Here is a 72,089-nt window from a genome sequence, read left to right as displayed (position 1 = left end):
CTGTTATACCAGCACACTCTCGATAGGAACCTGAATGACATGCTATGTGGACCGGAAGACTTGTCCTTATTGAGTGTTTGAAGCTGCTTCGGTACATGAAGGATATCTAATTCCATGTTACTCAGGATGTCAATTGTTGTTGACTCGAATGCTGGAATACTTAGTTGGTCTTCTTTGCTGAAGGATGTTCGGGAAACTGTGTCTAATGTCTCCGATCTCGTGTCACTGTCGTCGGTAACATTACGGTTGACGTCACGCAGAGGAGGTACGGATTGTGTCTTGCACCTGGTGTAATCCACATGCCACAAGAATCCCTCTGGACTATCTGCCAGATGTCTCCTACGAATGTTTTCGCAAAGTGTCTTTGTCCTCCGGTCGCTCCTTTCCTTTCTCGTTGCGGCCCGCCCAAGCAGCAGAAACCTTAATAGCAGCCACCCTGTAGGTTACGTGTACCTTCTCTTGACTTTTTTATCCTGCTCAAGTTTTACTGTAGATGCCACTAATACTCCAAGCAGCTTTATCTTCCTGTATAAGGAAAAGCAACTCAAATCGTGCCTCTGCCTGCATTTTAAAACTGCCCTTTCTATTTCTGTGTATTATAGTTAATTTTTGAGGTCTTTTTATAATTATGTGGATTTTCATTACTTGTATACGTAGTCATTGTTCTCTATGCCTGTAACACCTTCTGCATTTCGTGTGTAAATGAATTCCTTACGTTCAAACAGAAACTAGAAATTGAATTCAATGCCTGTCATGTGCTGCCTCTATCGGTTTTCCCTTCTATTCCAGTCTCGTATTGTTCGTGGAAAGGATTGTCGGTATGCCTCTGTGTGGGCTCTAATCTCTCTGATTTTATCCTCATGGTCTCTTCGCGAGATATACGTAGGAAGGAGCAATATACTGCTTGACTCTTCGGTGAAGGTATGTTCTCGAAACTTCAACAAGAGCTCGTACCGAGCTACTGAGCGTCTCTCCTGCAGAGTCTTCCACTGGAGTTTATCTATCATCTCTGTAACGCTTTCGCGATTAGTAAATGATCCTGTAACGAAGCGCGCTACTCTCCATTGGATCTTCTCTATCTCTTCTATGAACCCTATCTGGTACGGATCCCACATTGCTGAGCAGTATTCAAGCAGTGGGCGAACAAGCGTACTGTAACGTACTTCCTTTGTTTTCTGACTGCATTTCGTTAGGATTCTTCCAATGAATCTCAGTCTGGCATCTGCTTTACCGACGATCAACTTTATATGATCATTCCATTTTAAATCACTCCTAATGCCTATTGCCAGATAATTTATGGAATTAACTGCTTCCAGTTGCTGGCCTGCTATATTGTAGCTAAATGATAAGGGATCTTCGCAGCACATTACACTGGTCTACACTGAGATTCAATTGCCACTCCCTGCACCATGCGTCAATTCGCTGCAGATCCTCCTGCATTTCAGTACAATTTTCCATTGTTCCAGCCTCTCGATATACCACAGCATCATCTGCAACAAGCCTCAGTGAACTTCCGATGTCATCCACAAGGTCATTTATGTTTATTGTGAATAGCAACGGTCCTACGACACTCCCCTGCGGCACACCTGAAACCACTCTTACTTCAAAGACTTCTCTCCATTGAGAATGACATTCCTGCGTTCTGTTATCTAGGAACTCTTCAATCCAATCACACAGTTGCTCTGATAGTCCATATGGTCTTACCTTGATCATTAAACGACTGAGGATTACTGGAATTCCACCAAAATTCCAACAGAATTGGCAATCTATTTTTGTGTTAATTGTTAACCTTTTCTCCTTCGAAGAAGCATTACCGTTCGTGAGTAACGGCCACATTTCTCTTGGTGACTGGTTTAATTGTACGTCCTTTGTCACAGTGTAATTTGCCAAACTCATCTCACAGCAGCTATTGAGACAGAATTCCGAAACGGAGTGCCTCATTAAACAAGTAATTGGCAATCACAGAGCAACAATAGCTTACAAAAAACCTCATGTGTCTGTTTGCAGTAACATACAAGAACAAATTTCATGTTTGTTTTCATACTAGGAAGCTCTTGTTTCGCTAGGTGCCAATAACTCTTAAAAAATTACAGTCACTGGAGTGAAGTAAATAGAAAGGGAAGTATAAGTACTGATATATCGCCATAGATGAGAAAGTTCCGTGTGCTTAAGAGTTGGCAAAACACTCTCCTCCTTGTGTGCTATCATTCGCCAAACTTTCGTTTCGATGTCTCGAGCGGTTTAGGAGATATGAGAGATGTTGCGAGGATTTCATTCTGGCGGGCGTGAGATCGGAAGTGAGCGCGCTACATGGGATCCATTTCATCGAGATCGGAGGCAGATAGAAATCTAAACAAAAATTCTACATGTTGGCTAAATTTCATACGCAGCAACATATGGTGTAATACTCAGCAAACGCAAAATCACAGCGACCCCTAATTTTCATTGCAAACTTTTTGATTTTGCGTAGTGCCTTACCAAAATGTGTACATCACAATAAGAATGACCATTAGCGAGGTGATGGGCACTTCGCCACGAAGCTGACATATAACGATACAAGTAAGACAAAAATCAAATATTTTCAGTCAATAGTTTCTGTAAAATCGTTTGAGGAAGATAACAGGTTGCGCGCGCCTCGGTTCTGTCAGCGCAGAGCGTCGCCAGCCGGCGCGTGCGAGGCGTGGTGTACGCGTCGCAGTGTGCTCTGGACACCCGCGCCACTCGTGCGTGTCGCGCTGTAGTGTCGTGTCACGTGACACGCGCTGTAAGCCTCTCACTTTGCCTAACGCTGCCACTCACGGCGCATTTATTGCTGCGCCGTCACGTATGCGACTTGAGTAGTCGACCCCCATCGGGCATGCATTGCTCTACTACAGCAATACATTCTGTGCAACCGCTATCTATGTCTGAGGAGACTATGCAACCCTAATTCGTACCCAAGTAATGATGAATTATCGTAGAGTACAGCACAGAACACGAAAAACAAAAAGATACAGGAAACAGGGCGACAGCCTTCAAAAATTCCTCAACTTCGGAATCGGTCGTGAATGTGTGAGTTTAGAAAAAACATCTGATTGCAACTACTGTGTTCAAAATGTGTAAAGGAAGATGGCCGAAAGGGTTAGTGTACTCATGACAAATTACTGTGGTTGTTCTGCTCATGTTTTCCAACAATACGTTTTTGTTTCTTTCTTTATTTCTTTCTTGGTACTGTCACTACTCTCCAACACCATACTTGGAGTCATTTTTACATTTCACAACGCTTCTTCAGAAATAGCAACGGCTCAACTACGGAAAGAGAAACGTAAAGATATAGTGCATTAAGTATTCGGTAGATGGCATTCTAGTATGATCACCATTGAAAGGGCGCTGTTCCAGGAGTAAAGCCCTTTCATAAATGATGCCGCTGTAACGAGTCACAGTAACACATTTACAATATCTGGAATAAAGCTCTTCTCATACAAAAAAAAAAAAAAAAATGTATCTATGTGTGTAGGATCCGTTACCGCTCTTAACTCATTTTGTCAAAATTTGCACTAAGGTCATTTCAAAAATGATTGTTCAATCAACTGTACCCCATTACAGTAAACAAGACAAATGAAGACGTGACGCAGTTGTCAGCTCTCCTCATTGGCCCACGCCGTATCCCAGCAACGGTTTGAGTCCAGTTGAAAGGCGAGCAAGGCGACTCTTGCTGTCCCCGTTGCCAGCAGAGTCTGCAGAGACAGAGAAATGCGGCAACAGCACGGAGCAGCGGCAGCGGTCTATGAGGAGTCGTCAACCAGAGTGTGGTCGCTGCCAAAGCACGGCCACCGAAATGACTGCACCTTCCTGCGCATGCGTAACATTAATTCTCGATTCGTGCATGTTTAATAAATATGGAGATCTTAGACACAGCACTTATATTACGAATAATATAATTTTACAAATCAGTCGAGCGGATAATTCATACGAATCTGTCTAAGGCAGTCTGTGTAGGAGAAAGATTAATTTTATGCATCTTTTAATTACAGGAAGATCGGGCGTCAGCAAATTATAAATGCTCCTACAAAGCTGCCTTTCCAACTGCTACGTTCATTCGATCGTTTGGATAATGTTCAACAACGTTACCACACCGCCATGGTTTCTTGAAACACGCGTCCTCCATGGACCTATCGTAAGGCATAATTTATTTTTACAAGATTTTCCACCAGCCTAGATATGAATTTCAGGCATTAAGTACTACTTTGGTTCAATTCTAGTGTCCTATTCCACCCGTCAACTTTGACTAGCGACGTCGTGTGTGACATCATCGGTCTTCGATGCGAAAGATGAAAGTGTCCCGCCATTAAATGTTATCTGTGGTTGTCTCAGTGCCTGAAGTAAACTGTGCCGATTGTTGTAAATATGTCGCGATTTCCGAGAGTATGGTTAGGCAGCACCGCAACCTAAGCGCGCAGCTTAAACTGATGCCAGTGAATCAAGCAGAAATCGTATTTTTCATACTTGGTTTTCATAAAATATTTAGCTACTTATTTCCCAATAATATATGATTTCCGAATGTGAGGTCGGGCAGGAATCGAAAGAACAGCATAATTGCTGCGAATGGAACGGTTAGCTCGCATATTTATAATCTTGATTCCCACGAATATTTGGCTGTATTTTTCCGCAAACTGCACGATTTATGAGGGTGAGGTTAGGCAGGAGACTATAAGAGGACAGCCAGGCCTATACAGGTAAATTGTAGGTCTCTGCTGCACGGTTCGTTATTTTCCCTGACATTTCATTAAGTGTGTATTGTTATTACTTTTTAGGATTTTTTATTTCTTGTCTCTGCATTTGAGATATCTACGTCAAGTTTAGTTGTTGATTCCAGAATTTTTTATTTGTCGCAGTAGTACAAAGTCCGACATGAAGAGTAGAAATCCAGTGACAAAGAACTGCACTCCCTTAGTGCAGAAACGCTGAAGATAGTGAAACGTGGACAAGATATCTTGATCTGAAATATGTAGCTCAATTCTCGTGACCGGTTCCAACATTTGGCATTTTCTCGTGAATTTTCCTTACCTCTTCAGCGCTTCTTTTAGGAATTCTGTGTTGATTACTCCTTATTTCCTGCTTGTGTCCAGCTTAAGTTTGCTAAGTTTTTTATTACCGAATTCGGTCAACTATAGACAGCTTGGAACCTAAGACAGTGGTACATTATTTGTATCCTTCCCAGAATCTCTATATGCATTGGCTGACGGCCTGCCTCTGTCCATTTGGTTCAAAAATGGTTCAAATGGCTCTGTGCACATTGGGACTTAACATCTGAGGTCATCGGTCCCCTAGAACTTAGAACTACTTCAGCCTAACTAACCTAACGACATCACACACATCCATGCCCGAGGCAGGATTCGAACCTGCGACCGTAGCGGTCGCGCAATTCCGGACTCAAGCGCTTAAAAACCGCTCGGCCACACCGGCCGGCTCTGTTCATTTGGCATCACTGTCCTAGGTTGTGAGTTTTGTTGTCGGATAACAAATTTCACAGTATTGATCACTAGCCTGAAATTTTCCCTGTCCTGTCTGGTGTCTTCTGTGAGGTTTAGTTTTCTCAGGCTCTTTCTTGTCTCTTCCAGCCATCTCGTGGTGTTTCTTAATTTCAAAATGAAATTAAAGATTTTCTCCGTTAGCCTGTTGTCATTCATTCTATAAATATGACCGTAAAACTTTCATCTCCTCTTTCTTATTATGTCTGCGATTTTTCCTATGTTTCTCTGTAGCTTTTCATTTCTCCTCTTCGTCAAGCTGTTACCTTTGTTCTTTTGTGGCTCTGAAGTTTTTCCGCTTTTCCAGTTCTTCTTTTTCATCTCTTGTACTCGGTGTTGGGCATTCAAATGTGCATATTGCATCCGGTTTAATTACTGTTGCGTAGCGTTAAATTTTTGCCTGGAATGATATTGATTTCTTATTATATCAGTTTTCGGTCATTTTGTTTGTTAATTCCGTTTTCCTTGATCTTTCTTTGCTTGTAGTGTTATCTAACCCATTTGATTGTATCCATTCTCTTCGATACTTAAACGTATCAAATCTTTGGACGTTTCCATCTTGTGTTTGTATATATTTTTCTCTATTGTGTTTATGTTCAATGGATTCTGTTTTCGTTTTCGGTATTTGTAGTCAGGTCGGAGATGCAGTTTTGTACAGTGTTCCTATCATTATCTTTGCATCTGTTTTATCCTTAGAAATCATAGCAATATAGTCAGAAAAGAAACAAGACATTCCACGTCAGTTCTTGCCCAATCTACTAGAAGGATTCGGTCGATGTTTTTCTCTTGTAGTTCTTTATTCCTCTCTCTCGTGACCTTGTCTGAGATCATACTGAAGAGGATCTGTGAGACGCCGTCGCCCTGCCGAACTCCTGTGCTACTTCTGAAGGCTTCAGAAATTTCCTTAGTAATTTAACTTATGAAGTTGTGTCTGTAAGTGTCTGTTTGACTGACTGTCTGCTGATTTTGTCAGCACCTGCTTCTTCCAGTGTTAAGGATACTGTGCTCTGTTTACAGAACTGTAAGTTTTTTTGAAATCAGTAAATGTAACGACTGTGTTGAGGTTCTTCTTTGTTCTGATCCTGATAATTGTTTTCAAGTTAAGAATTTTTTCTGGGCAAAAACTATTTTTCCTCAACCCCGCTTGGTACTCGCCAGTTGTGCGTTCTGATTGGTCTTCTGTCTTACTCAGTAGGGAGCTCGGTAGATGTGGGTGCCGCGCGGGATTAGCCGAGCGGTCTCAGGCGCTGCAGTCATGGACTGTGCGGCTGGTCGCAGCGGAGGTTCGAGTCCTCCCTCGGGCACAAGTGTCTGTGTGTGTGTTTGTCCTTAGGATAATTTAGGTTAAGTAGTGTGTAAACTTAGGGACTGATGACCATAGCAGTTAAGTACCATAAGATTTCACACACATTTGAACAACATATGTGTGTGCCTGTCCTGTCTCCCTTCTTACGTGGCGGATGGATTGTGGCTTGCTTCCAGTCGTCCGGTACTCCTCCTTTCTCCCAGCAGTGTTTCGTAACCTCGTAAAAGGTTTCAGCTGCCCACTCCCTCCTAGTTTTCACGTCTCAACCAGTACTCCGTCTTCTTCTGGCGCCCTGTTGTTTTTCTGCTGGCCACTGTATTGTTGAGTCTGATGCAGTTCTACGGCTCTCAAGGCGGGATTTCCTTTAGAGGCTGCCTGCAGGATTGTCTTTGTGTTGGTTCCTCGCAGTTTAGAAGGTTGTTGAAGCATTTTGCTAGTAATACAGAGTTGTGTTTGTTGTTGATAGTCAGTTTGCCTTTTGAATCTTTGAAGTACAACTGCTTGTAACCTGTTATTTCTGCTTTGAAAACTTTTTAGAACTCCTTGTGTTGTTCTGTCTGGAGTCTGTATGTATACGTTCCCCATATGTTTCTAATTATGTCATTTTGCCATTGTTGTGTTTGATTTTAAATTGTCCCTGCCCGAAACACCCACTTTCGCATAACGAGCACCAAAACATATACTGAGATTAGTCAACACAGGAATGTAGCGAAACTGAGTGTTGAAACTCCCCGACGAAAGATTCGTAACCCAAAGACTGGAAACTTGCACAGGTCACACCAATACTTAAGAAACGCAGTAGGAGTAATCCATCAGTTTACAGGGCCATATTACCAACGTCTATTTGCAGCAGGATTTTGGAACATATATTGTGTTCGAACATTATGAATTATCTCGAAGTCAACACAACTAGTTTTTATTCACACGAAGTATTGAGTGGCATTGACAAGGGATTTCCGATTGATTTCGTCTTTGTGGAGTTCAAGAAGACAGCTGACACTGTATGTCACAAGCGGCTTGTAGTCAAATTGCGTGGTTATGGAATATCGTCACAGGCTGGCCAGTGACTTGATTCGTGATTTCCTGTCACAGAGTTCACAATTCGTATTAATTGGCAATTGATCCTAAATAATGAAAAGTGTGAGGTCATCCACATGAGTGCTAAATGGAATCGGTTAGACTTCGGTTAGACGATAAATCAGTCGAATCTAAAGGCCGGAAATCGAACTAAATACCTAGGAATCACCGTTACGAACAACATAAATTGGAAAGAACACATAGGAAATATTGTGGGGGAGGAGAACCAAAGACTGCGTTTTATTGCCTGAAGATGCAACAGATCTACTAGAGAGACTGCCTACACTACGGTTGTCCGTCCTCTTCTACAATACTGCTGTGCAGTGTGGGATCATTACCAGGTAGAATTAACGGACTTCATCGAGAATGTTCAGGGAAAAGCAGCACATTTTGTATTGTCGAGAAATAGGGGAGGGAGTGTCACTGACATGATACAGAATTTGGGGCGGCCATATTTAAAATAAAGGCATGTTTCGTTGCGGCAGAACCTTACCACGAAGTTTCAATTACTAACTTTCTCCTCCGAATGCGAAAACATTTTTTTTCTCCGACATCCACAGGGAGAAACGATCATCATCATAAAATAAGGAAATCACGTCTCGCTCGGAAAGGTACATCTGTTCGTTTCTTCCGCATTCCGTTTCAGACTGGAATAATAGAGGATTATTGTGAAAAATGGTTCGATGAACACTTTGCCAAGCACGTAAGTGTGATTTGCAAACTGTCCATGTAGATGTAAATTACGAGTTTACTACGAGTTATATTGTAGTGGACATTAAAGGACATGCATGGTGCTTTAACTTGCTCGCGTAAACTGTGATAATTTGTTTCATGCATGTATGTTTTTTTATGTTGTTACTTTCTTTTTTGTTACCTCAATTTATTTGCAATATAGCTTATAGCTATGTAATTAATCGCATGAGCTGCAATCAAATTTTATTGTATGTATGTATATTATCTGTCTTTTTCGTGATACATTCTTTGGTTTAGGATTGAACCTCATTGCCTTTAGATGTCGCCTCTAAGTAGCATCTGTGAGTCAGATATGACGTCGATCAAAGCCATAGAGTAGAAAAATCTCTGGTGTGAGCATTGCGTGGTGTGCATGTTGTCAACATTAAGCTGAAATTGTCGCATGATCTCGGGATGCCGTCAAGTCTCGTCATGTGAAAACATTCCACAATGCATTTCAAATGGCGGCATTCAGACAAGTCGTCAACAGACCGCCACGTCACGTCACGTCACGTCACGTCACGGCAGGTCACGGTTTCCAGGGAATGAAGTGTCGACGGTATCATCATCTGCTATCAGCGTAAGTTAACTCGCTGTATAGTAGTGGATATTGTGCTTTTGTAACTTTTTACTCTCCATTTTCTTATTGTGCTTTGATTTCGTGGCAAATTGTAAATGTTCGATGCCGACTTGGAAGTTTTTTGCACTGGATGTTCTCACACAAGCAATGTGAGATATCTGAAAGCGAAAAATTATTTAGGTTTGGCAATAACAGAAGAGACGCGCACTCACCCATAACATAGAAATGTCGATGTTTTGAGGTGTTGCTTCACGCCTCAGCACTTCAGCAAACAAGACTGATAAAGAACACAAGTTATGAGGTCTGCTTTGGCCATTAGTAACCTTAGTTCCTCAATTGAAATACTGTACTCTGACACAGACTAAGCGAATTGACGTTACATGACGTGACAGACGGTGTGAGTACACGCTGACGTGACGGTGCTGCGACGTGATGTCTGCTCATTTTGTTCGTCAAAGCTGAGAGAACAATTTATTCCAGGTATCAAATGCAAGTTGTTATGGTGTCTGCACAACGCCTGTCCCTAATACACAGCACATACGATTGGAATCTATCTGAACTAACAATTTGGCGACATTAAAAATTTATAGGACGTTTTATGCACACACCTATGCCAACCGAAGAATACACAACCACTGTGGCAATGTGTGTCGACAACAGAAAATAAATTCTGTGCGTGTGAATCCTCACTCTATGGTCAAAGCGGAAGGTAGAATCGGGCACTAGAATATGTTCAGTGTTTTTTTCTGTTGATCATTAAATGAGGCGTCCTTATCATCCTTGTGCCAATGTAATTCGCATCCTTAACACCAGTGCAGTACTCCCATGTTATCTTGGCTACTCATCTCCCTAGAACTGAATTAGTAGAGACTGCGCGAATTTGAGCTGCCGGTGTGTTGATTCATGTCGCTGTCAACTTTGGCATTCAGGCCATAGGCCTGAAACTGTAATGATCTGCCACATATTGATTACAACGCAAACTATTTTTATGGCAAACTTCCGCAATTTTCTGTACCATGGTATGTATGAACCATGGACATTTTTCTCATTTAAACCAGTAAAGATGTGGGTATTTCTTTCGGCATGATGTCATATTTTTGTGCTACAAACATACTTTTTACACCTTGTGCTCACAGATAACACTGCCCTTCCACAGATGTATTTATAAATGTATTCACAGATAACATAGTTCTTCCAAAGATGTTTGATTTTATGTACCTACGATCTTCCTGTGGACTTGGATTGTCCAAAATAGACACGTTATTCATCTTTGGCCATGTCAACCAGTATCTTCCATAGTATAATTTCAGATCAGATTCATTACACATGTAACTACTGTACTGATGTTCATTCTGTGGCTCGACTGTTTAATGACTGGAAAACATATTTGCTGCCTGTCTGTCGTTGACTTAGACCATTAAGCACTTTCTTGATGCTCAAATATCCATTTTAGATCTTGACGATGCCTTCACATACACTATGTGGTGAAAAGTATCGCGATACCTGGCTGAAAATGACTTACAAGTTCGTGGCGCCCCCCATCAGCAATGCTGGAATGCAATGTGGTGTTCGATTTGTTACCATCCACAACTCCAAATGGATTACACGCTTTCTCTTTAAAGTACTTTAATCACCACATGGGGTCGCAGTAACCTTGAAAATTAAATTTCAAATGGTCTTGGGAAATCGTAAATTAAAAAAAAAAACCGGAGAAAAGTTGTGCATAATTCGGGCTAAGCTTGGCAGCACTTACTCAGTCGTATTCCACGCTAAACTGCAGCAGCGACAGAGATCTCGTTCAGACGCCGACTTCAGTTCTCCAGTCGCTAGGCTGGAGTGAGAGCGGCACTGTTGAAGGGACGTCGCTGATGAGGAAAACGGGAGAGGAAAAGGGGTCGATCTCAGAATCCCAAAGTGGAGGAGGGAAGATTAAAGAGAAAGGAAACAGAAATAAACGTGGAAACACTATCTAATACAACGTTTCTGGCGATTGGCAATCCAGTGTTGGACCCCATTAATTGGAAAGGACCTAAATAACTCTTGGCCCCACGCAATTCTGCCGAAAACCCGCAGAAATTGACAGGTATGTGGTATTAACGTCGGAGAAAAACAGTACATTGCCTCCTGTGGGGTAAACGTTCGTCACAACTAGTATTGCTGTGTTTGGGACAGAATTGTACATTTCGATTTGCAGCTTCAGAGTGAATAATGTAACAGTTTCTGAAACAGCCTGCTGGACACCCAGTACTTACCGCCGTCCAGAGCGAAAACTTTCTGAGGCGAATTACCTCTCTAAGTGTGCGTCGTCATGGTTTCGTGCAACTTACAGAATCGCGACCTTCGGTCATATGAATAAAATGGAGAATGTACTTTATACTCGAAATTGTGGAGAACATTCCCAGGTTCGCACGAATAAAGCGAGTCGGAGAATATGCTTCACCCGAGAAATTTCTCAGCTTGAGTAAATGAGTGGGGGGAGTCGGTAAAAGCAAACATCATCCTCCGATTTCGTATGAATAAAACTGGAGGACCGAATCACGAACCGAGAACATTCTCCGTTTCTTGAAGTCTGCTCTGTAGCATAACATCGAGCTGAGTAAGTTCTGTTGACGTTAGCTTTTACAGACTTTTTGGTAGTAAAGGCAAAGTTTATATTGCCTGTAAGGCAAGAAGGTATAGGTACCCGAAGAAATACAGAAGAGAGAAACCGTAGAAACTTCTACGAGCCTTACAATAAAAACATTATTTGCATGGCGAATTTCCTTCCAAAAAATCATGAAAGAAGAGATGAGCGACCTTTCAAAAGAAGTGAAAATTAAAATGTTTTTGTGGCTATTTAGTAGACTCAAGTTGTCACACTGATGTACGAGAAGACTTTGGTATACACACAACACCTGTACCGCTGACGTTTCCGGATATTCATGTCTTCTCACACCGTAAATCTTACACTTCGTTAAGTTCGGAATATAGACGAATCAGAAAAATTAACAGCTGGCTGATTACAAACCTAGCGATCGGTTTCTCGTAACGAACGCCACGGGCGATCGCTTGCGTCCTTGACACGCGAGCACACCATTCTGCGTCGTATTTGAACAAAATTCTCTCTTCTTATAAAACTCGGCCATAGTTCCGGTTTGGAGTCGATGAAAAATTATGTAATTTTAAGATTTCATCCACATAATGTGTTCACCTAACTTCAGTAACAGAAAAGGTTCGTACGAGTCGTATACTCAATACGATCGCAGAAAATGCGTTTTCCCAATTGTCTTTAGTCGTCTTAACTATTTGCTGCCGCACATAAAAGTGAAATCTAAACGTAGTGCAACTCTTTACAGAACACACTGACGCCAGTTCCATCTTCGTACACTGAACGGTTTGCCTGTTTGAGCGAGCTGAATGAAGTCTGACGTCACGCGTGACACGGCAGACGACACACACAAGAGAACCTTCTCAGGGAGGTGGGGAGGCAGTGGGAAGGAAACTCTCTCGCCACAGAATACGCTTCCGATTTTTCATTCATGCGAAACTGAAAACTTTCTGAGAGAATATTCTTTTGGTCTGATAATCTTCTCCGGAGAAAGATGTCTTTTTATGTATACGACTCTTTATCCTCACGATTTCTCCCCATGAATGCGAAATCGAAGGGCGTACCCACGACATAAACTAGAGCAATTGTGGCGGGAGGGGGCAGGTCATACTATTCGCAAAGAACTGGGAGTAGGCAAACCAGGCATCATTTCTTGATAGAGAAAACAGAAAACTGGTGACAAACTGCTTTCAATAAACATTTTTAACATAAGAATGAACTCCCGAAAAAATACAATAATTTAAGTTCTTGGATTGGACTCAGATGTTTCTGATACTTCCTTTTTTTAAATCTCGCCGTATTCTTTCACGTAGTTTCGGTGTTCGCTCAGCAGGAACAACGCAGTCAGTCTCCCTCGTCTGTCTCGATTCGGCTCTAAGCCAAGTCTTTGCTGTTCGTAGGGTATTGAAGCATCGTTCCATAGCCACCGTTCCCGTGGAATAGTACTCAAAATATTTTGTGCTTCTATAACGCTAGAGAAAAGATTCTTGCCCTAGTGAAACAGAGCAGCGACCTATAAACCACTTAATTTAGAGTCAGAGACACACTTCCTCCTCTATCAGTTGTACTGCGGGTGCAGCTGAATGGCAATGGCCTTAAAACCGTGAAGCTTTTAAAACAACTCGGTGTTTTTATGGAAGTTCAGTGCGCTACTTTTGCACATATTCAGGGGGTGTAGCTTGTTCAGAGCAAGCGCTGGAACACTTTCAGGGGAAACTGAATACTTAACGGAGACGGGAGTGATTCGATATACGGTGATACGACCGAACGTCATCAGCACTTCGTCTCAATTTATGTCAAACATTTTCTTTCGAATTTTTACTTACGAGCCAAAAGTCAAAATTTAATTTCTACCTCCGGTCCCCCTGCAGGACACACTCATCGTGTCTCGTTCACTTAGGTCTGCACTCAGATGCTCCAGAACCCATGGCGTGTGTTCACCCACCGACTTACATTGCAGGACATCCACAACGGGAACCACAACTCTAGAGACCTCGCTACTACAATTCTGCAAAGAAAAGATAAACTACACCAACTTTCCCTTTGAAAGGTGGCTGACGGAATACCACATTCTGTTACTTGGTAAGTAAGTACATCTGGCTAATTTTTTAGAAATTAAATGCCATTATCTCACACACTCACTACAGATTCATACACGTCACGTAGTAATACGCTTATTCTCCTGGTCTTCATCAGCAGCATGACGAGTACCACCTGTCTGCCATCAACTCTACAGTCGACTGCCTTTCATCTGCAAACAGAACATGCCCTGCTCGAAAGCTGCCTTTGAGATGTAGGGATGTGTCTTTCTTTCTTTAATTTGATAAAAATGATATCTACAGATTCCTATACGAAGTGTAGTTCATCTACACAGATGGGTTACTGCTGCTACCATGGCAGCTTATCAACATTTAAGTGAGTCTGAACGCGGTGTTATAGTCGGAGCACCAGCGATGGGACACAGCAACTCCGAGGTAGCGATGAAGTGGGGACTTTCCGGGACGACCATTTCATTGGTGTACCTACAATATCAGGATACAGGAAAACATCAAATCTCCGACATCGCTGCGGTCTAAAAAACATCCTGCAAGAACAGGACCATCGACGACTGAAGAGAATCGTTCAACAAGACAGAAGTGCAACCCTTCCGCAAATTTCTGCAGATTGCAATGCTGGGCCATCGACAAGTGTCGGCGTGGCAACCACTCAACGAAAAATCATCGAAAAGGGGTTTCGGATCCGAAGGCCCACTCGTGTACCCTTGATGACTGCATGACACAAAGCTTTACGACCGTCAACACCATCACTGGGCTGTTGATGATTGGAAACGCGTTGGCTGGTCGGACGAATCTCGTTTCACATTGTATCGAGTGGATGGACGTGTACGGGTGTGGATACAACCACATGAATCTATGGACCCTGAATTTCAGCAGGGGACTGTTCAACCTGGTGGAGGCGCTGTACTGGTGTAGCTGGAGTGATGTGGGACCCGTGACACGTCTAGATACGACCCTGACAGGTGACAAGTACGTAACCATCCTGTCTGATCACATGCGTCCATTCACGTCCGTTGTGCACAACGACGGATTTTGGGAATTCCAGCAGGACAATGCGATATCCCGCTCGTCCATAGATGCTACAGAGTGGCTCCAGGAACACTCTTCTGATTTTAAACACTTCCGCCGGCTGTCAAACCTGCAGCATACTGTTCAGAGGAGATCTCCAGCCCCTCTTATTCCTCCGGATTTGTGGACATCCCTGCAGGATTCATGGTGTCAGTTCCCTCCAGCACTACTTCAGATATTAGGCGAGTCCATACCTCGTCGTGTTGCGGCACTTGTGCATAAAATATGTCGACTTGAACAGCAAATATTAAGTGTGTCTTTAGGGTTACATCTACTCCTTTCCCTGAAACTGCTCCTCTATCTTTATTCTTTTCTAATGGGACTGTAGGGCAAGAATTATTCAGACTGCGTTTATTACATGCTGCATAAGTAATCAATGTAACTGGAAATCCTTAGTCAATTCCCGCGGTGAAATTATGTCTGTCAGTTGGTATCTTTATAATCGCAAGATACACATTCCTTTGTGGCTGTTCTTTTCCCTGCAGTAACGTGTCTCTTATATCTTCCAACGTGATAAACGTTCTGTTACTGTGTTCATATTGTAAAAATTTGCAAACTGATTAAATCCTGAACTTAACTACTGATCTACTTAACAAAAACAAAGTGGTCCTCATGTGTTAATGCTCTGGAAGTAATCCTGTTGATGAAATGATCCCTGTCCGTTGACGATTTTCGTAGCAAACTGATCCTGAAATGAAAATATTTCACTTGTTTTGCAAGTAGTGGCGACTACTCGCTCATAAATTATTTTGGAGAAAGCTTCGTCCATTTCGTGCTCAGGTGAACGCCAAGTCAAGTTACAAATGTTGTTTACATTGGTGCTCAGGTGTACTCAGAATACGTTACATTTCGTTTGAAAGAAGTGTGCGCAAGTTGAGAAAATGGCCTACTCCATTATTGTGCATTAGCTATAAAGTCATCAATTGAGGGAAATAATTACATTCATTGCTTTATTTTTTATCGTTGTTCTGCACAAAATCTCGTGAGACTTATTGTGATTACGTCGAAGCAATGTCTTTTTCTGCTTTTCATACACGATGCTGTTGGTGTACCCAGCACGCTATGTAGCACATGTTGAAGTGTCTTCCAGCACTCATGACGTTGTAACACCTCTCCAAGTGAAAGCGTCGTATCGTGACTGTGTGGGAGGCGGCTGAGAGCAGAATTGGTGCACTCAGTACGTGTCAGTGACAAATCCAGTGACAACTCAGAGCCAGACCGCTCACAAAAGGTACCTCCATGTTACTTTAACAAAATGTCTGTGAAGTCATCTAAAATCACGGTAATCGATTTGGCATGTCGTAATAAAAAGAAAACTTTCATAATACGTTCAACTTTCTCACAGTGCAGAGAATAACTCTACTCAAGTCTATCAATGTGCTGCTTTGACAAAGTACGTATATTCTGTTACAATACAGTGAAAGAAAATAAAGCCAAGACGTTTATCTAAAACTACGTATGGTAGATTCTCGGATTACATGACAAAGACTAACAAACATTTGTCACGAATATCGACATTGCAATTTAAACAGATGTGTCCGTAGTAACATGTCAAACAGAAAAATCATAATCGAAATTTGTTTTACTGTGCTAGAAAAGAAACATTAAAATACAGTAATCATTACATGTATAATGCATTACGAAAATATCAATAGGTAAACATTGTGTTATGCAAGAGTACAATAATGATTTCTGCAGAGTGCGTGTTTCTATGTACTCGAGTAAATGCGCCGAAGTGTACAGGCTAAAGGAAAGGAACAATGTGTTGCTGCATTCTCTGTTGTCTGTCAGTCACACAAAAAAAGATAAAGCAAATGAAAATGTGTCCACAAAACCTTAATCTATGCACGTGCCAGTTACTTATAATTACCCCAAATGCGAAATTTAAGTGTTATCAAGAAGAGTACTTAATACTTATGAACAACTAAAGGCAACGTGCAGAATAAAAATAATTAAGAAATGATCTCTTTCCGATGAAGTCGATTAAATGTGGGTGAAAAGTAATGATAAATGATATTATTCTGTGAATGAGAAGAAAATCGATTAGTGGGAGCAAAGTCACAAATGTCATCAAAGCAAGTAAATCGTAATAAGCGTCTTCAAACCTTCAGCTTGTTATTCCCCAAGAGAAAAGGCATATATTTGAAAGAAAGTGTTTATCTTGCTGTAAATTCACAGTTTTGTCTTACCGCTTTGTAACACCTTATCGCAAACCATTAGACATTCCAGAATGAGAGTTTCACTCTGCAGCGGAGTGTGCGCCGATATCAAACTTCCTGGCAGAGTAAAACTGTGTGCCGGACCGGGACTCCAACTGGGGACCTTTGCCTTTCGATGGCAAGTGCTCTACCATCTGAGCTGCCCAAGCATGACTCACGCCCCGTCCTCACAGCTTTACTTCTGCCAGTACCTCGTCTCCTACTTTCCAAACTTCACAGAAGCTCTCCTGCGAAAGGCAAAGGTACCGAGTTCGAGTCTCTGTCAGGCACGCAGTTTTTATCTGCTGGGGAGTTTCATTAGAAATTCTATTCATCAGAGAAACACACCAAAACACAATCAACAAAGCATGCTCCAAAGGTTAAATCATCACGCAATACCTAATACTCCCAAACATCAGTGTGCCACACTTCATATTATAAATCATAAACATCTGCATAATAATCATGAAAAGTTCCCTATCCTCACTTCCTGTTGTCTCACCATATCTTTGTTGTAAAAATCCATAAGTCATTGCTGCACATGCTCCATCTATAATTAATCCTTAAGTCTTCACATACGACACAGAGTAAAATTCTTACAGTCAATGAAGGAACCCTGGTTATAGCTCAGGATTAGAGTATCCCAGTGGAAGACGAAAAAATTAACTATCTTCTCCGATAGTTGACAGTACGTGTCGAATCTGTGCAAATATTCATACTCTACCTGTTTTATCAGTACTATCTGGAATCCGCTATCGCATACTTCTGTACGTTAGCCTGTAAGAGAAAATGCATTATGACGCGCAAAATTCGATGTTATTGTTTCTCATGTTGCTTTTATCTTTTGTGATGCCTTTGTCTTTGGCGAAAGAATGTTTGTCTTCCTTTACGTAACCTTTGTTTTTAAAATGATGTACTGTAACGATCGGGGTCAGATGTTAGAACACGGAATGATATATATACTCTGTAACAATCATGAAACAGAGAAAATAAACATCCGAAATGGCTTGTGCTGGATGAGATAAAAATGTTATTATCATGCACAGATACGTGTCAATGAAACTACGTACAAACGGTTGGCGTTATATGGGAACGAAGTGTAGTATATCGGTATGGTGTTGTCTTCATGAGGAGTACAAAGTCAAACAATTACACAGTGAACGGTTTTGTATTGGTGATGTGATGAAGACCTGTCGAAGGTTTCGTTCTGAGTGTTTCAAGATGTCCTACGTTCGGAAGTCGGATTCGTCGATTCCGAAATGGTCCGTTATAAGGCAATGCAAATTTCTGACACCTGTTCTTTGCTTTACTAAGACAAAGGGCGTGTTTGAACTAAAACTTACTGTCCAACTTGAAATTTTTTAGTGTGACTTACCTTCTGTTGTAGCGTTTTCCTCTTCTCAGCTGCCTCTTTTGTATTAACTGTTGCAGTGTCTGTCAGTTTACGATGACGTAGACGCTGTGACTTGGGGAGAGACACAAGTTATTTTACTTTGTCTGGCTGATTTTTTTCCTTCAAAATTAAATGTGGCGAGAGCTAAGTTGCATCAGTAGGGACAGAATTAGTGGTGATCTGAAAAATCTGTCCAATGGAGTGTGTTGTTTGGTTCGTCTGTTGCTGCTTCACGACTGTCTTCCTTGGGTCTGACTGACTGCGAAACGTCGAAATTTAATCCTTCATCCGCATTGACTGTGGCAAAATACGTGTCAGTTAAAAATGATGTGTACCATTGGTTATTTTTTGTGTATGAAGAAAGCTCTAATCTGTTAATTTCCCATTCGTGTATTGAAATGCTCTGCTGAAAGTGTAATGCATCTTCATAGTCCGAAATGGCATCATGTTCTGTTAAAAAACCCATACGCAGCTTAGCGTCAGTTTTTAAAAGTGGGACGATCCAAAATTCTGCGTAAATTGTGCGGCTGTGAACAGCAAATTTTAAGTGTGTGTGTGTGGTTTTTACATCTATTCTTTTTCCTGAAACTGCTCCTCTAACTTTCGTCTTTTGTAATGGCATTGTACAGCGAGAATTATTCGCATTGCGTGTATTGCCCGCTCCATCACTAATCGATGTAACTGGAGATCCATAGTCAGTCAGTGCGGTGAAATTATGTAAGTCAGTTGGTATGCTTCTAATCGCATGATGCACATTCTTTTGTGGCTGTCCTTTTCCCTGCAATTACGTGTCTCTTATGTGTTCCAACGTGATGATGTGTTGTCTTACTGTATTGATACCGTAAAAACTGTAAACTGATTAAATCCTGAACTTTACTATTAATCTCATTAATAAAAGCAAAGTAGTCCCCGTGTGTTAATGGTCTGCAAGTAATTCTGTTCGTGAAATGATGCCTGTTTCCTGATAATTTTCGTAGCAAACAGATCGTGAAATGAAAATATCTCACCTCGTAATGTAATTGCTTGGAAGCACAGTGCTTGGCTGCTCTCTGCGCTCCAGTTGCAAATTTCTGACTCCAGTTGCTGAGGGCCTAATGCAATGCTCCAGACAGCGAGCAAACTGTTTTATACACACCACTGAGTGAGACACTGCTTTGAATAAAAATGGCTTGGACCGAGGGTGTGGTGAAATACGCCTTTAGCAAAATGTTTTTACATTATCAGATATATATTATTACCCGTATGCAGTTCATATTAAAACATTTATTAATATTGTCAAAGGAAGACACCGATACCAAAATCTTACTCTCACAAACGTCAGTGAAATAATTGACACAAATGAAAAAACCCTGACAGTGAAAATCAAAAAATCTTTAATGAAAAATCTCAATTTCCTTGATATGGCTGTCTAATTCAACAATGAATCTAATGTAACTAGCGCGACTGCAGTGCCACTAAATAAAAAAAATGTTCCCTTCATCCCTCTTCATACTCTTTTCTGATGTCCTTACACCTCATTTCATTCTGAACCGTTAATCGTATCTCTCTCCTCTGTTTCACAGCATTCAAACACAAGGCACTTTACTTAAATGCAGGCGCTATTAACTTTACGCCTGCACTGCCCAGAGCCCCCTGCTCGGCGTCTCAACTCACAACTACCCCCCTGACGCTGGAACTCCAGCGCCCCTCTCTCTCCCCGGCAGCGACGACAAACACGTGGACACCCTCCAGCGACGCAGCTGCTCCTCCCTTCTTCCGCTTGGTAGGCAAACAGACCTGGTTAGACACTGTTCATACGGGACCCTGCTGCCTCAAATGCTGTCTCCTGTTCCTTACCAGCAGGTTAATGAGCGCCACGTCGCTGCCGCCATTTATTCTGATATCGACTGCATTTTTAAAATTTTTTTTTGCCAAGGAAAGATGCCCAAATGAAGAGAAACAAGTACTTCCTTCTAGCACTGGGTAAGTAATTACATGTGGTTAACATTTTTTAATATTACTCTGTGCGACGTCAAAGGCTATTATCTACAGATTCCTATTTGGAATGTGGTAACAGGGGGTATTCTGCTGTTCTTTGTCAGCATTTAACGGACGTCTTTTAGTCTACTCTGCCGATGACTGCATTTTATCTGCAAACGGAAGATGCCCTACTCGAACAATCTTTTTGAGAAGTAGGGATCTTGAGTACTTCTTACTTTCATTTTATAACAAATAACATCTAGTTAACGTTTTAAACATTGCATTCTGCTGCCTCAAATGTTTTCTACAGAGCCCCACATGAATTGTAGTAATAGCACTGTTCTTTTCCAGCATGTCATGAATGTGTTCTGGCTGCCACCATTTCCTCTGTCAACAACGGTGTTTTATATGCAAAGAGGAGATGCCCGGCCCAAAAGCACGCTTTTAAACATACAGAAACCAGTACCTCCTTCTTTTATTTGGTAAGTGATTACATCTGGTTTAGACTGTTAATATAACGTTCCACATATTGAAAATGTTACAATAATTGTGTCGATAATGGAAAAGAAAAAAGTTGTTATTTTGTGTCGCGTCACCAAGACCTCAGTGAGTGTCCCTGCAGTTTCTCTGCTTCAGTCTGTCATCAACTGCAGGACGCGGCAGGCGCCTCTTGCCGACACACTGTGGTGACGTCACAACACCACCGGCACACACGCTGGCCCCGTAATCGAGTGAGCCTGGCCTTGTTGCCTCTCACCGGAACAACAAATCAACATTTTGAAGTCTGGGACTGAGTATGACACACTAGCACGCCAGACTGGGGTCTTCTGTCGTTTTTAAAAAAAAAATCACAATTTACGAACGGTTACAGATAAATCGTTGCACTTTGTCCGTTTCACCCCTGTACATTAAACTTTAAAATGAAGTAACGCGTTATAGTAAAAAACTCCGCTTAAATTTACACTGTTATCGCAAGTTTATAGGTGAAACAAAGAAAATAAAGTTTTTACAGTAGGGTTTATTATAGGTAGAATGAATATTGGACTTGTTTATGTTTTATAAAAACAAACTGAAACGCGTTTATTAAAAAATATCGCAATACACAACTAAATACAATTTTTTATAAATAATTTATATACGTAAATGGCTTTCGTGTTGTAATGGTTCTTTATTTAACTGACCATTACGGCACTCCAACCCCAGTTTTCGATGCCAGTAATATCGTACTACTTTTCTGCCAAGTAACAGACATATTTTTGTGACAATATTCACATTTTTATTAATGTATAGCTACCCTGATGTATCGATATATTACAGTGATATGGTTCTTGTGTGTATTCTTTTCTGTGAGACTGTCATAATCTTTGACTTAATTGTAACCATTTTGGCGCGAATGCGCACAGAGCAGTCTTTGTTTCGCTTTGGCAGAAGTTGTTATTTCGCTTTATAAAAGAACAGCCAAGTCTTGTATTTCGTTAAAGTGGAAATCAAGTATACGAAGATTGATACAAAACTGTTTTCTTGATTTGACAATTAAGAAGAAGTATATGTGAATTTACAAGAAGTTTAATAAGAATGTGGATCGTGAACACCAAGTCAAAAATTACTTCTACCATACCATTATTCTGATCTGGGATTGTTTGATCATTAAGAATTTCCGCAAAAACGCATTTGTTACGTCTTCAAATATTGCTAAAACACAGATCTGGACCTTCTAGCAGTCAAAGTGGAATCACCCTAGAATCAACAAGATGAGCCATAACGACTTGGACGAAATCTACGTGGGAATCCATTCAACGTAAGTGCCAAATTAATGACTCTTTTTGCAGTGACCTCATTATTTCCATTCTGACGATACCATCCAAAGTGAATAACTTTGATGTTGCCCGATAAAGATAACATATGCTGCGTGAGCAACATTATTAATCTGATTTCTAACTTACTTTGCAAGTGCTGGTATATTGTTAGAGCGTGAAACGATTCAAAGCATTCTGCCTTGCACAGCGCAACATCACACACTGAACATCAGTATGTTGTTTCTTTCCGTTTCGACTCTCCAGTTTCTTTTTTAACTTTGTCACCACACGCTTTACACCATCTCCACGGCCTCGCTTTGCTGACAGTTGGAGGAAAATTTCTTCCAAAATGTCGCCCAATTAGTCCGTCGCCTGCAGTCGAAGGCTTCGCCCCCACTTGTTCCTTTCCAGCTATCGTGGCCAGCGTTTCTCCAGTAACACACATGAGTTCATCTGGAGGACATGGTTGCCTGTGTAGCATTTTATACATAACTGTTTACTATTCCGCAAATGAAAATTCTGTAGATAAGTGAGTCGTGCGAAGGACTTGCCAACACGTTTTGTATTATTTACAGTCTGATATGTCACGTGAACGAATTATTTTTTTGAATGATGTAGTGAGAATTACTAATTATTCTTACAAGTTTCAAATAATTCAAAATGAAATTCACGCTTTACTTCAGTCCTGTAGGCGACATTTGTAACTAATTTCCGAACACCGGATTTTGCAAGATTCAGCCGCGACTCACTCGCGTTACGGAAGAAGCGTTTGTACCGAGCAATGAAATGTATATTCACCGATGTTATGTGGAGGAGGTTACAATTTAATTTCCGTTATCCTCTGCCAATTATTTTGGGACGAGGTAGACCTTTTGCTTTCACAATTACAGTGTCACGGTCAGAGAAGCTGACAGGGGCTGAGTCGTAATCCTGCACAGTCACTCACAGCCCGCTGTGGTGTGGAGTCTGCCAGGCCTCGAAGCCGACACTGGCGAGGCGTGCGTGCAGTGAGTGCGTGTGGCGGCGCGCCGCTCACCTACGGCTTCCGTGTCCAGACCTGCAGTCAGATTTTGCAGGGCAGACACAGAAGGGTGTCGCGCCTTCTGAGTCGATGGCTGAAAAATCTTTCCCTTGGAGCTCTCTTGTTTGATGCGGAGGGAGTGCAGAGGTTTAGAGAGGTGACCACATTCGCAACGTCTGTCACAATTCCTTCTACCGGCTCTTTTTCTACATCCTTTACTTACTGTGTTCGTGAAGAGTGATTCAGTGAAAAAGGCGCAACATCTGCATTACGAAACTCTGCACTTGGCCGGTGGCCACCCGAGCGAGAAGCAGAAGGCGTACTTCTGCGCATGCGCGGGCGTAGCGAATCCCTCTGCTGACTCTTTGATGCTGGCACCCTTTCTGCCTCCAGACGGCTGTCGCGCTGGACCTGTACCGTACGTTTTTGACGGTTCCGTCACTCTCTTAATAGTAACTGGTTCCAGAACAGAGAAGCGTTCCGTTCACACAGCTAGGCCAACAAATTTAATTACCATCAACGTTCATGTCCACTGTAAGGTACAGCGACTGTCGCAATGTATCTGTGAAAATACATCATTTTAGATGTTTTAAACGGGTAAATGAAGTCTAAACATGAAGATGAACAATGTTCAGGGCCAACATTTTAATCAGAGTAATTTGTTTTGCAGACAAATGACATATACAAATTACACTGAAATCGGCCTGCTCTCTCGCAGGCGAATTGTTTGACGTACTGACTAGCCTCTAATTCGCATCGTGTAGCGTGTGCTTCGCATACACACATTTACCAAAAGACATGGGACATCCTGATTAAAAAATAGTCCGACCGTGCATGTGTAACGTCAGTCCCGGATGGTGCGTAAATATTTAAGCGGAATGTCTCAGCGACAGAACATGCAATTGCACGTCTGCTGGGATAAAGTTGGACGTTTTCAGGTGTAAACCCATCCCTTAAAAGAACTGCCGTTGCGCTGTTGATTTCTGGATCGATAGTAATGACAGCTTGAAAGTCAGCGGATGTACCTATACCTGTCATTCAGACTTGCTGCAAAAATAAAACATTACATGTATTAAATCATCCAGAGCACTAATTTTAACAGAGGTTGTTATCGAAATAATGTTTAGTGTTAGTACATAGTGGATTGCCATTAGACAGATGTAGCATGCTCTGACATAACTGCGAAATTGCTGCGAGAGCGGGAGAAAATATCTTTGTAATACTGGGACATTAAATGGCAGCCGGACACCGGTGTCTGCGATCATCACCGACTTTGAAATTGTTGAGTACAACTGGAGCAGTAATCGCTAAACAGTATTACAGATTTTATGTCGGAAGTGATCGTCCTGATTTAGTTTCGGCCCCCCTGTCGTGTGGCCGGTCTTTTGTCCGCCGCCGTGGTCGGACAGCCCCTACCGCCTGCTCCCGCCCCGCCGCTACTTCTGCGCATGCGCGGCCCTCCGCCGGATTCGCTGCCCGCATTCTGCGTCGCGCCCCCACCTGCGAGTTTCCCATCGGCGACTGCGCGGGCAGTCTGACGCCACCTGTTTCTGTTTGCACGGGAATAACAGTGTCGTAAGCGTTTCTGCCTTACAGACAAGACCGAATGTTTACACAGGCTTTCGTTACGTAGAGAGTAATGCAACATGTTACAGATATGGTGCTCTTTCCAGAAACAACTGTTTCTTTGGCGTCATTTTTATCGATGAAATTCGGATCTCGGAAATTTCTTTGTTGTCTCGTGATCTGGCGTTCGCAGACGCGCACTTAAACGAAAACAAGTGCTGTAAACTCATCGCTGTGAAACCGGGCTTGAAACGCATTTGGTCGGTACACACCTGTCTGAAGCGTATTTCACAATGCTCTTCAACTTCTTCCACTGATACCCGCGCTGTTGGTGCTGCAGAGGAAAGGGAAGGTAACCTGAAGCCTTTTTCTCGTCGCTCTTGCTAAGCACAATAATATTCCCTATTTATTTTATATTTATGGTTACGGTCGTATTCACTAACACTGTAACGGTCTTGGCATAGCTGATTCCCCGTTTTACCCTAACAGATTCGAAAAGTTCGGGTCTATTTGTCACTTGCAAGTCTAAGATGCTGTCTTCACGACTCGTTTCTCAGATTAATGGCCCGAGGTAGTTTTTGAGTGAAGCACTTGGATCAGTTTCTCACGATTCCCTGGCCCTGCCAACAGTCTCAGCCACCTATGTCGCCCACTGCAGAGGTGGCAGGTTAAAGGTTCCACCTAAAACTGTAACATGGCGAGGAAATGCACGCCAGATGTTCTCCGGGTTTCTTACTTCCCATTCAGAGCTCTTAATAGACGAGTAGTCCAAAGATATTTCTCGTATCGCGACTGCAACAGGAAAAGGCCGGAACAGCTGTGGTACTCAAACTGTCCTCCGCCACACACCAGAATGTATCTGTGAAATTATCATTTCAGACTTTCCAAATCGGTAAATTATTTCAGAACGTTATCTTGTGAATTTTGGAGCAGTTTTGACACAATGCGGGATGCGTTACATTTTATCTTCATTTGCACAATAGACACTACAGCAGATCTGGTGCAGTTATTGTTTACAAGTTTGAAGATAAGGATTTACAGTATTCAGGACCAATATTTTAAATTGAGTTATCTGTTTTGCAGACAAGTGGTATGTATAAATTACATTGAAAACGACCTCCTCTCTCGCAGGCCCATTCTTTGATGTACCGGCTAGCCTGGATTTCGCATCGTGTAGCGTGTGCTTCGCATACTTCCGTACAAAATTTAATTTTTACACTTTTCTGTCGCACTGGACTGAGATTTACGTATTTCGATATCAAAATAAATTTTAGCTTTTTCTCAGATACCAACCACACACTTAGAAGCACTAGTTTAAATAAATGCGAACACGTTTCAAAATATATGACGTCCGTTTCGACAGCGGATGTCTGGCGTGAGTGCTATTGCGTTTGACGATGCGAAGAACACAGGTGGAGTTCTGGGCTGTTTTCCGTCTGCTGACGCGTGCCATACCGCTCCAAAGTGCCGTAATAGCAGAGTGCAACAGGTGAATGACGTTAGGCGCGATCCGAATTTTGGGGAGTCGCCGTTTTTTTAGGACGCTCTAGCGCGGTCACCACTCGTCAGAAAATCACTGCTGATTGCTGCATGTTGTAGAAGAGTTTGTCCAATTTAATTTTGTGTTGGGTTGTCAACTATGAGAAACACGTAGTCTTTGTGAAATAAATGAAAATCTGAGAAAAGTCGGAAAATTTTGAGGCTTTCGTTGTGAAGCCTACATACTACAGGGCAGGAAGCACGAAATTTGGATTTAGGAGCCCAAAACATGTGATTATGGAATTGCTGAGAAAAGATGTACTGCAGTTTCTTAGCAATTGGTATTTTTGGGCATTGCACGCAAGGTGGCTCTGGATAGTTACTGCTAGATATTTTACGGTAGGTGACTTACTGTTTCCAGCAATTTGTGATCAGCAGTGTAATTGTACAGTAGTGGATTTCTTTTCCCGTGTATGCACAGTATATTACATTTATTTATGTTGAGGATCAACTGGCAGAGCCTGAAGTATTCATCAATGCCGTGGAGGTCACTCACCAAGTCAATACTGTCTCCTGGCGCCGCTGCTTCCTCACAGAGAATGTTAAGGAGCTTCCGTGTGTAACGCCGCCACATGAGGGCCACAGAAGCTCTTGTTCAAAATGCAGTCTGGCACTTTGGTCACACATGCACGCACGGGGATGCCAAGTCTAATTGTATCACAGCAGACAGGGGAATGAATGTTCGAAGTGTCGTCTGCTTCCAAAGCGTGTACAGAGACGCAAAAGTGTACAGAGGCGCAAAAGTGTACAGAGGCGCAAAAGTGTACAGAGGCGCAAAAGTGTACAGAGGCGCAAAAGTGTACAGAGGCGCTAAAGTGTACAGAGGCGCTAAAGTGTACAGAGGCGCTAAAGTGTACAGAGACGCTAAAGTGTACAGAGACGCTAAAGTGTACAGAGACGCTAAAGTGTACAGAGACGCTAAAGTGTACAGAGACGCTAAAGTGTACAGAGACGCTAAAGTGTACAGAGACGCAAAAGTGTACAGAGACGCAAAAGTGTACAGAGACGCAAAAGTGTACAGAGACGCAAAAGTGTACAGAGACGCAAAAGTGTACAGAGACGCAAAAGTGTACAGAGACGCAAAAGTGTACAGAGACGCAAAAGTGTACAGAGACGCAAAAGTGTACAGAGACGCAAAAGTGTACAGAGACGCAAAAGTGTACAGAGACGCAAAAGTGTACAGAGACGCAAAAGTGTACAGAGACGCAAAAGTGTACAGAGACGCAAAAGTGTACAGAGACGCAAAAGTGTACAGAGACGCAAAAGTGTACAGAGACGCAAAAGTGTACAGAGACGCAAAAGTGTACAGAGACGCAAAAGTGTACAGAGACGCAAAAGTGTACAGAGACGCAAAAGTGTACAGAGACGCAAAAGTGTACAGAGACGCAAAAGTGTACAGAGACGCAAAAGTGTACAGAGACGCAAAAGTGTACAGAGACGCAAAAGTGTACAGAGACGCAAAAGTGTACAGAGACGCAAAAGTGTACAGAGACGCAAAAGTGTACAGAGACGCAAAAGTGTACAGAGACGCAAAAGTGTACAGAGACGCAAAAGTGTACAGAGACGCAAAAGTGTACAGAGACGCAAAAGTGTACAGAGACGCAAAAGTGTACAGAGACGCAAAAGTGTACAGAGACGCAAAAGTGTACAGAGACGCAAAAGTGTACAGAGACGCAAAAGTGTACAGAGACGCAAAAGTGTACAGAGACGCAAAAGTGTACAGAGACGCAAAAGTGTACAGAGACGCAAAAGTGTACAGAGACGCAAAAGTGTACAGAGACGCAAAAGTGTACAGAGACGCAAAAGTGTACAGAGACGCAAAAGTGTACAGAGACGCAAAAGTGTACAGAGACGCAAAAGTGTACAGAGACGCAAAAGTGTACAGAGACGCAAAAGTGTACAGAGACGCAAAAGTGTACAGAGACGCAAAAGTGTACAGAGACGCAAAAGTGTACAGAGACGCAAAAGTGTACAGAGACGCAAAAGTGTACAGAGACGCAAAAGTGTACAGAGACGCAAAAGTGTACAGAGACGCAAAAGTGTACAGAGACGCAAAAGTGTACAGAGACGCAAAAGTGTACAGAGACGCAAAAGTGTACAGAGACGCAAAAGTGTACAGAGACGCAAAAGTGTACAGAGACGCAAAAGTGTACAGAGACGCAAAAGTGTACAGAGACGCAAAAGTGTACAGAGACGCAAAAGTGTACAGAGACGCAAAAGTGTACTTTGGGAAACTGCCGAATAATTCCAGTGATGGCTGCATGTCTCGCGTGATTGAGTATAATTCCTTGAGAGATGGTAGTTTGTTCTGTAAGAGCAGCAAGGGACGTGTTTAGCAGTCTAATGATTTTAGGTGGTTCTTCAATTCTCTTTATTTGAAGGTGAGCTGGCAAGAAGGCTGCAGATGGTGTGAGCATGATGTGGTGTGAGCACTGCTACCAATGTGACATTACAATTAAACACGAAAAGTACTTGTGCAGTGCACGCACAGAAGTGAATTCAGTGTGAGGTCGCAAGTGAAGATACATTCTAACTGAACAGCTTATATGGCAGTAATGTGAGTATGGTGCAGTTTGCAGTGATGTAATGTAGCAACATAGACACTGCTAGCAAATGGTTTGCAGTAATTAGGTAATGTAGGAGACTGGTGCAAAGAACTAACATTAACGCACAACAACCGGTATTCTCGCATTTGTGTCTTGGAAGAGATTGGGTGTTTACATTTCGAAATACAGGCGGTTGTGAGAGAGGTCGGCTGTATTCTTGTAAGCTGTTTGAATACTGTATATGGGACGAGAAACACAAGAGAGGGAGAGAGAAGTGGAGTTTATAAATGATGGAGTATTTGTCAATTGTTGCTGAGCTTTGGCAGAAATTGCTTGTGACATGTTTTACAGAGTGAATTCTCAAAAGGAAGGTTTGTCACGTTGGTTTACAGATATCTCGTGTTGTTGCAGTAGTTGTGGTGTTACTGGAGTAATTGTGTGGACTGCAAAAGGTAGAAATGATTAGAGAAAGCGATCTTTTTTTTCAATTTTTTATTTTAATATCCTGTACAATGAAGTACTACTGGCGCGTACTAACGCCCTGTTAGCATCTCGACGATCTCCTGATGGTTGCGCTGCCTGGCCATGTCCAGGGGGGTCCTCCCACTATTACTCGCCACCCCCCTGTCGGCTCCGGCCTGCAGCAACGCAGCCGCCGCTTCTGCGTGGCCATTCAGTGCCGCCACGTGCAGCGGCGTCTCCCCCCAATGATCCCTGGCGTTGGGGTCGGACGCCGCAGAGAGCAGCAGCCGCACCACAGCCGCGTCGCCTCTCCCTGCAGCCCAGTGCAGGGCGGTCCCCCCGAATTCCCCGTCCTTCGCCCCCACGTCCGCCCCAGCCGCCAGCAACGCCCGCACCTCCTCCACCACCCCCTCCTCAGCCGCCTCTCTCAGCCTCCTGCCTCGCTCTGCATCAGAAAGGCTCCTGCACAAAACATCGACACACTCTCTACTATCGAGACACACACACACACCAAATGAAAGAAACTGTCACAGCCGCAAAACTGCCAACAATTCGGAATACACTTCTTCCGAGCGACAAGTCACAAATCTAGAAATCTCGCTTCTGCGATACGGGTTAACCAGCGTATTACAGACAGATCCACAGCACTAGCCCATAATCAAAAACTTCACCCATCTCCCATTAAAAATAGGTGCACTCCATCTCCTAACAAATTCATTTGGCACATTTCCTCATAATTCACTCCACAGATCCGCCTCCTTTCACCTCGGCATGCAGTTGCTACCCAATCCTTCATCTACATTCAAACACACCCCTAAAACTACCTTCCCTGGGTACCAATTCCTTCTGTCACTTAGGAAGAAAACACTAGAAACTAAACGTATCTGTAAGTACTGAAATACAATTTCCTCACCAGACAGCTAAGTGATTCAGACCAGTAACATGGAAATTTCCTGACATACCGACAAAAAATATAAAAGTCACTGCTTCGTACACAATAAGTTGGTCGACATATTTCAAATAGAACAAGGGCACCAGGTCGACTCTCCCTGACACACACACACACACACACACACACACACACACACACACACACACACTACCCGCTGCATAATAATCGTCACATGTGCTCATATAATCATGCATGCAACAAGAGATACATCCACTGGAACATTCATTTCCATCTGCTTACAAACTTTGCAACCCACCATATGGTCTGTGGCAGGCGGCATCCTGCACAACTACTATACTCAGTCATGTTAACTTTGTGCAACTTTTTGCATTTTCTGAAAATTCTGGACACAAAATAAGTTACACACCACTACAGAAGGCGTAAAACTTTACATTTATACTTAAAAAGGTCTAAGTAAACTTCAAGTGTACACCAGCTATGCTGCTTCCGAGTAAAATTTCTCTTTCAGTAGTAGTACAAACACTTAAGCCGTAACTTTAGACCAGTCTCAAAAAAGTACTGTATTTCCTGTATCTAATGCAATGCATAAATTAGATCATGCCAGAAAGAAATCAGGTGCCTGTAAGAAATACAAACAGAGTGTTGATTCATTATCGCATGTTCACTTACAAATATCAAAATACTGGTATAGATCTGGCATTGCTGAACTTTAACCAATGCCGCGGGAACCTCTCCCCACAGCTGATTCAAGTTAAAGGCTAATCCCAAGCGAGAGAGCCAGTAAGGAGCTCCAAAGACAAGTGAAATACCAACTAGAAACTACAGACGTAATAAAACTGCTGCATTCAGTACAAAATAATCAATGCAGGTGGAGCAGCAACCGTATGAAACAATAGTAGTAACTGGTACATATAAAAAGTTCCCAACTGACTGAAGTCATCTGCTTTATCCGTTCCGCTCCCAAGTAGAGCGAGGGAGAAACGACTGCCTGTATGCCTCTGTACGAGCGACAACGCCTCTCACCCTATCTTCACACGCCTTGTCTCAAGCGTACATTGCCAGAACTAGAATTGTTCTGCAGTCTGCGTCAAAAAACAGTTCTCTAAATTTTCTCAACAATTCCTCGAAAAGAATTTCGCCTCCCCTCCAGTGATTCCGATTCGAGTTCCTGAACCTTCTGCACAATACCTCTGCGTCACTCAAAACCACCGGTAGCAAATCTAGCAGCTCAGCTCTCAGTCCTATAGCTGTCTTCCTATAATTATACCTGTTGCCGATACAAAACACTCTAGCAGTACTCGAGAATAGGTCGCACCAGCGGCCTACATGCAGCCTCATCTACAGGCCAACCACACTTTCCTAAAATTCTCCCAACAAACTAAAGTCGACCTCCCGCCTTCCCTACCGCAGTCCTCTCAACCTCGTTCCATTTCGTATCGCTTTGCGAACTTTCGCTCAGACATTTAAGCGACGCCTCTGTGTCTAGCGGAACACCTCTACTGCTATACCTCAACATTACGTGTCTGTTTTTCCTATCACCTGCATCAACTTACATTTCTCTACATTTACAGCTGGCTGCCATTCGTCACACCAACTAGAAATTTTGTTCAACTCGCCTTGTGTCCTTCTACACTCACTCAACGACGACATCTCACTGTACACTAGGGGACCACCAGCAAACAGCCGCAGATACCTGTCCACCAGACCATTTATGTATACAGACAGTAACAGCGGTCCCACCACCCTTTTCTGGAGCACTCCTGCCTCTGGCGAACACTCGCCACTGAGGACAACATACTGGGTTCTGTCACTTAAGAGCTCAGGTCCACTCACATACATGGGAACCTATTCCACACGTTTCTATCTTCAACAGTCGACAGTAATCCACCGTGTGAAATGCTCTGTGGACATGTACGAATATGTTATTCAGAGATGATCGACAAGCGCACCACATCACAGGAAAATCTGCACAATGCAAAGAATTGCGATCTTTGGGGTAAAAATGGCTCAGTCACCTCTATTGGAATCACAGATTGTATTAAAGAGTCGGCACAGAAAGAACTGGGGGCTAATGTTGCCCGTCTCAAAAAGAAAGGATTGTAGTTTACACACAAGTCAGCCTTGCCGCTATTGGACGCATCAGAAAGGCGACCGAAAATAAACCACGCGGTTTGCCAGAACCGCCAAGAAAGTGCACTACGAAATTTGGAGTATAAATCCATCATTGCAAGCAGCTTCTCAAAATCGGTAATTTGATCAACCATAGGGACTTTTGTATGGCTAAAAACTAGTGCTGACATTACACAAATAAGTTGTTGGCGTAAAAACAAAAAAATTATTTTCCTTGGAAGAAAGCTGTTTAGCGTAAGACACTGCATGATATGCGATTTACTTGCAACAGACCTCTAAGTAAAGGAAAGGTCCCACTAGAGAGAAGTGATGACTGACTGGCGATGCAAATACTTGATACAAGTCAGGAAATTAACAGAACTCTTTTCTATCGACGAAACTTGGGTGGTGAACCAACGACATTCCTCTTAGAAGACGGTGACAGGGTCGTGACATTGGCACCAAAATGGACAATATGATAGTGGAAGCAACAGCGGTGAATGTTGAAACCAATACTTGGTTTATTTATTAGTCTACATCAATGTCGTCTTCACCAAGATATTTCCCATTACATATTATACATTTATTCCAGTGGTTCTTCCAATGCTTAAAACGATTCTGGAACAATCCTTACAGTAGTGTTTAGTTCTCTCAGACGTGCAGTTTGAATCTCCTCTCTTATGTAAAAGACAGCTCTTTAAGGTTTGTCTTTATTTTTGGGAACAAAATGTCACACATGGAGCGAACCTGAGGCCAAGGACATCACTACAGTATTGTTTCAAGCAAACATGCACAAGCACGCAACGAACTGTGAGCAGGTGCGTTATCGCAGTGCAGAAACAATGAACTGTTCCGCCACAAAGCGGGACACCTTTCCGTGTTGCTTCAAGCCATCGAGGTTGAGCTGGTGAGAAGATCTGCCTACTGGCCGTTTCATCTTGGGACAAGGAGTCGTGGTGCACTGTACTGTTAAAACCGAAGATTACTGTCAGAAACGTAACATTCACATTTCAGTGGTCTTGGCCGTCTGTCACCGAGACGATTGAGTTTTAGTTTACGCATCGTTTGGTTTAACTCTCAGTTCATCTTCTATTATGAACTTCTCGTCATCCTCATCTTCTTCTAAAGGTTTATACCAGTCGTAAACACCTATTTCACTCTTAGTATACTCACCAAAAGCAGTATATAATATTTCTAAAACCACGATGCATTTTAATCCGTTTTCATAGCAAATTTTAATACAAATGCGGTAATCCGCATGTTTGCAAAAGCTATCTCTGACAGCTTTAGAAACTGTGCCACCGAAAGAAAGAAAGTCGACCGAACCGCATGTACAGACTGCGTTCATGAACCCACTGAAGTAGTGAATAAGGATTTGGAAATTAAGGAACTGAGGGCCGAGATTGAACTTTTTAAAAAAACTGAATGCACAGAAAGAAGCGGCACTAAAAAATGTGATGCAGCCTTACGAAGTAAAACGAACTATCTCCGACGTGTTCTTTCGTCGAAGCGGGCAGAAAAGTCATCTGACGTGAAAGCAAAAGTCGTATTGCACAAAAGTGTAAATAGTGTATTGTCAAAGTGTTTTACACCGGCACAAATAAGATGTCTATTAAATGAAAATAAAAGGGTAAAGTGGAATTCAGAGGACATTGCCCATCCATTAACTTTAAGAGCTCTGTCACCTAAAGCATACACTTATTTGCGAAAGCGAGAAATTCCTTTGCCTTGCAGGGCAACCCTTCAGAAACGGACGAAGGAATTTAAATGCAGAGCGGGTATTCTTTAAGATATCCTGTGTTCATTGAATGAGGGGTCAGGCAGACGAGTGTCTCTCGCACCCCGCATTTACATTGATGCCACCCTTACCATCTCAGACTCCACTGGGAATTCCTGAGGACGTGATTTTGAACGTGGCTCAAAATTTTGTCTTTCTGCGCTGCAGTGCATGGCAAACGATTCTGAAAATGTGCGCTCGCTTCATCAGGTAGAATACTAACGGTACTGAATTACCAATGTATGATTTGGCACGATATGAAATTATACTGTGGGACCTCACTTCATCCACGGGGTGATTAAATGGAAATACGTATGCACATATTCTTACTAACATCCAGCCTGTCCTCCTAGAGGTAGTTCCGTGGACAACCGACAGTGTATGTGGATCGAACACGACCACTGCCCAGACTCTTCGCCTGCTCCAAAGCGACCAATGAATGGAAAGTTTCCCGGCCGTTGTATGGGACGGAATGCTGCAGTACAAAGGCCAGCCAGGTGCCCTGATATGACTCAAATGGATTTCTTTCTACGGGGAGCACTGAAAGATAGAGTCTGTCATGAACCCCAGGTATGTCAGATGATACGCGCCAGACCACACGACAACGTATCATCCAATGTAGCTTGTCCAGTACATCTCTCTCGCTCAAACAGCGATTCCAAATGTGTCTAGCAGTCGATGGTGTGCAATTTGATCATATTGTTCATTAAAATGTGAAACCACACTTCACTAAGGAAAGTATTTAGTTTGTGGATGACAAGGCATCAGTTGTTTTGAATAAATGTTTAGCTTATTTAAAATCGATTCCGTCTACGTACAATTTCGAGTAGTTTCTGATTTCTAATTGACAGCAGGTCTTTTGCGCTGTAGAACCACCCGGGTGCTTCCAGGCAGAGACAGGCTGAGCTGACAGAAGGTCATGGGATACCGATATCTACACATACAGATGGCAGCAGTATCGCGTATACAAGGTATAAAAGGGCGGCGGGTTGGCGCCGCTGTCACCTGTACTGAGGTGGCTCCTGGGAAAGGCTTACCGACGTCTTGATGGCCGCACGACGGGTTTTAACAGACGTCGATTGCGGAATGATAGAGCTTGCCTATGACTTGATATTTTTAAAATGTACAGTATCCAATGTATCGATATTTAGTAAAATACCGTTATCTGCTCCCCATGTATCGAGGAAAGTATGGATATATCAGCGCCAAATCATCAACGTGCCTGCCTATAAAAATATGGGCTGCACGTTGTAAGTACACTCCCGGTTTTAGAGCTTTTCGTTGGAATATTGATTTATTATTGGATACTCTGTACATCAACAAGCTATCCCCCTCAGAGCAAGAACTGAAAGGAAAACGACGGATGTTCACGCCTCCCGACAACCACCGTGCAAGCTGCGGTAACTGCATGTAAGTGGCACACTGAAAGGTGCCTCGTGGGTCCATCGTTCGGTATCGTCACGTATCGGATTTGTCCGCAACACTTCACGTCGACTTCCCTGCTTTTTCATTTCTGCAAACGCCATCGACCCTGCAGCTGTAGCGCCAGAACTGGGTCGTGAATCTGAAAGTTTGCCGTTTCTGTTGGTAGCGCTGGGCGCCGATTACGCCCTCAGTTCCCTGAGTCCACTGCAGCGACCAGTTTTGTCGTTTAGATTTTTGTTCATTTTCAACGTCTGTTTTTGAAGAATGTCGATGTGAAGAAAGAGCACACTAGTTTCGATAAAAATTGTGTAACGCAACAGTTGTCCCGTTTCTTCACATTAGAAATCGTCTTATTCCATTCAAACCGCCCCTCCCCCTGGGGCAATGGGTGTCACATATACTTGCCTCACATAGTCAAAATTAAACACTGGACCTGATGAAAGTTCAAAAAGCGACAACACTCCTTCACACAGTGAAAGTAAAATTGTGCCTCAGTACAAATTCAAAAAAGCAACTTCAATATTTTCCGGAAACTGTGAAAAAAATCTAAATTAGAGAGACTGTCTTTAGTTGCCGTGGCGTGGCGAGAAGACTTATTTCTAGTGATGCAGAATGTTGTCTGAATAATACACCACTGGCCATTAAAATTGCTAAACCACGAAGATGAAGTGCTACAGACGCGACATTTAACCGACAGGAAGAAGATGCTGTGACATGCAAATGATTAGCTTTTCAGAGCATTGACACAAGGTTGGCGCCGGTGGAGACACCTACAACGTGCTGACATGAGGAAAGTTTCCAACCTATTTCTCGTACACAAACAGCAGTAGACCGGCGTTGCCTGGTGAAACGTTGTTGTGATGCCTCGTCTAAGGAGGAGAAATGCGTACCATCACGTTTTCAACTTTGATAAAGGTCGGATTGCAGCCTATCGCGATTGCGGTTTATCGTATCGCGACATTGCTGCTCGCGTTGGTCGAGATCCAATGACTGTTAGCAGACTATGGAGTCGGTGGATTCAGGAGGGTAATACGGAAGGCCGTGCTGGGTCCCAACGGCCTCGTATCACTAGCAGTCGAGATGACAGGCATCTTGTCCGCACGGCTGTAACGAACGGATCGTGCAGCCACGTCTCCATCCTTGAGTCAACAGATGGGGACGTTTGCAACACAACAACCATCTGCACGAACAGTTCGACGACGTTTGCAGCAGCATGGACTACCAGCTCGGAGACCGTGGGTGCGGTTACCGTTGACGCTGAATCACAGAGAGGAGCGCCTGCGATGGTGTACTCTACGACGAAACTGGGTGCACGAATGGCAAAACGTTATGTTTTCGGATGAATCCAGGTTCTGTTTACAGCATCATGATGGTCGCATCAGTGTTTGGCGACATCGCGGTGAACGCACATTGGAAGCGTGTATTCGTCATCGCCATACTAGCCTATCACCCGGCGTGATGGTATGGGGTGCCATCGGTTACACGCCTCGGTCACCTCTTTTTCGCACTGACGGCACTTTGAACAGTGGACGTTACATTTCAGATGTGTTGCGACCCGTGGCTCAACCCTTTATTCGATCCCTGCTGATCCCTACATTTCAGCAGGATAATGCACGACCGCATGTTGCAGGTCTTGTACGGGCCTTTCTGGATACAGAAAATGTTCGACTGCTGCCCTGGCCAGCACATTCTCCAGATCTCTCACCAATTGAAAACGTCTGGTCAATGGTGGCCGAGCAACTGGCTCTTCACAATACACCAGTCACTACTCTTGACGAACTGTGGCATCGTGTTGAAGCTGCACGGGCAGCTGTACCTGTACACGCCATCCAAGCTCTGACTCAATGCCCAAGCGTATCACAGCCGTTATTACGGCCAGAGGTGGTTGTTCTGGGTACTGATTTCTCAGGAACTATGCACCCAAATTGAGTGAAAATGTAATCACATGTCAGTTCTAGTATAATATATTTGTCCAATCAATACCCGTTTATTATCTGCATTTCTTCTTGGTGTAGCAATTTTAATCGTCAGTAGTGTATCTTCCAACGGAAATCGTAGGGTCAGTATTGCCTCATATTCCTAGACATCAACAAAACCCAAACTGATATTCCCCGACATCAGCTTCTACGAGTTTTTCCATTATTCTGCAAGGAGCTGATGTTCATACTTTGCAACCCAATGACTTAACTGGTATCTCATTAGTGCTGACACCTGTCACCAACTGCTTTCTTTGGAACTGAAATCTCGTATTATTTTTGAAATGTGAGGGTATTTCGCCTCCCTCATACATCTTGCACACTAGATGGGAGATTTGTGTCATACCATATGGGAGAGTTTTGCCATGCCTTACTCTCCCAAAACTGTCAGTAGCTCTGAGAACACCACACACACACACACACACACACACACACACACACACACACACACACACACAATTTCTACACACTCCTCCTTAGCCATTTTCCACTTCTCGTCAATAATTTGTTAAACATTCATATTTCCTTTTGCCTACTTTATTTGCTGAATTTTTATAGTTTCTTCTTTTTACAGTTGAACTCAGTATCTCCTGCATTAACCAAGGATTTCTATTTGGCCCTGTTATTTACCTATTTGATCTTTTTCTACCTTCTCTGAAAGCTACCAATTCATCCCCAACAACTTTATTCTTTGTTTTTCATTGTCCTAGTTTGTTATTGTGTGTGCTGTAAGTCCATTGCTTCCTTCTCTAACAGTAAGTTTCTCACTTTTTTCGTTGTAACATAACCTGTTGTGTTTGCATCCTAAACATTTCCCCACTTCTTACCTTTCCAAGTCTTGCATCTCATCCTGGCGTTCTATTTTTTTCTGCTTTGTTTCACATTCTCTACGGAGCATACTGATTTTGATATCAGCATGTGCCGCATAATTATTACTATCATCCTGGACACTAAGTATACAATTCGACACTATCAATGATGTTTTCAGTGTGCATGTAATACATGTAGGTGTGTGTCATCTTATATTTAGCGTTTTTAAATTTTTTTTACTTGTAGCTATGTACTTCCTGTGCCAAATTACGCATTATTACCCACATGATTTGTATGCACGAAAATTGAAAAATTTATGTTTGTTGCCTGGCAATTGAAATTTCGTAAACAGATCTCGTCGCAAAGAAAACCGCCTTTGTTTCAGTGACTGCCACACCAACTCGCGAATCATGTCAGTGACACTCACCCATATTGCGCCATAACACGAAACGAACTGCCCTTCTTTGCACTTTTTCGCTGTCCTCCGCCAATCGTACCTGGTAAGGATCCCACACTGCCCAGCAATATTCCAGCAGAGGACGTACAAGTGTAATGTAGGCTCTCTTTGGTAGGTTTCTCGCATCTTCCAAGTTTCTGCCAACAAAGCGCAGTCTTTGTTTCGTCTTTCCCACAATATTATCTATGTGGTCATTCCAATTTAAGTTGCTCATAATTGTAATTCCTAGGTATTTAGTCGAATTGACAGCCCTAAAAATTTCTGCAATTTATCGTATATCCAAAATTAAGCAGATTTCTCTTAGTACCCACGTCGATGACCTCGCACTTTTCTTTGTTTGGTGCCAACTGCCACTTCTCGCATCATAAAGAAATTCTCTCTAGAACATTTTGTAATTGGAATTGATCGTCTGATGATTTTACTGGAAATTACAGCATCTTCTGCAAACAGTCTAAGGGGCAGCTCAGATTATCACCTAGACCCTTTATGTAAATCAGGAACGGCAGAGGGCCTATGACACTACCTTGCGGAACGCCGTATATGACTTCTATTCTACTCGATGATTTGCCGTCTATCAGTATGAACTGTGACATCTCTGCGAGGAAATCAAGAATCCAGTCACACAACAGAGACGATACTTCATACGTATCAAATTTGATTAATACTGGATGTATACGCGGACAAGGAAAAAAATTCCCGGATTTCCCGCTTAAAAATACACTCTCCCACATGAAAACACTTTTTCCGTCTTAAGTGACGGTATATTATCCCTCGGAAGTGCAAAACTTATCAATCCTTTGAATGATTATGGACATGGGCATAGAATTTCCTGGCACTTTAGAAAACGAAACTCAGGGAAAAAGACACGTTTTGGAAATATCTTTGACGTGCAGCAACATGTACGTTGCGTATTTTTGTATTACGACAGCACACATTGAAATTCCACCAAACACCGCATGTTACTTTCCGAATCACTGAAATCGAGATTGCGATGCGCTTTTGTAAGCCAGTCACAGCTCATGTCACGTGATCTCGCCAGCTCATGACAGCGAGTATTCAGGGCATAGGATGCGTGATGTAGTCAGCCAATAGCAACATCCCTGTTAAGCAGCGGTAACACACAAGTTAATGGCTTACATAAATATACATAGTGTTGCTACAAGAAAAGCAAAGCTTCCACATATAATATTGGTCACTAAGGTTAATAAGCTGCAAGAGAAGCTTATCTTTCGAAATGATGTCGATTTTTTGCGCGTGTTACACTTTCAGATACATCACACAAATGTGGCAGTAAAATTTTTAATAATGACAGAAATGTCTGATCTCCAGGGTTCGAAATTCTTGTAAATGGCTTGTCATCAAAGAGTTGATTTTTAAATGGAGTGAAACACACTGTGATTTAAGAATTTCATGGTACATCCTCGCGCATAGTCCAACTTACGTTAAAGGATATTTACTTTGAAAGTAACGCTTTTCAAACCAGCATTCGCAATATTCTTCCACGACCTGCTGGAAACAGGTTCGTTCCAGCAGCTGCCAGAGAGCGCCAGGTAAGAGGCGCCCCGAGCTTGCGCAGCTAACATGACGTAGGAAGCCCGTATGTACGTACGTGTAAATCATTGAAAGATCTTACATTACGTTGTAAAAGCAGTAAGACGTCCCAGGGTACTCCAAGAGACCAGAATTTCGTGAACCATACTAAAATGTGCACATTCAAACTGCTACTTAAAGCGCACATTCGTATGTCCAGATTCAGATGTAAATTTTCTTGGAGTACCAGTGCTGCATTATCTCATGTTTGGTTCATTATTATGGAATAATGCCATACGTGCTAGAAGATGAAAACTTGCACTTGAACTGCAGCGACCAGTTTAAACTAGCCAGTACTGTGGAATTAAAAATTTCGTTTCAAATACATTGGATGCCTCTGCAGAAAAGGTTAATAAAAGCCAAATTTCTTTAGCAAACAGACAAAAATAACTTATTGTTCTGCAAGGCGATTAGTGCTTGACTGTCAGAAACTTGGAAATAAAATAAAGTCTGAAACTAATAACGTATATCAGCCTTCGGTAATTATGTGAATGTATTTTAATTCACTTGATACCTCCCGGCCAAAGATATCCGTTTTGCTTTCATTTGACGCAAGAGTAAACGGAAGGAGAAAAAGCAAAATCACTGAACGTTAACACGGGCCATGTGGAGACTGCCCACTATAAATCAGACTTCTCTGCGCATCGGTCTCGGATCTACTATATTTGCGAACCGGTCAACACTAAAAAAATCGAATATTCAAAAGTACTCTAGGGCATCTTGTAAAACACATCATTCTGAAAAATTTGAAACAAAAACATACGTGTTCGAGAAAATATAAGACATGTTATTTGGTCTTAAGTGTGCCAAAGTGCAGTGCCACGCCTCTTCGTACAGCGTTCTCTTACTGCACTGCACATCACTGCACTTCGCACTGTGGGACTCAAATGTGTATTTTGTAACGGATGCCATCGAACTACATTCAGGACAGCGGAAATTAAAATGTCCTTTGATTTTAAACAAAATAACCTTGCAATTAATACTGGATGGAATTATTTGTAACCGGAAGAAGAACTCTTCAGAAAATTTGGATTCTTTACTGCCTAATAGCTAATAACTTTCTGTTCTGGGTGACAAAATGAAATATAGGATACACAAAACCAGATAAGACAAGAGACAAGCAAGACAGTACATATTTCTTCAATGCTTGCGTTCTTTTCTCACTAATCTTGCTCTAGCTTTACATGCCGTGCTTTCCTTTCTGCGGAAGAATCTGTTACCTCATCAAAATTCGTCAAATGTTTTGCTACGTGAAAATGTACCAAAGACTGGTGTGGTTTCTCGATCTCATTACGTCTATTGTCACTGTTTGCAGGACGAAAGAAAATAGGCCTTACTAATATTGCAGCAACTGTAACACACACCAAACAAGCGAGATTGTTTTGGTAATAATGGTCGTTTTTATAATATGGCAGAATATAACTCACCAAGTACCAATATGAAATGCCTGTTTGGCCTACCACAAGCGAAAGGCTTTGTGTTAGGAAATAGTTTCATGTTTCATTCATAAGCTCCAGTTTCTTAAGCATGAGCTCGGAAAGTACAAAAGTAGTAGTACGAAATTTTTGTATAAATTTGGAACCGCGCCGTTTCTTCTCCTTCCTCATTCTAACAAAATCTTCTCATCCCTAATTCTGTAACTATTCCTATCATTGTCAAAGCTCATTCTCCAGTCAACTCTACTAACTCTGCCAGAATCACCGGTTTAGTAATTATCCAGCGATTAATCTCCGGTTAGGCGTTATTACGTGTTCGTACAACGCGTTTTCCGCGCTACTCCCAGAACGGAACTTAAGCGGCTGCTAACCAGGAAATGTACAACTTGCCCTCTCTAGTGTAGCGACCTGGTCAAAAACTTTCTGTCAAACTTTCATTTTCTTTGATACAGCGACAAGATAATACATTAATATTTTGTATCCGTTATTCCTGTTGGTCGTTCATTACCACTCTGGTAGTCTGAATCTATGGACGTAGCTATACGCTCGTAATCTGCATACCAGTCAGTCACACACACATACTACATTCACCCGTGCGGCTTTACTCCGCTCAGCTCGTGTAGCCCCGTCCCCTTTTGTCTGCAGGAAAGTTTATTTCCAGATGCGATGAGGATTCCCCTGACAGGTACATCACGTACACTATGCACACATTCAAAAATCAACTTACGATTCATTCAGAAATCAACTTAGAATGTGATCCAAAATGTTCACAAATCAACAGCGATGAGCTTCAAACACTTTTGAATAATCGAAAGACCAATGTGCGCTAGATGCTAGGTGCTTTGTGAAACAAGATTATTTTTCCTCAACAATACGAATTTTCCCCCCATCGCCACAGAAATTGGAGCCCGGTTCAGATACTCTGGTTTGCTGCGTGCAGAACCAACAGCGACATTTCTATTTCCAGAAGCGGGAGAAGGTACTACTCAGACGCGACTCAACTGCGCATGCACGTGATTCCACTCGTAACTGCTTAAATGAATCTAATGTAAACAGTTGTGACTTAACGCTCATCAGAGGTAATTTGTTGTTACGAAGCACTGCATTGTCTTCCTACAGCCTTTCACACATTTTGCTGTTGGCAGACACTTGTATGAGCACTGTTTCGTTTATATATAAAGCATTCCCTCGTTCATATTTTGTTGCTGCAGTATTATTCTCCAGCAGCGGGATACAGTAATGTCCTTAGAGTATCGGTTATTAACAGTCAAAATGACAAAAAATTAACTGAAAACTACATCAATGAAAAACTCCCGGGATTCTAGAAAATTCCCGTTTTTCCCAGTTTTCTTGCGGATGAAAAAATTCCTGCGTCTTTCCGGGATCTTCCGGGCCGTATACACCATGTAATAGTCTCTTGTTAGGAATGGTATCAAAACCCTTCTGGAAATCTAGGAATATGGAATCGATCTTAGATCCCTTGTCGACAGCACTCATTACTTCATGGGAATAAAGAGCTAGCTGTGTTTCACACGAACGATATTTTCTGAATCCGTGTTGGTTATGTATCGATAAGTCATTTTCTTCGAGGTGAGTCAATGTTCGAGTACAGTATATTCTCCAAAATCCTACTGCAAACTTAGGTCAGTAATATGCGTCTGTAATTCAATAGGTTACTCCTCTTTCCTTTCTTGAGTATTGGTGTGACCTGTGCTACTTTCCGGTCTTTAGGAACAGATCTTTCGCCAAGTGAACGGTTGTATATGATTGCTAAGAAAGGCACTATTGTGTCTGCATACTCTGAAAGGAACCTGATTCGTATTCCATCTGGACGAGAAGACTTGCCTTTCTTAAGTGATTTGAGTCGTTTCACAACACCTAATATATATAATTTTTCGTGAAGGAATTAAGGAAAACTGTATTTAGTAACTCCGGTTTAGTGGCACGATCACTGAGGAAACTGCTGTTGGGTATATATAAAACTGAAGTATAAAATGGTCCATACTTGATACTGAAATCCACAGGCTATGAAGTCATCTTGCAAATGTATCAGTTCACTGTGAGATGTCAATATATTTTTCAGTAGGACCAACTATCTTTGCCCACGTCAGTTGCTCATTTCTGAAACTAGAAGTTAACTATACCATGCAATTATGCAAAACTTCTCCTCTGTGAATCAAATCCACTACTCATCACACCTGGTGACCTCCATCATCCATCGAATACAGGAGTTTGTTTACGAGTGACGAGCCATACAGTGCTGTACGCATCTCCACTTGGCCACACCCACTGCATTTCTCACTTCTCGAGAGCAGATACCTCAACCATTAGACCAGCTGATGCGTTTGCTGGCGTAGATGGAATTACCATTGTGGATCATGTTTTTTACCCATGGTTTGCAAACACTACCGCCAGAGGTTCTCATGTACATCCTCTGCAGTAGGGTAACATCCACCGATTCGATTTCCCTTTTGCTACTCTTCCCACAAGTCCGCCGGGATAAACTCTAGTGCAAGTGTCGATGAGAAGCCGAGTCAGAAGTGGAGGTGTGCTCAGGCAGCCGACTGCTCAAGGAGACTGCCTGCAATAAGCAGCAAATCTGGGTTCCTGTTCCAGTGCGGCACAGATTTCCAATAGTCACTACAGATGTAACTCACTAGGGAACCATTTAAGGAATATTCAAATTACATTTTAAGACAAACCCGAAACAAGCTGCATCCTCATACCGGTACTAAATAATAACTTTGTAATTATTAATTTTATTTCTGTTTACCTTTCTTTCGTCATTTCTTCCTGAGTGTCTTCAATAACTTATATCTACAACCATTCACGTAAGTTTTGTTGAGTGGAATTGTGTGAAACATCCCGTTTGCATACCCATTTAATTCAGAATCAATTTGTAAGACACACAATCGTCACTAAAAACAAAATCAGATTCAACACATCAATATATAAAGAATCTTTGGAAATGGGTATGATTTGTATGTGACACTTCCTACGTAGCTAAAGTTGAGCGACTCTGAACTGAACGTAATTCTCACGGCAAATACAGAGAGCGAGAAATCTTCTGCACATGTGCTCAATCTTCAAAATATCATAGCCAAAAAAGTGAGAAATAAGTGATGTTTAATGGCAACTGTAACCTCTATCCAAAAACTGAAGGAATCTGTATTTTATTTTATTTACTATATCGGCTGATTAATGCCAAAATAAGCAGTACTGTGAGGGTAAGACTTGGGCACGTGTGGCAACACAACTCACCAGAAGTGACAGACGGCTGCGTCATCAGGTGGAGGGGTGTGTCGGGCAGACGTGGGAGGCGCAGCTGCAGCAGGAGTCCGGCTGTGGCCGCTGTGGGGTTGACTGTCAGAGTTGGGGGTGGACCCGCCCCCTGTGGCGGTCGGCGAGCTGCACAGAGAAACACTGTGTGGGTGGGCGTGTTCACACAGGGGCTCACTGCAGGCGGTACAGCTGAGGGACTGTCCACCGGGGCAACAGAACACTCAGTGCCAACAGCACCAGCCCCTCACTTAACGTGACTGTACCACCAATTAACTGGTCTTTTTCTGCACTACTTCTGCTATATACCCCAATGGCATAGCTTAAGATGCAAAACAACAAATTGTTCACAATGAAGCACAAACCAAATCCCAAACATCAGGGCCAACAATTTTGCTGCCCTGACAGAACAACTATCAGACACAGTTTAGAAGCAGTTAAAGTCATCTGGCTGCTACTTTTGGTTGTGAGGTGATTTGAAAACTGATATATGGATGCTGAATTATATCACTGGAGGAAGAGAGAGAGAGAGAGAGAAACTGGTAAGTTGGGGTATCAACTTACTGTTTAAACTATATGGTCATGGATATGCAGGCGCTCTGATGTGAAGCCCGAGGGAATGAAGAAGATGGACAAGAATTACAAGAGCTATGCTATAAAAGTTATCGAGAGTATATTCAAAATTTGCATTTCAGTAAAGCAAATAGAACTGTATGTATGCATGTAATGTCTCCACAATTCGATTCCTTGAAAAGACAGCAGTGGTGATGTGTTTCATAAACAACAATTTTCGTGTTGAGCAGTTTGCAGTAGAGGCCACCATTAAAAGAAAAAAATAGATTACACAGTGTATGCAATTTTATCTGATGGACAACGTTTAAAACTTGCGAAGTAACCCGTAGTCTACTGAATATGGATTTTTTTTTTTTTAATTTAAAAAGAAACAAAATAGACTTGTCTGGAGCATATGTATCCGAGAGAGAGAGGCAACAAATGATAGCTGGATGAAAACGTCACATCAATACTGACATTGTGGGAGATATGTCGTACACCTGTAGGTGGACAGCGAATATAATCTGCTGTATGCCCGTAGCAGGAAACCTGATAGGATTCCCTGGACGACCTCTGTTAACGCCACAAGGAACTTCAAAAAAGACAGGGGGGGCAGAGATTTCCTGTCTGCTTTGTTAAAGGGAATGCACGGAAAATATTCAGGGCGATAGCTGAACAGAGACGAGAAGGAAATGTGATTGTAAGGCACTGCATCGAGTGTGACAATGTTACTGTGCTGGCTGGAGTATTCTCTTCTTGTTTGCCCCCAGTGTGCATGAGTAGCCCCAGTGCTCATAGCTCCTGCTTCACTGGATATCTCAGGGAGTCACACCCTGCTCTTTGGGGCCAGTCACCCAGGGGTAGCGTCTTTTTTAGTAATCAGGAAAGTCTTCAGTCCCAGGTTTGAACCTCACCATCACTTTAATTTTGAATACGAATCATCAGCATTGGTGTCTGAAGACTTCCAGCATCAGGTGTCGCCCTCTTTCAGCAAACAGCCTTTCCAAAGAGGGCGGAGGGGCCGACAGAGGTTCAGGGCACTCTCTTTCCCTTGAGGTCTGAAACTGCTCCTAAATGAGGAAGAATTGGCAATGATCAAAGGTTGAGTAACCAACGAAAGGATAACGTTCTATGATTCTGGAGCTGGAAAGTTAGGAGTTCGAATGTGGTTGGGAGCCAGAAAATAAGAAACGGATTTCTGGTCACATGAGAATAGGGTAGTAGCAACAGCAGTAGGATTCAGTATCAATAGAAAGGCAGGGCAGAAAGTGAGTATAGATATGTTCTCATGAGAATCAAAAGCAAACCGACAACATGCATAGTTCAGGTATACATGATGACGTTGCAAGTTGAAGGTGGAGAGAGAGAAAAAGTGAGGATATTGAACAGGTAATTCAGTACTATGTAATAGTCATGGAGGGACTGAAACGCGATCATAGGGGAAGGAGTAGAAGAAAGGGTTACACGAGAATATGTACTTGATAATAGGAATACGAGAGAACAAAGGCTAGTTAAGTTCTACAGTAAATTTATCGTAGTAATAGCTGGTATAGTCTGTTCAAAAATCACTAGACGAGGAGGTATACTTGGAAAAGAACCGAAATATGGGAGGTTTAAAGTCACACCATATTATTGTCAGGCAAACATTTTGAAATCAGATACTGGACTGTAAAGCATACCCAGGAGTAGATATAGAGTCATAACAATTTAGCAGTGATTAAGAGTAGGCTCAATTTTACGAGACTCGTCAGGAGCAATCGATGTACAAAGAAGTCGAATACAGTAGTACTAAGGAAAGAAGAGATGAGATTTATGTTCTCTGAGGCTACAGTTACTGCAATAATAAGCAGCTCAACAGGTAGTTCAGTTGAAGAGGAATGGATATCTTTAACAACGACAGTAACAGAAGTTGGAAAGAAAAACGTAGGTACAAAGAAGCTAACTGCAAAGAAACCATGGAAAACATAAGAAATCCTTCCGCTGATCAATCGAAGATATAAGTTCAAAAATATTCAGGAAAATTCAGTAATAGAGAAATATGTCACTTAGGAATGAAATGAATAGGAAGTGCAGAGAAGCTAAGGCGAAATGGCACGAAAAATGTGAAGAAATCAAAGAAGAAATGATTCTTGGGACGACTGACGCAGCATATAGAAAAGTCAAAGCAATCTTCCACAGAATTAGAAGCAAGCGTGGTAACATTAAGAGCACAATGGGAATTCCAGTGTTAAATACAGAGGCGAGATCGGATAGTTGGAAAGAGTACACTGAAGGCCTCCCTGATTGGAACAACTTGTCCGATGGCGTGACAGAAGAAGAAGCAGGAGTCGGTATGGAAAACATTGGTGATTAGGATCAGATTTTAAAAGCGGTTCGGAAAATTTAGAATCGAAGAAGGCATAAGGTATAGACAACATTCAATCAGAAGTTCTAAAATCATTGGGGGAGGTGCAAAAGGTCTATTCTCACTGGTGTGTAGAATGTATAAGTCTGGCAATATACAATCTGACAGAAATATCATCTGCACGAATTGGAAACCTGCAAGAGCAGAGAAGTGTGAGAATTATCGCACAATCAGCTTAACAGCTCAAGCATCCCAGTTGCCAAGAAGGACAATACACAGGAGAATGGAAAAGAAAATTGAAGTTCCGTGACATTCATAGGATTTGTGGTCCTGGAGAAAGCGTTCGGCAATATCAAGTGGTGCAAGATGTTAGAAATTCAGACAAAAATACATGTACGCTATAGGAGAAGTCAAGTAATTTGCAATATGTACAAGAGGCAAGAAGGTAAAATAAGAGTGAAAGACCAAGAATGAAGTACTCGGATTAAAAAGGGTGTCGGACAGGGATTTAATCCTTCGCCCCTACTGTTCAGTCTATACATCGAAGAAGCAATTACGGAAATAATGGAAAGATTGAAGAGTGGAATTAAAATTCAGGGTGAAATGATATAAGATTTGCTGATGACTGATTCCCTCAGTGACAGTGAAGAAGAATTACAGGGTTTGCTGAATGGAATGAACAGTCTAATGAGTACAGAATATGGAATCAGAGTAAATCAAAGAAAGGCGAAATTGATAAGAAGCAGAAGAAGAGAAAACAGCGAGAGACTTAGCATCGTGACCGACGATCAGTAAGTAGATGACATTAAGGTCTTATGCTATGTAGGCAGCAAAGAAACCCACGACGAACAAAGCAGGGACGAACAAAGCAGGGACGAACAAAGCAGGGACGAACAAAGCAGGGACGAACAAAGCAGGGACGAACAAAGCAGGGACGAACAAAGCAGGGACGAACAAAGCAGGGACGAACAAAGCAGGGACGAACAAAGCAGGGACGAACAAAGCAGGGACGAACAAAGCAGGGACGAACAAAGCAGGGACGAACAAAGCAGGGACGAACAAAGCAGGGACGAACAAAGCAGGGACGAACAAAGCAGGGACGAACAAAGCAGGGACGAACAAAGCAGGGACGAACAAAGCAGGGACGAACAAAGCAGGGACGACGTCAAATTCACACTAGCACTGCCAAAATGGGAATTGTGCTTACCTGTCTTCTGCTGGTGGCCCTCCGACCATACTGCTGACTTCAATGACTTCTTGCGGGTACTCGAGCACAGCGTCCGCCCAGCCCCGCGTGGCCATCACCTGCAGGTGGTCCTTTATGAAGGCGACGGCAGCCCTGGTGGCGTCCGGGCACGAGTGCCTCACTGCCCTGACGGCCGTCGCCGCTGCGGTCTCGACGGCCAACTGCGAGATCAGCTGCCGCTCGCAGGCAGCCTTCAGGGCCGACAAGCCGTACTTGTCGGCCGCCGAGAGCAGCTGGGCGGCCGTGTCGGGCAGCTGGGGGGCCTGCAGGGTATACGTGTAGGCGACCAGGAGCCTCAGCACCGGGCCCTCCACGTCGTCGATGCTCACCTGGCCGCAGCTGGCCTCCAGCATGTCGTGCGCGAACATCGCTGCGAACACGGGGCTCGCGGCCGCCAACACGGCCCTGTGAGCCGCCACCCTCGTCTCGCCCGCCACCAGCGTCACCAGGGCGCCGTCACCCCCGTCTAGCAGGGCGGCCAGAGCCTCGGTTGTGGTGTTCTGAACCTCCGTAACTGTCGACATGATGGGTGGTCCTGAAACACAGTACCACTGAGCAGCCCTCACAGTGCACCCTCAACACTTGTACGAGGCGCATGCATACCTGTACGAAACAACAGCTGTTAAAGTGTTGTCCACCCTAAATCAATTGCAACGTCACCAGTTTCCTTCAAATGACAAGGGCCCGTACTGCTTCGTGATCACCTAAGGTTTGTGACTACCAGCGCGGTGCTACGATAGACTGCTTCCACCTTCTAAAAATGTTATCGTTCTCAGTCAAAAGATGTTTTATTGATGTCATAGCAAAAAAATTGGCAAAGCAACAAACTTGTTTCAGCCATAAAGTTACACGACTTATATTTAAATCCAAGTTGGTGGCACCTCTAACTAGGAAAAATTTTCTTCCTCCTTATCTCAAGTTCCTCAGATCCGTGACACCTGATCAGAAGCAATGTACATCTAATGCAGAAATCAGTTTCCTCGGTGAATGTCTCAGGGTAGGCATGATTAAACTTGACCGGCCACCGTGGCCGAGTGGTTCTAGGCGCTTCAATCCGGAACCACGCGCCTGCTACGGTCACAGGTTCAAATCCTGCCTCGGGCATGGGTGTGTGTGATGTCCTTAGGTTAGTTAGGTTTAAGTAGTTCTAGGTTAAGTCCCATAGAGGTCAGAGCCATTTGAGCGGTTTTGAACCACTAGTCTAAATTCATTGGTATGTTTAACTCTCCTTTGAACAGATTGATACCTGCGTCTTCTTTCTTCAGAAAAAGATGCAGCGCCCACCTCCGTGGTAAAGAATGCTGCATAATACAATCATAAATCATGTCGCCATTTTATCCGATTGTTGCGAGGTATGGTGTACCCAGGCATTTCCAGGTTGAGCAGTTTAGGAATGAAACTCGTTGCCTCCATTTCCAGAGCATGTGTTGTGGAACTTTCGCACAAATATAAATTTGCATCTCCTTTTGGCGTGGACGTGTTTGTATAGCATCTTTGCCCCACAGAACGTTCGGATACTTATTAGACGACAGATACGTCATGGCTAAACCAAAGTAAGCTCCATCACAGCTCCGACATCACTCTTGACTCTCCTGGTCGTATGAGGGGGCAAACGACGGAGTCAGTGAAATAGTTCCACACCCTACAGTGTAAACTGGCTTCCCAAATTCAGACAAGTGGGTTTTGCGAGAACGGCGTCCACTTTTTTCGAAACGTGCCGAATCAGAATCTCCATTCCACCAGCGCAAGACGTCTGCCGGATCGTTACGGTGCCAGCAGAGCGCCTAAGAATTCGTCCGAAGGCTTCTGTCGCGCCCGCCCGACGTGGATCGAGACGCCGAGGCAGTGCTGTACAGCGTAGCGCCGGACGTCAACGCAGGGTCGCAGGCCAACACGTACACTGCAGGCTTCTGGAAGCCACCCGACCAACCCGAGTCTTCCTTCCCCATCCCTCGTTAGTTAGTTGTACATTTGTTTCCATTTTACATCGCTTTGCGGTTTTTTTCGCCTCCCCATACAAAGTATGCACTCAATGTTATAGGCTCAAAACTTTGGACACTGGCGTTGTAATCGCATAATGAACGACTTTTCACTGTTGTTTACAGGTATTGTTACCGTATTTTCCTACATCCAAGTGCTGCTGCATGTAAATAAACGAAGCGGTAAAAGCTGTAAAGCCATTTACATTTCCATACAGTCTTCGAGCATCGACATGTTCCTCGTCTAAGAATCAGACGTCATTGTCTTATAAATGTTTAATGTATCCTGAGATCAGTGGTGTAGTATTCTACTTTATTGTGACACTCGCAATGCGACAGTAGTTTACACTGAGCTTCCGCAGAGTTTTTCACTTAAACGGTTTTCTAGGTCATCACAACTTTGTCGAGATACTGAGCGGGATCGCGTCTGAATTATTAGTAGACAGAGAGCCATGGTCCCGATCACCTTCAGCATATTTTGGAGACACCATCTTCGTGCGTGTCTGCGCCATGTAACCGGCGGAGAAACGTGCGTGAAATGCATGTAGTGGACTGGATATGCAGGGCGCGGCGGTGAGACACTCTGGACTCACATTCGGGAGGACAGTGGTTCGACCACACACCGTGCAGTGGTCTGCAGCAGGTCTGCAGACCAAGGGCGAATGAGTGGATGTGGCTGCTTGTCATTTGTGTCTTCTGCACCGGTTTTCTGTTTGCTGTCCACCCACACAGGTTTTTCTTCATAGAGTCTCTCTCAATAGGAGTGCCGTGATGGTGCCCTAGGAGAGGCATGACCTTTAAGGTAGCCCTACCGGTCTTCATTACCGAATGTTCCACAAATTGCAACAGGTATTTAGCTGTCGGTGTGTCGTTTCCCAGAAAAACCGTGAGCAAGTGGTCTCATTTCGTCCATCGTTAAAGTTGTTTACAAGCTTTCCAATGAGTACGACTTGCATTAAACTACTTTTCAATATTATATAATTTCCAATGGTGGTCATGTTTTCTTCTACAGAGTAATTTCCGTGTGTGGGTCTCACAAGTCAGAAACGATTTCACGGTGCCATCAATTTGGAATCATTACAGTCGCCTCATCAGTATGAATTGCAGACTTCTTTATTCTTTTTCCATCCGAATTAGAAATTAATCAGCGAAAGAACTACGCCCTCTTGGTTTATTAATGACTAAACATTTGGCTGAGCTTTTGATATATTATCACTTTCTTCCACCCCAGAGAGGCGTTTTTGATGTGATGGGGCCTTCCACTGTAATTCCACATGTCTGATGGCATCTGGTCTTTATCAACCAACTGGTCTAGAAATAGTCAAATAATCGACGAAACTAGTTTTTCAGACAGTATTTTCTGAATAGACAGCCAACCATGGTCCAATATTTCTAAGACAATATATCGTAGTCCGGATAGATTGTTAGGTAACAATGTCTTTCTTAGTTTTTCTTAAGAGGGGACTTCTTTCCACGTTGATTAAAATGAAAATTGCAACTCGTAATCTCTGGTTCAGGAAATAATTTTCCAGCTGATGGGAATGGACATTAGCAACTTCCAGAGTCATTATGAGAGAACAAGGTTCGATCCGAGCACATTTTTATTTGCCAAATAATAGTAAATATTAGGACTATATAGTATGTCTCAAATAGTGAGGTGCATTCTGACTCCTAACATGTACACAATTATGTTTCATGATTGAAACCAACTGTTAGCAGTGGTTAAATTGTGCTCTGTGCAAAATTCTGCCAGGCAGCTTCCCCTTTCATTCCCTTAATTCAATTCATTTTCCTGCAACTTTCCTTCCACTTCGTATTCCGACTATCGATTTCGAGTGCCGCATCACAAGTTTTCATCTCGCTTAAAGATCTGAGCAATTTCTCCTCTCTCAAAAAGTATTTCCTTAATCTCTTCGTCATTTTCGGAACTAGTTGACGTGCAGGCCAGTACTTCTGTAACTGGTTTGGCTGTGTGTCTGTCCTGGCTGTGGTAGCGACTTCACTGTGCTGCTCAGATAGCAATAAGACGTTAGTGTTTTCGGCCGAGAACGATATTAAACAAATTTCCAGTGACGTCAGGGAGAAATCTAGGGAGGAGTTATTCTTAAACACACGCATTTCTTGCTACCAGATGCTGAGAAGAAGACAGGCATTGTGAAGAATCTAGCCACACCAAGATCGAGGACCCAGATTAAAATACATAAGCACAATCATCGTCCAACTGAGCTACTTATAAAATTACGGGGGCGTTCGATCTGCAACGCTACACTTTTTTCTCGGCCAATTTCAGTTGGAAAAATGCGAAATTTTGTGAGACATCGTGGAACATTTCTGCTTCAGCCCCTACAGCTTCATGGAATTCCATCAGCTGACAGCACCATATGTAGCCTCCAAAATGGCGTCCGTAAAGGAGGTGCGACCCAAGCAGAGAGCTGTCACTGAGTTTCTTTAGGATGAAAACCAGAGCATCGGAGATCTTCATATCCGCTTGCAGAATGTCTGAGGAGATTTGGCAGTGAACAGAAGCACCGCGAGTCGTAGTGCGAGGTGTCTGTCAGCGTCAGAAGAGCTTACTGGTGATCAACGCCTGGCCTAGCAGCGCCATCGTCGCAGCAGGGTTGTGCATATCTGGCCGACCCCCGCGTGTCGGTCAGCTGCAGACGGCTGTGACTCCTGCGATGTGGGAACGTGCTCTCATTCAAGGTGACCGGTGGATCACTCAGAGCTGAACAACCCGCATCTCGCACCTTCCGACTTCCGTCTGTTTGGTCCAACGAAGGATGCACTCCACGGCAAGCAGTACACGGATGATGGGCAGGTCACTGATGCAGCAAGACGTGAGTGGCTAATCAACTGTTTACTCACTCTGTCAGTTTTGTCAGTTGAATGAAACAACCAGATGAAACTGGCCATGTCAGCTATATGAACACTATTTCAACCACACTCTCGGTTTTCAATGTAGCTAATTATTACGAATTGTCATCTTACATCGAAAGCGGAGCTGGGAGGAGAGCAGAATTTTGGTTCTCACGCTGGCACAGCTGATTTCAAGTGAATAACTTCAGTACTTTCGGAGATATAAATTTTTACCTAAGGGACGACTGTGATGGATTCATCTATAGTATCAATTGAAACTACAACCAGAAGTACAGGTCCATAAAATCTAATTGTCCGGAATTTTCTTTCGTTTCATTACCACAGATTTCTGACTAAATAAAAAGTACTTTGGAAAATTGTCTCGACGTGTTTCGGCTACGCACGTGTTTCGCAGGGTCTGAGGAGATACGTTGAAATTTTATGGAAATTAAGTAAATGTATGTGTGAGAACGTTTCTTGTACAATAGTGGAATTTGTGGCGTATGCCCGACTTAGTTTGGTTTTGTAAAAGGCATCCAGAAGGGGAGTTGAGTATTAAACTTGTAAGTAATTTATGTTGCGGAATGGAATCTAATTTTGTCTTCATTAAATTTTATTTTGTTTCAGAATTACGCGATTTCTCGTCTAAATTACCTGCAGTAATCTGACTGGCTGTTATTAAAAATACCTGAAGTACACAAGTGCTCGAAATGATCTGATTGGCTGTTTAACATATTAGCCAATAGGAATTAAGCATATCCCGTGCGTACGAGTATGGCTTTGTGCCTCCGATCTAGGAGCCGATTAAGTTGTTCGGGAACCATCTTCTGGTAAACGCCTATGTTAAATCGCGCTGATCAAATTTATTCCAAAATAAAGAAATTTGCGCGTTTTATTGCTTCTGCTGCCGTTGACAAAGAGCGACTACAGTACTGAATATTTTGTGAAAGCCTGAGATTTGTGAGTGATTTACTTTAGGAGATATTCGCATGTGAACATTTTATTTCGTACACAAACATTGCGCGCCGTGTTTCGTGCAGATTACGAGACATTATATGCATTATAGGAATGTTTCTATACTGAGTCTGGGTGAGTGATTGCCGCAATTGTTAAATCAGCCCAGAATATTGCCATTCTGCATGCTTTTCGAGGAGCTAAGGACTGTACTGAGTGCAGGTTATTTCTGTAGGAGACAATATTCCATAAAACCACATTTAGAAAGTCTGTAGAACCAACGTCAAATCCTGACTCTGCGAATACATCACAACTCCATTCGTATTGCTCTCGCACAGATCACGAAGACAAGTTTAGACTGATTACTGCACACACAGAGGCACTTTAATGATTCTTCACACACCCCTGAACGTGAATGGACCATGAGGAACTCCTAGTAAGTGATACGATGGATGTACCCACTGCCATGCACTTCGCAGTCGTTTCAAGGGTGTAGATAAGTGAGACTCAGTTTGGGAGGAGGAAGAATCACACTACCTTTTAAAAGACTGTAACTGATTGGTTTCTCCAGTAAATATAAGAGCCTTGCTGCTCTCACACGTAAACAACTCGGGTAATACATAACGAGTCCGTAATTATGAGCAATACATCATCCATCTGCGGTAACTATAGACTTTGCATTACTGTACTGAAACTTCCTGCAGAGCTGAAAGGAACATTTACAACTTAACGGTCGTTAAATACTGGAAGAAACCCATAGTGTGTGGCGTTTTCAGTCCTTATTACGACCATGTGCTCCCTCTGAACGTCATCACGTCACCAGCGCACACAAATGCAACTGTGAGGCTACATAAATGGACGGCTGTGTGTCTACCAAACGTCGGTTTTCGTCATTTTGTTTTTTCCCTGTATGCAGACATCGTGAAGTGATCAATGGGCAGAATTACTCACAACAGAGTCAGTGCCCATACTGACACATACGATGAGTTTCATTATGCACTTAGCCGGGGAACTGCGATTGTGCAACACTATTGCATTGTAGGTAACATATGAGACACGTCGCCCGGCTAGAAACCAGGACGACCTTCCTGCTGAAAAAGACACACACGAGATTCTCCTGTCCTCCGGCAAAGTGGCTCCGCTTCCCCACTCTAATCACCAACCTCCGAAAACCATGCAGTCCTTAAAGGACTGCTTAAAACCTATTTGTGGTTCAAAGTCAGATCCCTCATCAGTGAAGAGCCGTCGAATGACTAATCAGTTGAGTGGAAAAAGCTAGTCAAGAGGTATCGATTATATTTATCACATCACCCACCAAATGTCTGAAGTACGGCAAGCTGCAATCATTCTGGAGTGTTCTACATGGGAGAAACAGATTTCCTCTGGAAAAAATTAACAGCAGCTACTGCACCTTACAAACACATTCCCGCTGGGAATCGAACCCGGAACCCCGTGCGCGGGAAACGAGAACGCTACCGCAAGACCGCGAGACGCGGACACCTCTTCACTGTGCTCGCAGCAGCCGGTCTCCGCCAGCCTCGCCGCGTGACGTCACCCGCTGACCCTGGACTGGCGACCCGCACTTGTCTGCACTGCGCGGACGCCCGCTTCCCGCCCACAAACCGCTGTTCCGCAGCGCCAGCGCGTCTCCTCGAAGCTTCCAGGCTTGCAGCGAAATGGCGACGACGAGAAAAATCGAGAAACTGCGGCCAATACAGACGCCTTACCGAGGATCACCCTACCCACGCGCCATTCGCTAGCGTAACAGGAGCGAAAAGATAATATCAAGAGAAATCTTGTCGAGATCAGTATCTTAGTTGCCACTAATGCCCGCTGTGATACTATCCGAAACCGACAGGGTCCCCCCTCGGTTGGTAATTGTTGCAGTATTACATCGGCTGCATTCTAGGGCAGGACCAGAAATACGAGGGTGACAGCTTAAGTTCAACATGGAGGAAGTACAGAGATCACTGTCAGGAACACACGAACAGAGGCAAACAGTGTAAACAACGTGTGAGTCGGTGGCGTTACGTGAAGCGTAAACGACTCACGGCTGCTGGAAAACAATACACTACTGGCCATTAAAATTGCTACACAAAGAAGAAATGCAGATGATAAACGGGTATTCATTGGACAAATATATTATACTAGAACTGACATGTGCTTATGTTTTCACGCAATTTGAGTGCATAGATCCTGAGAAATCAGTACCCAGAACAACCACTTCTGGCGTAATAACGGCCTTGATACGCCTGGGCATTGAGTCAAACAAAGCTTGGAAGGTGTGTACAGGTACAGCTGCCCATGCAGATTCAATACGATACCACAGTTCATCAAGAGTAGTGACTGGCGTATTGTAACAGGCCCGTTGCTCGGCCACCAATGACCAGACGTTTTCAATTGGTGAGAGATCTGGAGAATGTGCTGGCCAGGGCAGCAGTGAACATTTTCTGTATCCAGAAAGGCCCGTACAGGACCTGGAACATGGGGTCGTGCAGTATCCTGCTGAAATGTAGGGTTTCACATGGATCGAATGAAGGGTAGAGCCACGGGTCATAACACATCTGAAATGTAACGTCCACTATTCAAGGTGCCGTCAATGCGAACAGGAGGTGACCGAGTCGTGTAACAAATGCCACCCCATACCATCACGCCGGGTGATACGACAGTACGGCGATGACCAAAACACGCTTCCAATGTGCGTTCACCGCGATGTCGCCAAACATGGATGCGACCATCGTGATGCCGAAACAGAACCTGGATTCATCCGAAAAATGACGTTTTGCCATTCGTGCACCCAGGTTCGTCGTTGAGTACACCATCGCAGGCGCTCCTGTCTGTGGATGCAGCGTCAAAGGTAACCGCAGCCACGGTCTCCGAGCTGATAATCCGTGCTGCTGCAAACGTCGTCGAACTGTTCGTGCAGATGGTCGTTGTCTTGCAAACGTCCCCATCTGTTGACTGAGGGATCGAAACGTGGCTGCACGACCCGTTACAGCCGTGCGGATAAGATGCCTGTCATCTCGACTGCTAGTGATACGAGGCCGTTGGGAGCCAGCACGGCGCTCTGTATTACCCTCCTGAACCCACCGATTCCATTTTCTCCTAACAGTCATTGGATCTCTACCAACGCGAGCAACAATGTCGCGATACGATAAACCGCAATCGCGACAGGCTACAATCCGACCTTTATCAAAGTCGGAAACGTGATGGTACGCATTTCTCCTCCTTACATGAGGCATCACAACAACGTTTCACCAGGCAACGCCGGTCAACTGCTGTTTGTGGATGAGAAATCGGTTGGAAACTTTCCTCATGTCAGCACGTTGTAGGTGTCGCCACCGGCGCCAACCTTGTGTGAATGCTCTGGAAAGCATATAATTTGCATATTACAGCATCTTCTTCCTGTCTGTTAAATTTCGCGTCTGTAGCACGTCATCTTCGTGGTGTAGCAATTTTAATGGCCAGTAGTGTACAGAAGTATCAAAGAAGGGGTGTTAATAGTGGCAAAGTCACCAGATGAGGTATGTAGAGCAAGATTATTTCTCAAGTACTTGTTTTTTAATCTACATGTGACCCTTACAAGTGCTTGTTAGTCAAATAACGAGGTCAGTAGACTTGTTTCATTGTAATTTTGTCTTTCGCAGTATAAACCTGTGTGCAACAGAATGTTTCCTTCTTCCTGAAAAAGGAAATTAGTTTTGTCTGTTACAACCTTGTTCTGGGCGACTATTTTATTGTAATACTAGTCTCTACTTTGCCGCTCTTTATACTGAATTCAAGGTATTACTACCGGCAACAACTGCAAAATAAAGCTTACTCACTTCACAGAACAGTACGTATGTCACTGGACACGCGATGTTCTGTGCCTGCAGGTCCGAGCGCATTTAGACGAGCCTCGAAATAAAACACGACGCTGTCTTCAGCTTTAGAAATGACTTCGACAGCTCAGGGACATTACACAGCTGAGTGTACCTCGCGTGAACATCACAGCGACTACATTCTTAGACCCAAATCCTACGCATTAGATCGCATGCATTACGACAATTCGAAGCGTAGGAACTAGGAAAAAACAATTAAAAGGTAATTGTCATCATCAAACAGGAAAGCGGGACCATGACATACGACATATTTCTGTTAACGATAGCTTACTCATGACCATTTATGCTTCTGCAATATCTCTCTCACACACACACACACACAGCATTAATAAACTAATTATACAACTGTCTACACAAATGAAGTAGTGGTCGGTATTATTTCGAAAGTACGAGTATCGTCAAAGTCTGTGGTGATTTGATGTATTTAACTTGTTGAACTGTATTGCCAATGAAGGCAGATCTAATTATATGGCGATGTCTTTCGAACGACGTGATCTCTTCCTCTCACAAAACACACACGGCCAGCTGCCGTATTCCCGTCGCGCGCATTATTCTCAGCTCACTGAGCAATGTGTTGTGTCGCCTATCAACTGTTTACTTTTCTCAGCAACAACCGTTTTATTCGCGAATCGCATTTTGTCCGTTTGCAAGCCGTAAGTCAGTAACCAGTATATGGCATGTGTCTCGTATTGCCCGACGGCTACGCTCGTCATTGTTTTAATACTCCTCAGATGAAGGAAAGGAATAAAATTCTTTGTTAAGTTTCCATTCCAGTCGTTCAGTGTTAAAAATACGATGGGTTATGGGATTCAATCACAATTCCAACAGCATTGGCGGTTTATTTTTGTGTGAATTGTTGATCTTTTCTCATTCGATGAAGCATCACTATTTGTGAGTAACAGTCACATTTCTCTTGTTGACCGGTTTAATTGTACTTCTTGCCAAAACACACTATAATTTTAACATTCATTTTTGGAACAGCTACTGTGACAGAATTCTGAAAGAGTGTCTCATTAAACAAGTAATTGGCGACCAGAGAGCTCAATAGCTTACGAAGAACCTCATTGTGTCTACTTGTGGTATAGTTCAATTCTTTTATCTTGGCGGTTCGCGCATGCCCGCCCAGACGCGGGAGATTGGTGCTTTGCCAGTTGCACGCACCAAGAGAAGCAGCGCCATAGTATAGTATAGTTCGCAAACTTACGTTTAGGGGGGAGCGCGCAGTTCACGAAGTAAAGCCACCAAGGCTGCTACAGAGACGTGCTCCCCGCATTCCGTGCTGTGTGCGGTTTTGTCATCACTGCACTGCTCGCCTGTGCAGACACATGGTGTTCCCACTGCTTCGACAAACTTATTCGATTTCACATAAACTATCTGGCCCAAAAATTTGATTTTAACAAATCTTCACTGATACTTTCCCCCCCATAAATGACTTAATTTTGTTTCGATGTTCAACGCAGTTATTGTGCAGCATTAAGTGTAGTAAACCATTGCACGAAATTTTGAAGAGTTTGCAGAGGTAAAAGTCCATAGCGTATACTTTCCATATGGTCGATTTTAGTTGCCACTAGTAATTTCAGATAATTACATTCAACGAATGAAATTCATGAAGACACTTCGATATTGTTTTTAAATAAAGAAAACATTAAACACCGCACAAGGTTTGAACTCAGAACCTTTTGCTTAGCAGCCAAGCACCTTCACCATTACGCTAACGCAGCTCGTCATTCAACATAATTCCTGGAGGACTTTAAAGTATCACGCAAAATACCGACAAACACTGTTGGTATGACTATGAATTATTCACGTTTCGTCCAAGTACAATAGGAAATAGCCGGCCCTGGTTGCCGAGCGGTTATAGGCGCTACAGCCTGGAACCGCGCCACCACTACGGTCGCAGGTTCGAATCCTGCCTCAGGCATGGATGTGTGTGATGTCCCTAGGTTAGTTAGGTTTAAGTAGTTCTAAGTTCTAGGGGACTGATGACCTCAGAAGTTAAGACCCATAGTGCTCAGAGCCATTTGAACCATTTTTGTAATTACTGAAAAAATGTGAAGTCACTTTAAAGCAAAGTCAACAGTTAGCAAGCTACTAAAGCTACTTTAAGATTTAATTGAAACAAAAATAGCTCTTTTAAGCAATGACAGAGCTATATCTAAATTTCACTATCGTTTATGACGAACATACTTCGTCGATGAACTTTTGATTCTGATACGACATTCTACATCTAGCAGTACAAAACGAGTCCTGAGCTGGAGTGCGATCCAAAAATAAAAAGAACAGCTACTTCCGGCCACTTTACGGTGTGTGGCGGAGGGTACTTGGGGCAGGAAGGCCATTCTGCGCTCCGTCGCCACGTCAGCCTCGCTGCCGCACACTCCTCTCCCACACAGCAACAGGTACTTTTTTTCCGCGGGTGTGGCCGCACTGCGCCAGCTGCCCGGGGAAGTCCCGGCATCTGTGGAGCCTGGGCTGGCCGCTCCCCGGTGGCAGACCGCTCTCTCTCTCTCTCTCTCTCTCTCTCTCTCTCTCTCTCTCTCTCTCTCAGTGGCTGTGTGTCCCCTCAGTGTTTCAGCCTCGCAGCCGGAGTATTTGCCTCCGCGCCTATCAGCAAAGCGTCAACCACACCCGCGTATTCTGCCTGTTGCGACGTTTACGCCCCACATGAGGTTGCCAACGTGGAAGCTTCACTATTGCCAACTGAGGTATCCGCCCACGCCTTACGGCACAAATTTCAACATGTCTAGATACGCAAGCTTCATCCATCGTGCTTCACAAAACTAAAGTATCAGCAAGTTTTACAACAGTATAAGCAACCAGGCAGTGGTAACTATTCACTTTAGGTTATCTCCTTTATACAGAACACGTGCAAGCGTAACATCTGACACAGTAATGAAAAACTTACGAAATCGCCATTTATTCTGTTTTATTTTTGCGATATACAAGTTGTTAGGGCTTGACAAACATACCCTATATATAACGGTAGGTTCGTGTAGATGGGAAACAGTTTTACATTTATTGGGTAATGTATTCGAATTTCGCGAAGCCGGACACACGGCCGCTGTTTGCGAAACACGAAAATTTGGGCCGGATCTGAACTCTAACCCGAATGCCGCACAAACTTCTACAGCTCACGTCAATCCGGGTTCGTAAAACGCGAAACCATTTGGTAATGTTTACCACAGCTGTAATCGTGAGAAGAGAGTGTCTGCATCTCTCAACGGCACTGAAGTGTGATCCGGAGATGGGATTAACACGTACATTGCAAACATGGAGTTGAATTTATTTCAGAACTACGTATCACTGTATTTCGATTCAGAATCTCGTTGAGTACACTGGAATATGCAGTTGGAATTATCGTGCATTGACGGAGACTTATCGGTTACGATTTCCCACAACACTGTTGTCACGGCGTAAATACGAGACTGGAGCTGTGGCTTGGCCCACTTTAAAAGTATGCTCTCTTCTTCATCAGCGGTAGGATTAGCTTCCGTTTTGTTTTGCAATGACGCAGTTATATTTCTTGCACGAAAGGACGTTTCTAGGGGAACCTGTAGTTTTCTTTCATTTCTATTGCGAGCTCAGCAGCTAACTGCACATTCCTGTCTTCTGGTATCACGAGATCTCAAAACGACGTGAGCCTTATGTGTAAAACGAAGCCGGTATCGGTGATTTCGAAATTTGTCTGTGCCCGTACCTCTTCAAACTGATGTCCGCATGTAACTACCAAAACCAGGTATCACGTTTTTGTGAAAAAAGCTAACGCACTCCAGAGAACAAGACGGGCTGCATGCCGTGCAGACAAATATGGCCGCCGATATGCGGCAGTCTGTGTCGGCAGCCTTCAGTGCGCACCGCGAATACGGCACGACGCTGCTTTCAGCTGTAGGGACAATCTGTGTGCGCCTCACGCCGCCCTGCCCGGCGTGTGGAGCAGCCACCAACGACGCTCTTAAAGCCCAACTCCAGAAAATAAGCTGCTTATGTGTGAGCAGTAATGAAGAGGAGATGAGGTTATTATAACATTTTCAACATTTCGCGGCCCTGTCAGCAACTATATAAATATTAATTTGAAATTAACAACAGCCTCAGTTGCAATGTTTACCTAGATTTACCTAGGTTTCAGTTGGGACAACCCAACCATCTTCAGAATAAAAGGAACTACGATTTGTCCATACAGGGCAACGTCAGAAACTAAAAACTATAATACAGAAATACGTCGCCACGTTGTAATAACTTACCCGGGAAACAGCCACGGCCCCACTCCGCGACCGCAGTACGGCAGCAACGGACGTTGTACTGGTACTGTCCACAGCCTCGAGAGCGCATGCGCGACAGTCTGTTAACACTAGTACCAACGTGTACTCCTAAACTTAAAATTTTATGAACAACCAGGTGCGGCTAACGAAATTGACGTACACGTTGTCCAGTAAGGAGCACAGACAAAGCGACTGTCTTAACATTTGTAATAATTTGTTGGACGTCAAAAGTGAAGGGACCAATGCGTTTACTATTTTAAGCCAACCTAGCATATTTGGGCTAAACATCGAACTTGACCGCATGGGGATAACTACGGGTTTGAAATACCGGATAATCCCAGCTATTGGGCGAAACGGGAGTGCTAAAACATGTTGATTACTCCCTACGATTATGGCGGATGGAATAACGGTTGAACACTTTCAAAAAAGTTTTTGCTTCGCAGCTGCAGCTGGTCGTTAAGAAGGTTATTTTTTGTCGTGTAGTACGTGAACTTCGCAATGCAAGAGCTGAGTATTATTCGGAGGGTTGAGTGTGTGAGCCGTTTGCACCAAGTGTTCAGCGAATGTCTAACCACGCTTGCCATCTGCAACTTTAGTAGGGACAGGCTCCTTGTATCTCGTTAGTAAGGCTCTTTCTGTTTGGCCGATGTAAAATTTCGGACAATTGCCACATGCAATCTTGTAAACTCCGGATAACGACAATTTAGGCTTTTTCAAAGTGTGAATCAGGTTCTTCTGCAGCCTACTATTAGTAGGCAAAATTGTCTGTAACCCCTGGTTCTTTAGAAGACGCCCTATTTAATATGAAACTTTACCTATGAAGGGACTGACTTCCAGCACGATAACCTAACGTGGAACTTTTATTATTATCTACTTTCCTGTCATAGAGCCGTCTCTTTATTTCAAGCTCGTAACCGTTATTTCGGGCTGTTGTTTCAAGGGTTGCCAGTTCGTGTTCCAAGGCTTCTGCGGATAGGGGAATGGATATCGCTCTATGCATACTAGAATGAAAAAGTGCCATTTTATGCGCCAGCGGGTGTGCAGAATCGGCAGGTGTAGATTTTTGTTTTGTAGAACGTCGTCGCATTCCCCCCCCCCCAGAGAGACAAAATGCGACGTTGTTAAGGCGGTAATGAACGGAAGAATTTCGAAACACTGACTACTACTAACAGGGAGGAGAGGTGGTGAGCCCCCCCACGCAGCGTATCCTAGACAGACTCGTGTTCACGGTCGGTGCAGCAGTGTCCGCAGTCTGTGTTTAGCGTCCCAGGTTCGATTCCCGACAGAGTCGCTAATTTCCTTCTCTCGGGATCTGGGTGTTTGCGCCGCCCCCGTAACTTCGGGTCATCTCCACCGCCGAGCAGACCGGCCAAGTCGCGAGAAACGGGACGGCTTTCTCCTACCGGCCGAGCAACCCCGGGTGCAAATCTCCCGGCCTACACCGCCACCTCAGTCTGTTTCCATGGTTCCGCAGCTCAGTCGGTAAAAACTAAAGCCTTGTAGGACCACTAATAAGTGTGTGTGTGTGTGTGTGTGTGTGTGTGTGTGTGTGTTTGTGTTCGCGCCAGTCCACAGACAACTTTTACTATATCTATACCGGAACGAAAAATTTATACAATTACTATTGTCAAATTATGCCAACATGTACACTTCTGTATGATTTATACAAGCTGAAGGAAACGTTCTTCTGCCTGAAAACTTCATGTGGCGTACACATTTTTTACGCGCCAATGTTTCCCGGCTCAGCGTGAAACATCGCTTTCAAACGATATGAACCACACAAAATGCACCGTCATGAATGTATCTGTATACCCTCATGTACGTAACCGTAATACGTTATAGTGCTCTTTTCCAACAGGTCTCGAGTATCAACCAAATCTAAACATAAGCACCACAAAATTAATGTCGTGATGGAGCATGCAGTAAAACTAAGTAACCACCTACAGATTCAAACCTCACACGACTTTGCTGCTCCCCCCCACTCCCCCCCGCTCTTCAGTGTGCTCGGTTTCCACCAGCCTCGCCGCGTGACGTCACCCGCTGACCCTGGACTGGCGACTCGCAGTTATCTGCAGTGCGCGGACGCCCGCTTCCTGCCCACAAACCGCTGTTCCGCCGTGCCAGCGCGTCTCCTCGAAGCTTCCAGGCTTGCAGCGAAATGACGACGACGAGAAAAATCGAGAAACTGCGGCCAATAAAGACGCCTTACCGAGGATCACCCTACCCACGCGCCATTCGTGGGTGGAAGAGGAACTTAAATTTTTCCGTCTGTTCCCTTGTGCTGCGCCGAGTACGATGGCCAGAACTTATTTTTATAGATTCCACAATGAAACATTGTCTCAAAATATGGTAGAAAACCCAAAGAGATTCTGGTCGTATGTAAAGTACACCTGTGGCAGAAAACAGTCAACACCGTCACTGCGCGATAGCGATGGAGAAGTTGCCGATGGTGGTGCCACTAAAGCGCACTTACTAAATACAGTTTTCCGTAATTCCTTCACGAAAGTAAATATTCCAGAATTCGAAACCAGAACAGTTGTTAGCGTGATTGACAAAAGTAGATTGGTGTTGCGAAACAACAATCACTTTACTAAGTCAAGTCTTCAGGTCCAGATGATATAGCAGTCAGGTTGCTTTCAGAGTATGCAGACAACACCGCCTTTCTTATGAATCATATACAACCGCTCACTTGACGAAGGGTCTGTTCCTGAAGACTGGAAAGTAGCAAATGTCACACCAATATTCAAGAAAGGAAATAGGAGTAATTCCTCACAAGCGACTATTAATCAAATTGCGTGCATATGGAGTATCGTCTCAGTTGTGTGATTGGATTCGTGATTTCCTCTCCGAGAGAGGTCACAGTTCGTGGCGATAGACGGAAATCATCGAGTAGAACAGAAGTGATACAAGGCGTTCGCAAGGTAGTGTCATAGATCCTCTGCTGTTCCTGATTTACCTACATGATCTAGGAGATATCTGAGCAGCCCCCTTAGATTGTTTGCAGATGACGCTGTAATTTACAGTCTAGTAAAGCCATTAGACGATCAATTCCAACTACAAAATGATCTAGAGAGAATTTCTGTGTGGTGCGAAAAGTGGCAATTGGCACTTGCCACTAAACAAAGAAAAGTGCGAGGTCATGCTCATGGGTACTAAAAGAAATCCGAGTAATTTTTGGTATACGATAAATCGCACAAATCTTAGGGCTATCAATTCAACTAAATACCTAGGAATTACAATTACGAGCAACTTAAATTGGAAAGATCACACAGATAATATTGTGGGGAAGGCGAAACAAAGACTGCGCTTTGTTGGCAGGACACTAAAGAGACAGCCTACATCACACTTGTCCATCCTCTGCTGGAATATTGCTGCGCGGTATGGGATCCTTACCAGGTAGGATTGACGGAGGACATCGAAAAAGTTCAAGGAAGGGCAGCCCATTTCGTGTTATCGCGAAATAGGGGTGAGAGTGTAACTGATATGATACGCGAGTTGGGCTGAGAGTCACTGAATCAAAGGCAGTCTTGATTGAGGAGACATCTATTTACGAAATTTCAATCTCCAACTTTCTCTCCCGAATGTGTAAATATTTTGTCGACACCCAACTACGTAGGAAGAAATCATCATGATCATAAAATAAGAGAAATCAGAGCTCGAACGGAAAGATATAGGTCTTCCTTTTTCCCACGCGCCATTCGAGAGTGGAATGGTAGAGTAGTAGTAGTAGTAGTAGTAGTAGTAGTATGAAAATGGTTCGATGAACCCTCTGCCAGGCACTTAAGTGTGAATTGCAGAGTAACCATATAGATGTATATGTACATGTGATGAGTTTCATATTTAAATGCTTTAGGTATTTAAACCGAACAAAGAAAATTTCGCACCACGTGGAGTGTAGAACCACCGCCTGCCGGCACACACGATGGTCAGTCTACGACCCTGTCTATCACGCCACGCATGTAGTTAACACCTCCCTTATTTCTGATACATAGTCCTACTCGAAAAAAAGTCAAAATCTGATTTTTGTCTGTAATCTTGTGAAGAACATTAACTACTTGTTTCTCGCCATTAACGGTGTTCCACGCGCGTGTTTCACTACGAAGCAGGAAGCAGTGTCGTCCATTTTCGCGGTACGTATGAACAGCGAGACAATCAGAGCACAAGTACTGGTTACAGAGACACTGACTGTACACCATTTAAGATAAAAGTTACGTAGGTGAAGTACGATTAAGATAGACGTTGATGGCTGTTAATACGTCAGAATGTCTGAAAGGTTCTTCCGCACTGACATACTAATAAGCTATCGAACATTTAAGTTGGACCTACTTCCAAGAGCGGAGCACCACCAGTGGTAAGATAGCTACGGCTGATGACCAGTCATCCCGCTTGCGTTTGTTTACATCTGGTTTGCTCTTATGATGAAGTACATGCTACATACGAACCCCGTAGCCCCACCCTTTATTTCGCATTCACGTTCATTGTCTTACCCGTCTCACAGCCATACCACCTTACTCCACACCAACCTAGACCTCTCGCTGTGCTACGGAGTACTGAAATCTTGTTCCCAACAAATAAGTAGGAGTCTCAGCCAGATATGTATTTTTCCTCATAGACTGAAATACTCTGTTGTTCAAAAACTGCGTAAAAATGAGGGGTCGACAGAAGCGTCCGATCCCACGCGTCGGCTTTGACCCGTGACGTAAGGGTGTTGTGTGTGACGTCACGACGGCGCGGAGTTTGGTTTGTGAGTGTGGCATGTTTGTAGATGTCATCGTGTTGTGGTTTGTTGTGCTCTCTGGTGGTATGTTCAGGGTTTTCGTTCGTGTGGTGTAATGGGCTCAGTTTGCTTTTGTTCATTATCCAGAATTGTTAGTGTGTCAGCAGTGTTTGTAGTGGAATTCGTTTCAGTGAGTTAACGATTTTGTGTGAAAGTTAATTTAGTGTTCGCTGTACATCGTGTGGTAATTTTAGTAAAATTAATCGGTTGTTGTTTTTGTTCAGGAATGGATATGACGGGCAAAATTAACAGTGCGCAGATCAAGGGAGGTGTTCGATCCCAATGTGTGGCTGTGTATGTTGGTATTGGTATCGGGAGATGTTTTTGAGCTATATAGGCCAAGGAAAGGGTTTGATCCTAATTTATGGGATCGGGAGCTGCTGTTGAGCTATATAGGTCAAGGGAAGTGTCCGATTCCAGATCATATTGTGTTTAGTGGTATTTGGGGAGTTTTGTGATGTCTGTTTTTTTCGTCGTTTTGTGTTTTGTATGGGGGTGGGCGTCCAAATTAGTTTATATTTAGTTTGCCCCCACCCAAAAACACCCCATTTCCCGCACTTGTCCCGTTAGTGTCATTAGGCTTTTTGTGGAAAGTGTGTGTGTTTGTTTTTCGATGTATTTTCGCCCTCAATGTGTACGTAACGACTTTATATGCGCCATATTGGAATCGTGGTTTACGGTCGTTTCCGCCATATTTGGGACATCAAAGCAGATGGGCGGGATCGGACGCTTCCGTATTTCCAATATGGGGATAGGTCTGATGCTAACAACTACCAGCCAGTCTCACTTCTGATAGCTTTATTCAAAAGTCTTGAAAAAGTAATGTATTCAGGAGTAGCATCACGTACCTGTAAAAATGAAGTACTAACAAAATGTCAGTTTGGTTTTCAGAAAGGCTTTTCAAGAGAAAATGCTATAAATATGCTTTCACTGATCAAATATTAAATGTACTGAATAACCAAACATCACCCATTAGGATATTTTGTCACCTCTCAAAGGCTTTTGATGGTGTGAATCACGAATTTCTTCTGCACAAGCTTAAGTACTGTGGCATGAGTGGGACAGTGCACAAATGGTTTAATTCATATTTAACTGGAAGAATGCAGAAGGCTGAAATTAGCACTACAGATTGTCTGCAAAAATGGTGTCCCACACAGTTCAGTCTTGGGTCCCTTACTGTTCTCGATATATATTAATGATTCACCTCTCTATATTCATGAAGATGCAAAGCTAGTTCTTTTTGCTAATGATACAAGTACAGTAATCACAGTCAAGGAAATTGTAAATAATGTCTTTGACAAAATTATTAAGTGGTCCTCTGCAAATGGACACTCATTAAATTTTGAGAAAAAACAGTGTATGCAATTCTGTGCAGTAAATGGCGTAACACCATTGATAAATATAGGCTATGAACGCAAGTCTGTTGCTAAGGCAGGGTATTCAAAATTTCTGGATGTGTACACTGATGAGAAATTGAATTTGAAGAAACATCAATTATCTGCTGAAATGATTAGGTTGAGCTACTTATGCTACTGGGGTTATTGCAAAATATTGGTGATGAACATCATTAAATTAGCCTACTACACCTATTTTCATTCACTGCTTACACATGGTATCGTATTTGGGGGCAATTCGTCACTAAGAGGAAAAGTATTCATAGCATCAGGCTAACAGCTGGAGCCCACCGAAGAAACCCTGTGGACATTTATTTAATGAACTGGAGATATTCACAGTACCCTCGATGTACATATATTCATTTATGACATTTGTCAATGACCCACCCCAGTTCAAAAATAACAGCAAAGTGCATAGCTACAACACTAGAAGAAACGATGATCTTCACTACTCTGGATTAAATCTCACTTTGTCACAAAAAGGTGTGAATTATGCTGCCACAAAAATATTTGGTCATTTGCCAAATAGCATTAAAAATCCGGCAGATATCTAAACAACATTTAAAAGAAAATAAAAGTATTCCTGAATGACAGCTCCTACTGAATAGATGAACCTTTAGACATGAAGTATTAACTATAAAAATATTTACTATTTTGTGCAAAGAAAACTTATGTTCAAGTGATACATCCCACATCATTACGAAATGTATTAATGCACTATGCAACAAGGATCAATGTATGTATCTATGGATGCAGACCAATTTGTCAACACAACCCATATTTCAGGGAGGTGGCTATCGTATCAGCCCTTCTTTGTGGAAGTTTGTCTACAACCACCTGGATTGCTATTTTTCATTTACTTACACAAAAGACGATGAAATTACTCCCAACGTACTAATGACAAGAGATCCGCTTTCTGTGATATAAACTGTCATTCCTTTCTCTACGCAACAGCAACACCCTTCATACTGTAGGCAACTACAGATGTAACAATGCGTTCTTCTTAAAGCCGCAACAGTTGAATAATTCTTTGTCCTAATAAAGTATTACTCAGCAGCACCTGTTTGGTTTCAGTTTCTCCCAACTTATGTTTTGATGAAACAGTCCACAGGTGAACTCTCTGTTCATAGTGTCCAGCGTGCACGCTATGAACCGAAAGTACAGCTATGGACTGTTCCATCAAGAATATGTATAATAGTCGAGTTCTGCAGCGAGATTTGTAACTGATACTCTGTATTTTGATATCGTTCTGAGCACTGACAAACACTTGTCAGAAAGGATTCTGAGGATGCCCGGTTTTACTGCCAAAGTGTTTGAGTACTGGTCCTTTACGTGGGATACTGCTTCACTCGTCCAGATACCCCCTTATCAGAAAACCGACTACTTTTTTGGTAAGTGTACGGCACAGTCACTGCCTGGAGATGCACGATTATTAACAGAAGTGAAGACTAAGCCCCTAACGCCGGGAATTTTGACAACTTTTCTAGCAAGAGGATCAATTTTAGGTCAACGTAAGAATTCATTATTTCTGCACTTACACATATAGAACAAAGACAAAATGGAGGGTAACATTATCTGTCTTACTGACTACCCAACAGACTACCTTGTCACCAAAAACATCACTCTAGAAAAGTGAAAATATCTAAATTCAATGGAACAGCGTTCTGTACTAAAGCACATTTGCGTGACTTAACGTGCTGACGATTGCTAATGCAGGACTGGGGGAAAGACGCTAACAGATTAGTTGTACTAAATTCGGCAGTTTTCGTGGAGCTGACTACGTCGGGAAATATCTGATTCAGTGCTCCACTATGGAACTGTCAAAATGCGTCTCGCTTGGTTTGATTTGAAGCCATTAGGAGTAGGATCAGACTGTCCCAAGGTCTGCACAGTATCCTAACGGAAAGTCATTGTTTAATTCCTCTATAGTCGAAGTTGCCATAGCATCTTATCTACTTGCACAAGCAGTGCTCCATCATTCCGTTCTGTTATTCCTAACAAGCTGAATAATCCTTTTATAGATCACATGTGTACAAATACGAACCTATATTTCGCGAAAAAAAATTCAACAAAATGGCGCGAATACGAGTAGAAATCTCGTCCGAGCCTACGCTTTTCACTAATGCCTAAAGTCCGTAGAACAGCAGAATTAATAGGAATGTCGGTACCAAAACTTGTAATACGAAATTCGCTAATATTCTGAGAGTGTAATAACCGAAAGCGGTTTGCTTTATACGCGATAGTCTCCATAGTGAACCTGAATGAGACCTTACAGCTACCGTGGCTTTGCAAAAACAAACCAAAAGAAAACAAAGAAAATAATTCAACACTGCGGGAACGCATGAAAACAGTCGTCTTTACCTTATTAAAGATGTGGGTGTAGCAGAAGAAATTCTGGGCGCACAAAGAGCAGCACGAAACCCCAACGCAGAACGTCACACTGGACACGACTCGCTACAAATGCGACAGACGCCTGAAGCGGCAGGGCCGTGGCACGCAGTCAGTGCTGCCAACGGCTGCGAGGCCGGCAGGTACCAACTGCAGTCTGCTACGGGGGCCTCGGAAAGGGGGCAGCGCTTCCAGGGGCCGCGCGCAGAACATGCGAATGTAATACGAAGACTGTCGCGCTAATTTTGTTACTGCAGATAAACTGAAAAAAAAGTAACATGTTTGTGAAA

The 72,089-nt window shown here is 43.2% G+C and overlaps 1 protein-coding gene across 1 annotated transcript; it reads right to left on the bottom strand.

Moving 5' to 3' along the window:
* Window positions 1-29,468: 29,468 nt before the first annotated feature.
* LOC124719708 (BTB/POZ domain and ankyrin repeat-containing protein NPR5-like) lies at window positions 29,469-50,301 on the bottom strand. Its single transcript, XM_047244913.1, has 3 exons — window positions 49,273-50,301; window positions 45,152-45,298; window positions 29,469-29,859 (listed from the first exon to the last, which is right to left on the bottom strand). The coding sequence occupies exons 1-3, from the start codon at window positions 49,833-49,835 to the stop codon at window positions 29,469-29,471; spliced, it is 1,101 nt and encodes a 366-aa protein (XP_047100869.1). The 5' UTR covers window positions 49,836-50,301.
* Between the last annotated feature and the right edge of the window lie 21,788 nt (window positions 50,302-72,089).

The sequence above is a fragment of the Schistocerca piceifrons genome, chromosome 11 (genome assembly GCF_021461385.2).
Source record: "Schistocerca piceifrons isolate TAMUIC-IGC-003096 chromosome 11, iqSchPice1.1, whole genome shotgun sequence".
In the NCBI taxonomy this organism is placed as follows: domain Eukaryota; kingdom Metazoa; phylum Arthropoda; class Insecta; order Orthoptera; family Acrididae; genus Schistocerca; species Schistocerca piceifrons.
Note: the sequence above shows the minus strand (reverse complement) of the source record. Positions and strands in the feature narration are given on the sequence as shown.

What these genes read in the sequence shown, in the direction of transcription:
- LOC124719708 (XM_047244913.1), bottom strand. Translation starts at nt 49,835, where the DNA reads ATGTCGACAGTTACGGAGGTTCAGAACACCACAACCGAGGCTCTGGCC. An exon ending in GGGCCACCAGCAGAAGACAG is followed by an intron (nt 45,299 to 49,272) that starts GTAAGCACAATT and finishes TTCTCTGTGCAG; the next exon opens with CTCGCCGACCGCCACAGGGG. An exon ending in GCAGCCGTCTGTCACTTCTG is followed by an intron (nt 29,860 to 45,151) that starts GTGAGTTGTGTT and finishes TGTTTTGTGCAG; the next exon opens with GAGCCTTTCTGATGCAGAGC.